We start from the raw sequence: 70,896 nt of genomic DNA on the forward strand, positions 1-70,896 counted from the left end.
TTTAGTGGAGACACCATTCCATTAGAATCACCAAGGACAAATTCTCCAACTTCTCCACCTATCCGCCAATTCGACATGGCCCAACCGAATAAAACTTTGAGAGAGTTTGGTGTCCCTCCACCATACCAAGAAGCGAGTGGGATTGTTACTCCCACCACCGAAGCAAACAATTTTGAGATAAGGCCTGCCCTTATCACCTTGATCGAGGGCTATCAATTTTCCGGGGCCAAGCATGAGGATCCCATTGCACATCTTAAGCAATTTACGCGGTATTGCAGCACCGTGAAGGCTAATGGGGTAACTCCGGAGTACATCCTTCTAAGTATGTTTAAATTTTCTCTCACGGGGAGTGCAAGTGATTGGCTTGATGGGTTGACTCCGAACTCATTGACAACTTGGAATGAGGTAACTTCGGCATTTCTTGGGAGGTTCATACCTCTTGGAAGAACGGCGGAGTTGAGATCCAAAATATCAAATTTCCAACAAGAACCCGATGAGTCTCTTTATGATGCTTGGGAGAGATACAAGAGCTACCAAAAACAATGCCCACATCATGGCATGGAAGATTGGCTCTTATTACATGGGTTCTATAGGGGTCTCTTGAGGGCGGATCACATACTATTGGATGGAGCATCGGGTGGTCCTCTCATGAACAAGCCACCATTGGAAGCACTCAAAATCATCGAAGAGGTGGTGCAAAATTACATCGATTGGAGTCATGATGAAAGGAACTCCACAAAAAAAGGAGGAAGGTATGAGGTTAGTGCTATTAATATGCTTAGCTCAAAATTAGATGCCTTGTCCTCTAAATTTGATCAAAAGCAATCTTCTCCCCCTCCCATTTCCCCTCTCCAAAACTCACATGCATCTAACTCTTCAAATGATAATGTGTCTATGCAATTGGTGTCTTGTGAAGTATGTGGTGGTGAAGACCATATGTCTTCGGAGTGTCCCTTGTTGAATGAGCAATGTTCCCCTTCTATGGAACAAGTTAATAATGTGAATGCTAATCCTAGGTTTGACCCCTACTCCAATACCTATAATGAGGGATGGAAAAATCACCCCAATTTTGGTTGGAGAAGTGGCCAAACCCAAGGGCAAGCTAGAGGTCAAGGTCAAGCTAGTAGTGGTGGTAACTATGTGTCTAATAATCAACGGAATTATAGAAATGACAATAGGTACCAACAAAAAGGTCAATACTCTTCCACTCACAACCCACCCGGTTTCAATGGAGGTGTAAGACCAAATCTAGCTCCTATTCCTAAACCACCACTACAAATTCAAGCTCCCCCTCCTCCTAAGTCTAATCTAGAAAGCATGTTGGAGCAATTCATGAACTCCCAAACTAAAAAGACAAATGACTTAGAGGAAAGCTTAAAGAAAATGCAAACCCACAATAAAATGTTGGAAAATCAAATGGCCCAAATAGCTAGTGCCCTTAAAGGCAAGTCTAGTACCTCATCGCCTAGCCAAGGTCTAGATCCTAGAGAGCAAGCCAATGCCATTGTAACTAGAAGTGGAAAAAGCTTGGGGGAAGTTCAAGGGAAGGGAATGCAACATGACTTAGAAGGTGAGAAGTCAAAAGAAAGAGTGATTGAAATGAGTGATTCCCATGGAGAGTTGAGAGTAGAAGAAGAAGAAGAAGAGAAAACCAAAAAGAAAGAAGTTGAAAAAGAGAAAAAAGAGAGTGAAATCCCACTACATGTGGCAAAGATTCCTTTTCCGGGAAGATTTGCCGGGTCTAGACTTGATGAACAATTTGCTAAGTTTTTGGAGGTCTTGAGGAAGCTTTATGTTAACATTCCATTCACCGATGCTATTAAACAAATGCCAACTTATGCTAAATTTCTTAAAGACATTTTGAGTAATAAAAGAGAAGTTGACTTTGTGGAAACGATTAATATGCCGGAAAATTGTAGTGCAATTATTCAAAATAAGTTGCCCACTAAGCTTAAAGATCCCTGTAGTTTTTCTATTCCATGTGCTATTGGTGAAATGGTATTTGATCGTGCTTTATGTGATCTTGGTGCTAGCATAAGCTTGATGCCCCTTTCTATGTGCAAAAGACTTGGCCTAGGAGAGTTAAAGCCCACCAACATTTCCCTTCAATTAGTCGATCGTTCGGTTAAGATGCCTTTGGGAAAATTAGAGGATGTCCCCCTTAGGGTGGGCAAACTTTACATTCCGGTGGATTTTATTGTGCTTGATATGGATGAGGACTTGAATGTCCCCATAATTCTAGGTAGGCCTTTCTTAGCCACGGTGGGGGCTATTATTGATGTGAAACATGGTAAATTGTCTTTGCTTGTTGGAAAAGAGAAAGTGGAATTCAAATTGAACCAAGTTATGAAATGTCCTTCCAACATGGATGATTGTATGAGTATTGATATTGTTGAGAATGTTATTAATGAATCCATACAATTGCATTTGCATAACACTAATGATTCTCTTGAGTATGAACATGAAAGTAAAGATAGGTCTTGCAATGAAGGCATGGAGATGGAGCCAATTGAGGAGATTCTTGACTCCACCCCCATGGACAAGGAAGAAGCAAACCTAGTAATTGGAAAAGAAGAAGTGAAGAGACAACTCATGAACGACAATGGTAAGGAATGCCCAAGTGTAGAGCTAAAACCTCTACCATCCAACTTGAGGTATGAGTTTCTTGGTCCATCTTCTACTTTTCCGGTTATTTTTAATGCTTCATTGGATGAGGTTCAAACCTCGAAATTATTGAATGTATTAAGGATGCATCGCAAAGCTTTGGGATATAAAATGGATGATTTGAAAGGTATAAGCCCAACGCTTTGCATGCATCGAATTTCATTGGAGGATGATGCTAAACCATCAATTGAAAGACAAAGAAAGCTTAATCCTCCAATGCTTGAAGTGGTCAAGAAGGAAGTTCTTAAACTACTTGCCGCCGGTATCATTTATCCTATTTCTAATAGTAGGTGGGTGGCACCGGTGCAAGTAGTCCCTAAAAAGGGGGGGATGACGGTTATTAAAAATGAAAAAAGTGAACTCATCCCCACTAGAACTATTACCGGTTGGAGGATGTGTATAGACTATCGTAGGCTAAACACATCCACTAAGAAAGACCACTTCCCATTGCCTTTTATTGATCAAATGTTGGAAAGGTTAGCGGCTCACAAGTATTTTTGTTATCTTGATGGTTATTCCGGGTTCTTTCAAATCCCAATTCACCCGGATGACCAAGAGAAAACAACATTCACTTGTCCATATGGCACCTATGCTTACCGTAGGATGCCATTTGGCTTATGCAATGCCCCCGCTACCTTCCAAAGATGTATGATGGCAATTTTTGCGGATATGATTGAGAAAGAAAAGGAAGTTTTTATGGATGACTTCTCGGTTGGGGGAAGTTCTTTTGATGATTGTTTAATTAATCTCAAGCGATGTTTGAAAAAGTGTGAAGAGGTCAACCTTGTCCTCAATTGGAAGAAATGTCATTTTATGGTTCAAGAAGGCATTGTTCTTGGCCATAAGATCTCTCATGAGGGGATTGAGGTTGATAGGGCTAAGGTGGATGTAATAGAGAAGCTCCCACCCCCTACTAATGTGAAAGGGGTGAGATCTTTCTTGGGACATGCCGGTTTCTATCGGCGTTTCATCAAGGACTTCTCTAAAATACCCAAACCTCTTACTACACTTCTTCAAAAGGAGTGTGATTTTGTATTTGATGATGCTTGTCTAGATGCATTTTGTAGGTTGAAGAATGCATTGATCTCGGCACCAATAGTGCAAGCTCCGGATTGAAGCCTCCCCTTTGAATTAATGTGTGATGCAAGTGACACGGCGGTTGGTGCCGTGTTGGGGCAAAGGAAAGAAAAGAGGGTGCACGTGATCCACTATGCAAGAAAAACATTGAATAATGCACAAAAGAACTACACCACGACCGAAAAGGAGCTTCTTGCGGTAATCTATGCTTTTCACAAGTTCCGTTCTTACCTTTTGGGTTTAAAGACCATTGTCTACACCGACCATTCGGCAATCAAATATCTCATGTCCAAGAAGCATTCAAAGCCTAGGTTGATGAGATGGGTGCTTGCTTTGCAAGATTTTGATATAGAAGTGAAAGACAAAAAGGGGACGGAAAATTCGGTAGCGGACCATTTGTCAAGGTTGGAAATCCGAGATGAAGATGTTGATCAACTTCCAATCAATGATGAGCTCAAAGATGATGTTTTGTATGCTATCCAAGCAAAGTCATTGCCTTGGTATGCCGATTTAGTGAGCTACTTGTCTTGTGAGGCGATTCCACCGGAGTTCACCCCTCAACAAAGAAGAAAGTTGAAGCATGAGTCGAAAAGGTACATATGGGATGATCCTATTTTGTACAAGATAGGGGTGGATGATCTTTTGAGAAGATGTGTTCCCGACGATGAAATTCAAAGTGTGCTTCATATGTGCCACTCATCACAATGTGGTGGTCATATGGGAGCAAACAAAACGGCGGCAAAAGTGTTGCAATGTTTGTTATTTTGGCCTACTCTCTTCAAGGATGCATGGGTCTTTGTGAAGACTTGTGACAAATGCCAAAGAACTGGGAACATATCAAAAAGAAATGAGATGCCTCAAAATCCGATCTTGGAATTGGAGGTGTTTGATGTTTGGGGGATCGACTTCATGGGTCCCTTTCCTTCATCTTACGGTAATCTCTACATTCTAGTAGCGGTGGACTATGTGTCCAAATGGGTGGAAGCTCTTGCATCACCAAAGAATGACTCCAAGGTGGTGATGAAGATGTTTAAAAAGATCATATTCCCAAGATTTGGCGTTCCACGGGCTGTGATAAGTGATGGAGGGTCTCATTTTGCTCATCGAACATTCAAGGCTTTATTGGCTAAGTACGGAGTTCACCATAAGGTGGGTTTGTCCTATCATCCTCAGACAAGCGGCCAAACGGAGGTTTCAAATAGAGAAATCAAGCTCATTCTTGAGAAGACCGTGGCTAGAAGTAAGAAGGATTGGGCGGCAAAGCTTGATGATGCCTTATGGGCATACCGTACGGCTTTTAAGAATCCCATAAGGACCACTCTTTATAAGTTGGTCTATGGGAAGTCTTGCCATTTGCCCGTAGAATTGGAGCACAAGGCTCAATGGGCAATCAAAGCCTTGAATTTTGACCTCAAAAGTGCCGGAGAGAAAAGAATGCTAGACTTGCATGAACTAGAGGAATTGAGAATGAATGCATACGATAATGCAAGCTCTTACAAGGCAAAGTCTAAGGAGTTTCATGACAAATACATCATCAAGAAGGACTTTAAGGAAGGTGATAAGGTTCTTCTCTACAACTCAAGGTTAAAGCTTTTTCCCGGAAAGCTTAAATCAAGGTAGAGTGGCCCTTTTAAATTGGTAAAGGTATTTCCCTATGGCTCAATTGAAGTTTGGAGTGAGAGCACCGGAGCATTCAAAGTGAATGGTCAACGCCTCAAGATTTATTATGAGGGTGACAAGAAAGGTGTGGTTCACTCCATCAAGGTGAAAGAATTCAATGTCTCCGGTTAATGTGATTGGAAGGTCGTCAAGCTAGTGACGTTAAAGAAGCGCTTCCGGGAGGCAACCCGAGTTCCTCACCCTCTCCCTTTAAACTATTACTTTATTCCTACTATTTTTATTTTTACTAACTTTTCTATCTTAATATCTTTTTTAGGTATTTGATGAAAGGAGAAGTAAGAAAAGAAATTTTGGTTGAAGTAATCATACAAAAAAAAAAAAGAAGAAGAAGATAGCAGCAGCAGCAAGGGAGCGGCCTCTCCAGTACTGAGGAGAGGCCTCTCCAGAGTCTTCACCAACATACTGCCAAGGAGGCAGATTTGAAATTTTTAGTGAGGAGCGGCCTCTCCAGAAGCAAGTTGCGGCCGCGCCTCAGGAGCGGCCTCTCCTGCTCTTCCTCCAACAAACTGATATTTTTGGCAGATTCAAAAAAAAAAAGTGGAGCGGCCGCTCCACAGGAATGCCGCGGCCACGCCGTAGGAGCGGCCTCTCCAATGATGAGGAGAGGCCTCTCCAGCCTCAACAAAAGCAATCTGCCATTTAGGCAGTTTAAAAAAAATCAGAAGGAGCGGCCTCTCCCCTTTCAAGCCGCGGCCGCGCCAGGTCGTCGCGGCCTCTCCTACTTCTGACGCGACCACGCCTCACCGCCTGGGCGTCACTGCTTTTAATTTATTGACAAACAAAAAAAAATCGATCAGTAAAAACCGAAACCCCCCCCCCCCCTCCCTTCTTCTTTCACCTTTTCACTCCACCACTCATACTCACTCAAACTCTCCTTTCTCTCTCTAAAAAACACCTCAAACACTCACCATCTCTCATCAAATCCTCACCTTTCTACTCAAATTTTCTCACCAAAATTCACAAATCCTCAATCCTCACCACATTTGCAACACATAGAACCCAAGTTTACACATTCTCAAGCAAGAACAAGGAAACCCCCAAATTCACATTCATTTGAAGAACAAGAAGTGGGTCAACGAATTTGAAGCAAGGAGGTACAAAATTGAGCAAGGATAAGCAAATTTAGAGTATTTCCATACTCTAAGGGGTATAATTTCTCTCCTTCCTTCACTTTCCCTCTTGAACCCTAGAGTTCTTCTTGTTTATTTCTTAAATTTGGTAAATTTGAGTGAATTTTTGTCATCCTTGTGTGTGAAATTGTGTAGTACATTGTTGATATTGTGAGAAAAATTGCTATAATGAGTGTTATAATGTGAGATTTGTGATTTGTGAATTTGACATATTGTGGAGTCCTTTGTTAAAATCATTGTTCATGTTGGTTGATTGAATTTTGTTGATTGTTGGTAATTGTTGTTGTGAGTGGCTTGTTGGTATTGGGTTGAAATTTTTGTTGGTAAAATTGGTTGTTTTTGAAAAGAGAAACCATGGTATTTGGGAAGAGAAAGTCTAAATCCGCTACTCCATCTTCCTCTACCACAAATGTACCCGAAGAAAACCAACCTCCAATAATTAAGATCCTACCCGCCTACAAATCCGCTTACAACGATCTCAAAAAAAGAAAAATACTACCAACAAAATTTTATGACCAAGAAGCTTGTCAAACCCTTGGGGTAGATGTGGGAGTAAGAAGGGTGGCCGAAAATTTTGGGTGGCTAGATTTTCTAAACAAAAGAGAGCAAACTTATGCCGACCTCACCCTTGAATTCCTTTCCTCCGTCAAAGCCACAAAAATCTCCCAAGAAGGGGAATTTCCCGAGTTCAAAATCACATTTAGGATGTTTAATGCCGAAAAGACTTTAACCCTCACGAGATTAAATGAGATTTTTGGATGGAATCCCTTGAACCATGTCTTGGATCCTTTAAATGAAAATGTGAGAGGCTATGATGAGCCGAATTGGTGGAATGATGTAGCAAATACCCCTTCTTTCAAAACCAAGTCAAGCCTAGCTAGCCATATGTATAGCCCGGTTCTTCGCACCTTCCATAGATTAATAGGGTATGCATGCTACTCAAAAAAGGACCTAGGCAAGCTCACAAGAGAGGAAATCAAAGTCCTTTACATGGCTTCTAGGTTAGAGAGAGATTTTGATGGACAAGTCAACATGGGGATTAGATTCATCACTAGATGCATTGATTTGAGGGAAAAAGAAGAGATGAACGGAGATATACAATGTGGGGGTATGATAACTATCATAGCTAAAGCTCTTAAGTTTGAATACCATCTTAGCTTGATGACTCCGGTGGGTGGCTCTAATGCTTTAGATATAGAAGCAATGATTAACCGTTCCTTCATTAAGGCTTCTAACCGTCCCGGCATCTATAGTTGGAGAGTGAAGGGTAGACACCATTGCTACCTTCCCTCTCCTCGCTTGACCCAAACTGTGGGTGCGGCTACTACTTGGGCGGTTCCCTTTCAACCCTTGCTTCCGAGAGACAACATTCCCGAAGTAGAGCCACCACCACCCCAACCTAGGGGAGAGCCTAGGAGGGCTAGCACTTCCACCGTACCCGACTACTTGGTAGGTTCCTCTTCCTCCTCCTCTTTTGATCTTGAGTCTGCATTTAGGAACATGAACCTCATGCATTCACAACATTTAGAATATCAAAGCTATGTTGCACAACAATCATATCAACACCAAGTTGAGAGGGGTGACTTTCTCCCCTACCTCAACTACCCTAACCGACCTATTCAAGAGGGTCCCGTGGCGGGTTGGAACAACAACCAACCCACATACCCATTTTGGCAAGGACCACGTAGCTCCTTGACCGAGACTCGCACCTACCCACCCTATGACTACACCCAACCCGGGGGTAGTGACTATAGAGGCGACCCTAGCTACTACTACATCCCCGACCCTCCCATTGAGTCTAGTTCTTCTTCCTCCGCTTTCCTTTACCCGGAGACCCATGACCATTTGTATAGGGGGCATTATGGTTTTCCACCCGGCTATGAGGGTGGATGGGGCACTAGTGGAGTGCCGGATTACGGTCATTATCGTAGTCAACCAAACTACGATTTTCCCCCCTACACCGATGCCCCTTCTCCGACTTCCCTAGGCGACATTGACCCTAACTATAACTTTGTTTACTCGCTCGGGAGAGCCCGTCTTAGAGAGGATGAGGACGAAGGAGACGATATGGATGAGGAGTAGGCACCTCTTTTACCATCCCCTACCCCTCTTTTCTTGTATAGGAACACCGAGGACGGTGTCAAAGACTAGCTTGGGGGGGTGCTTTTGCATTGTTTTTACTTATTTGGGGATGGTAAGTGCCTAGCTTGGGGGTGTGGTTTGTGTGTGAGCTCTTAAGGTTGGTTGTCGATGTTGATTTTGTTATGCTTCTTGATTGTGCTTGCTTGGTTACTCTTTTAGACATATTTGCATGTTGTATGAGTTTTGAGAGGTTGAAGGTGGTATGTCAGATGTTTTGGTATTGACTTAGAATACTTGCATTTTGATGTGGTTTCCCTCTTTGTTCTCATATGCATGTGTCTTTAGAGTACTTATCCTAGCCATAACTTTGATTTTTCGCTCTCTCTTGGCATGTCTTGTTTGATGATGATGATGATTATTTCATGATATTGATTGTTGTGTTGGTGGATTGATTTGATGAGATTTTTGGTGATTCTTGCTCCCTTTTTAATCCAAAGCCCTAAGATCCAAACTTGCTTCCTTAAAATCCAAATTTCTTATCATGTGAATTTTAGTTTCCACTTTTCTAGTTAATATTGTAATTATCCTCTAAAAAAAAAAAATTTGCCCAAGGATGAGACTCAAATGACGATTCTTATGTGATTCCTTTGTTTGACTCTAGAGTGATGAGTAGTTGTAAAAAAAAAATATAAAAAAAAAAATTGTGTATATTAGAGTTGGGGTCATTTAGAAATTTATTAACCTTGATTGCACAAGTGTATATGAAATAAAAGCCGATGAATGCTCAATTGCACGTCTAGTCTAGGACATTGCTTAATTTGCTCGAAGTAGGATATGTTTGAGTTAATTTGTGGTCCCGTGTGCCCTTGATGCGTTTCCCACTCTCCCCAAAGCAAAGCTTTACTAGAGACTTAGTTATTTGTGTAATGTATGAAATAAGTGGCATAATAAGCCACAAGTTATCAATAAAAGAAAAAGCCGCTCACAGTTAAAAGATGTGAGGGCATTGAATGAAATGAAAAAAAAAGGAGTAGAAAAATGAAATGAAAAGAAGAAAAAAAATAGGGACTCCAAAAATTCCCGATAATTTCTTTCTTTAGAGGTCAATTTGTGGTTGCCTCCCACACTTCTTTTTTTTTTATGAAATGTAAAAGTCTCAAAATAGAGTGTAGTTAGGGGGTGTCTACGCGCATCTTGGGAGGTGGACTAGTATTTTGCAATTTTATAACCGAAAGAGAGCTTGTTAAAACCTTGAAATAGCTTGATGTGCTTTAATGAACTAGTAAGAAGCTTAAATAAGTGTCCTAGTGCAATCTTGTTTAATTTCTTTCTCTACCTCTAACTCTTGTGTACATTGGTTAGTTTTTCGTGAATGAAAGTTGCTCTTTAGCTTTACTTGTGTTTCACATCACGATGAGTTGACTTGGGCAAATAACTAAAATAAAAAATAAAAAATAAAAAATAAAAAAAATATTTGAGGATATTTGTAGTTTGGTAGTTTTGTTGTGGTTTGTGTGAGTTGTGGGTTAAGCTCAAGGGAAACCCTCACGAGATAAAAACTCGTCCTCCATGGCGACTTAGGGGTTTAAATTGCTTTTCACTTGTGCTAAAAGTGATTATGGTTGTTACCATGCGGATTTGTATTCATGTGCTTCCTCCTTGTTGCTTTCCCCTTGATACGTTGTAGCAAGTTGTTGTCCTTCTTTGGTTTGACATGTTTGTTTTGCTCGAGGACGAGCAAAGGCTTAGCTTGGGGGGATTTGATAACTTGTATTTTGGTATGGTTTTAGGGTGTCTTTGAACCTTGTTTACTTGATAAAATCAGTGTTTTGGTTCACTTTTGCTCTATTACTATGCAATTTTTGTGTACCCTATGCTTCACGGGTTGTTGGTGTTTTTGTTGAGTTGCTAGGCCTAAAGATGACCAAGTGAAGCCTATGGATGATGAATCAAGTTGGAAAGCAAGAAGATGATGAAAAGAAGCCAAAGCAAAGTAGCCAAGTGAAGAAGAAGAAGAAACTGCAGTGGAGCGGCCTCTCCAAATAGTGGCGCAACCTCTCCTTAGGCGCGGCCTCTCCACCTCGTTGCCAAACTTCCTGCCTCACTTGGCAGTTTTGAAAGAAGAAGTGAGGAGAGGCCTCTCCAACATTATGCCGCGGCCTCTCCACCTGGAGCGGCCTCTCCACCTTTCTGGAGAGCCCTCTCCGCCTTGCTACGAAGCTTTTTGCCATTTTGTCTCCAGCATGGAGCGGCCTCTCTAGGCCTTGGAGAGGCCGCGCCGACGGGTTCCGCAAACTTTCTATTGCGGAGTTTACTATGAAATTGGGGGTTATAAATAGCTTTAAGGGGCTCATTCGTGGGGATCTTCGGCTCTCTGAACTCCAGTAGACTTATTATCTTAATTATTTCATAGTTTTCCTCTCCCTTAGTTTAGTTTCTCAAAAACTCAATCATTTGTAAGAATTATTGGAAGTTTGTTCCATCAATTTCAACAATTTTCCCAACTTTGAAGTTTATTAATAATCACTTTCCTCTATCTCTTGCTCTTAATTTTCAATTTTAATTGTTTTGAATTGATAATTTCTCCCTTAATCTTGTTTATAAACTCTTGCATGTGTAATCCATCTTTGTTTCATCTCTTTCCTAGCTTATTTGAATTCATTAAAACCCTAGATTTAATTGTTAGAGTAATTTCCACCATGTTTAGTGAGTAGTCTCTTAGTTAGGGGTTGGGTGAAGACCCAACCAAGCTATGGCTAATTGACTTGGAATTATTCATGTGCTACCTTGGATTGATAGTTGTTTGTGCTTGAATTGATAATTGCATGTGTATTTTGTTGGCCACAATATGCCCATGTGTTCATCCCTCTTCTCACAATGAAAGATGGGGTTTTGGAGTGAGTCTTTTCTTGTGTAATTAGATTATGCTACTTTCATGATTTTGGATGTTTGGTTTCATTGACTAGGTTGCTTTAGTATGGTAATTAGGTGAGAAATCCCAATTATTTGAGCTTCATGCTAGTTCAGAGCGATCGAGAGACAAACTCGAGCTAGAAAACCACTTCCTATCCTTGAGATTAGACTTAATCCTTATCGTGTTAATGCTTAATCTAGGGAGTACTTATGTTGTGACCTTGAAAGAAGGCAATGTTAAGTTCCTTTTCTATCTTCTATGTGTGCTCATGATTTATCCTTGTTATTGATTCCTTGGCTTTGGTTGGTGTTGAATCCCGTTTCCCCTAGCGTTCTTTTATATAGTAGCTAACCATTCAAAACCCAATTTGTGACCGAATTAGCTTACAACCGTTTCATACTCTCGGTGTACTTACCCATTACCTGTGGATACGATCCTCTACTTACCCTAGACTTGTCTTAGGTTGGTTTAGGTAGAAATATTGTTTGGTTTTAGGGTAATTGTCCAACGACCGATATATCCTCTACCAGTGCACCATGCGCATGGTGCACCCGGGTGCACCAACCAATAAAATTATGTGTTATGATGATTTGAAATAAACTTTTGCGAATTTTGGCAAATATTGGGGTTTTGAGTTTTTTCGCAGCAGGAATGTAAGGGTTTTCCTAAAATTTGTCAATTTGATGCTAATTTTAGTTCATAGTGGTGTTTTAAGAATGGATTTAGTTATTTAAAAGATTATTTTCATGTTGTAAACCATTGAGATTTTAATTTCAGAAACTAGTTTATTTAAAAAAAATAAAAATAAATAAACAAATAAATAAAAAGTAGTGAATGTCAGGGTAAATTGAATTAGGAGTATCAATGGTATCATATATTGATCTTATTCGGACATGGGTATACACCAATTTTGTGAATATATACCATGGCTCGTTTGGCCCAAAATGAAGATCTGACACTTGTACTTGATTTAAAATGGAGAGTACGTATATTTTTATTGACTCCGTACGACTCTTACGAGTAGTATTTATTTGTGGTCCAAAATAAGCAACAAGGTACAAATTACAAATGACAGGGGGTTCAACCTTTGATCTATTATACACAAACCCATAATCTTTGCCATGGCAAAGATCTCACTGTTTTATATACACCTTGTATGAATGTGTGGGTAGAGGTATATCAGCATGAGAATGAATTGCTTTAGTAATGTAGCTGTATTAGTTAATCATAATACTACTTGTTAAAGTACTCCCTCCGTCCCTTAATCCCTAAATTACATTCCTCTTTCTCTCTATTATGTGAGGAATAAATGCTAGAAAGAGGAATGTAATTTAGCGACAGAGGGAGTAGCTTTTTTTGGGATAATTGTTGGTGAAGACAGGGGATCTGTTGTTGGGACTGACTGACCACTTACAAAATACATTTTTTTCACAGTTGAAACAAGGAAAGCTCTTAATGTCCCATGGTAACCGGTCATAAATAGGGCTGGCAAAAGCTGACCCGACCCGACAACCCGACCCGAACCCAACCCTAAATAAATGGGTTTTGAAAGAGATTTTCAACCTGTTTATGTAATTAGGTCAACCCGAACCCGACCTGAAGTTAAATGGGTCGGGTACAGGTTGGAAATCCCAACCCGAAACCAGCCCGCCTAAACCCATTTAATTAATTGGGTTGGTTTCAGGTCGGGTCAACCCGAACCTAACCCACCTAAACCTGTTAACCAGCCCTAATTTTAGTTATTTACACCCTAACTTTTAAATATGGGCTAAGCCCAAATATCTAACCACAAAAATGAAAAACCCTAAGCTTTGTTCTTTATTCACGCCACTTCCCCAATTCCCCTCTTTTTACTCATTCTCTCTCCTCTCTCTCTCTCTCTCTTTCATCTCTCTTCTCTCTTGTTTCCATATTTTTTTCCATGAAAATTGTTTATTAAAGCTTGTGAATCTTCATCTCAACATTGTCAAAGGTAATTTGCTTGCTAATTAATTCTCTTTACTTAATTGTTCTGTTTTTTATGCATTTTAGTTCTTCAATTTCATCTCAACATTAGTTTGTTTTTATGTGTTTACTTGTTTGCGATTTAATTTCTTCGATTTACTTTTTTAATTTGATTTAAGCTCGTTTGTTATGAGTGCGTTTTGTGCAAGCGGTTTTTTTCACCATTATGAGTGAGATTACTTGTTTTTACAACTGTTTTTTATGAGTTTATGAGTGAGATTAAGTGATTTTGTTTGATCTTTTCATCTGATTATATGATTCTAAGTCTGCACGCATTTGGCATTTAGTATTTTGATAAAGTTAGCCTAATTATTTATCTAATTAACTAATTTATTCTTAATTAACAGATGGTTGATACTTGATTGTCCTCTTCCTCCATAACCCGTTGAACTTGCTGATTATGAAGAATCAGATGATGAAGTTACTAATTGGCAAATATTGAATTTCTGTTATATATATTTTGGAACTCTTGGAACTTTTTAGTGTTGTATAATTGTACTATAAACTATGCAGCAAGTGGCTTTGAATTTGCATTTTACATTTTTTATGTTGTTCAATATTTCAGGTTAATTTTTGAAAAAGAATTATATTTTTATTTTTAAAAATTACAAGATTAGTTAAAAAGATTACAGGTTAAAAAAAATAACAAGGTTAATCAATTTTTTTTTTAAATAAAAAAACAGGTTAAGACGGGTCGGGTTCAGGTCAACCCGCTTAAAATCAGGTCGGGTTCGGGTTGAATTTTTTCAACCTGTTTAAGTAAACAGGTCGGGTTCAGGTTGGGGGGTCCTGACCTGTTTATGTAAACAGGTCGACCTGAACCCGACCCGACCTGTTTGCCAGCCCTAGTCATAAATTCTAAGGGAAGTAATAAATATGTATGTAGTTTTATACTCCGTATTAAAAACCATTTTCCATTACAAAGTAAATGAATGTCCTTCCCAATCGTGTGTATTCAATAACTTTCCATACACAATTTGAATAAATAGAAAGATATTGTTTCCTTCTCATTAATCACCTTGGGAAATATATAGCAAATACAAGTCCTAGTCCTAGTATCACAAGATAACTTAGGATCTTCGGAAATTAACTAAAATAGAATATGGAAATATTATCATATCAAACTAAATATTCTATCATATCTCAATACCCCCCTCAAGTTGGAGCGCTCGGATCATAAGTGCCCAACTTGGAAAGAAGATAATCAAACTGTGCCTTCCCAAGAGCTTTTGTAAAAATATCCGCAAGCTGTGAAGATGTCGGAACATGAGATGTAGAAATCCACCCCTCTGTAATTGCATCACGAACAAAGTGACAATCAATCTCGATGTGCTTTGTCCGTTCATGAAAAACTGGATTCTTTGCAATGTGCAGAGCTGCTTCATTATCACAAAATAACTTAATCGCCTTCGGATGCTGTACTCCAAGACTCAACAACAAAGCTTTCACCCATTTTAGCTCTTTAGAGCACGAAGACATGGACCTATATTCGGCCTCCGAAGAAGAGAAAGAAGCAGTAGGTTGTTTCTTAGTTTTCCATGAAATTGGAGATTTTCCAAGGAAAACAAGCCAACCAGATAAAGAACGACGAGTCAAAGGGCAAGCAGCCCAATCTGAATCACACCAACCCTGCAGATTTAAATCACAATCAGAGCTCAATAAAATACCTTGTCCGGGAGACCCTTTCAAGTATCGAACCACCCTCATTGCAGCATCCCAATGTTCAATACGAGGTTGCTGCATAAACTGAGACAGAATATGAACCGAATATGCCAAATCAGGGCGTGTGACAGTAAGATAGATCAGACGACCCACAAGCCGTCTATAAGACTCTGGATCAGAGAGAAAATCGCACGTTGCCAGACCCAGTTTGTGATTTTGCTCCATGGGAAAACCACTAGGCTTCGCACCTAATAAACCTGTCTCAGAAATAATATCCAGAGTATATTTTCTCTGACATAAGAATAAACCTGCAGAGCTACGAGCCACTTCAATCCCCAAAAAATATTTTAAAGGACCTAGATCCTTCATCTTAAAACAGTCACACAAATAGGCCTTAAAAACAGTCAATGCAGCGGAATCATTCCCAGAAATAATCAAATCATCAACATACACTAAAACTGTAATCTGAGTATGACGAGTAGTATGAGTGAATAGAGAATAATCAGAGTAAGATTGTTTGAAACCATACTGTTTCAAGGCCACGGTAAATTTAGCAAACCAACATCGAGGTGCTTGCTTCAAACCATATAGTGACTTCCTCAATCTGCAAACCAATGCAGGATCCGAGCTCTGAAAACCGGGTGGTAATCTCATGTATACCTCCTCATCCAAGTCATCATGAAGAAATGCATTGTGGACGTCCATTTGGTGAATTTCCCAATTTTTGGCGGCCGCAATAGCAAGAACGGTACGAACCGTTGTCATCTTAACAACCGGAGCAAATGTCTCATCATAATCTACACCTTCTTTCTGATGATTCCCGTATACCACCAAACGAGATTTGAGGCGCTCAACTTCACCATTAGAAAGAAACTTGGTCTTATAGACCCATTGACACCCTAGAGCCTTTTTACCAGGGGGAAGAGGCTCCAAAGTCCAAGTACCATTGCTCTCTAAAGCTCGAATTTCTTCATTCATGGACTTACGCCATCCTTCAAATTGCATAGCATCTTTGAAAGTTGTCGGATCCTTAGTCTGAACAACAGCTGAAATAAACTTCCGATAATTCACAGAAAAAATTGTCATAATGTATATAATGTGCTAAAGGATAAGGAGTACCTGGAGACTAATTGGAAGACGGGGATGGACTATTAGCAAAAACCGAATGAGTGACATAGTCACGAAGCAAGACCGAACGATATTTCTCCCTGAACCCACGACCCATATCAGACTGCTGGTCCGTGGCATTTGTGGGTGGCTGCTGCCCCACAGTGTGCTGGTGCGGGGTGTTGGGGCTGACAGCGTGCTGTGTGGCACGGCTGCTGCTGTCCTGCAGTGCCGAGGCAGCGTCCGCAGCATTTCCAGCAGGTTGGGCAGAGCTGGAATGCTGGGGGCTGCTCGGTGTACCTGCGGCAGCTGGCTGGGTGCCCCCTCTACCGTAGACTCATCCCCAAAAGGCTCAAAAACTGCCCCACTTTCAACATCCTCATAAAACCCCGCAAAATCAATATGCACATCTTCCGACATAATATGCATCCCCACATCAATATTACTGTCCTACGGACACCCAAACGGAAAAATATCTTCCACAAATTTCACATCATGAGAAACAAAAAATTCTTTACTCTCAAGATCATATAATCTCCACCCCTTCTTCCCAAAAGGATACCCCAAAAATACACATTTTCGACTCCGACTAGCAAACTTATCCCCCTTAGTTTTTTTGTTATGAGCAAAACATAAACATCCAAATGTACGAATAGCATCGAACGAAGGAGGTTTATTGAATAGGAGTTCAAAAGGAGTTTTGTTTTGTAAGAGAGGTGTCGGGGTACGGTTAATTAAATGAGCGGCGGCCAAAACACATTCACCCCAAAAATATATAGGTAATTTGGCTTGAAATCTCAAGGCTCTCCCAACATTAAGAATATGTTTATTTTTTCGTTCTACTCTCCCATTTTGTTGAGGGGTTCCGACACAAGAGGTTTGAAAAATAATACCAGTAGCAACAAAAAAATCAATCAAGCAATTAAATTCGGTTTCATTATCACTTTGAACAATTTTAATTGTTTGATTAAATTGTCTTTCAACCATAGCAACAAAGGCCATAAACATTTGAAACACCTCAGTTTTATCAATTAACAAGTAAATCCAACACAACTCTTGAATAATCATCAACAATAGTAAAAAAATAACGAGCTCCACACGACGAAACATGTCTATATGGACCCCATAAATCACAATGTATTTTCTCAAAAATTCTAGAAGATTTATTGTCACTCAAAGGAAATTTGTCTCTAGGATGCTTAGCACGAAAACATACTTCACAATTTTTATTTAAACTACTCTTATTATTGCTAATATGCGGAAGCAACTTAACTACTTTTTCCGACGGATGCCCCAGTCTTCTATGCCAAAGCTCCAATTCTGACGACGCTTCAACCACATACACACCTTGCACCACATCCGGTTTGCTAAAGAAATAATATAGTCCATCTCGCCTAAGACCCGTTCCAATCAGCTCCTTCAGTCGGTCCTGTATAGCACACATATATGAGTTAAATAGGACAACAACATATAATTGATCACTGAGTTGCGTAACAGAAATTAAATTGCAATTGAGATTAGGCACAAAAAGAACTCCAGTGATAGTAATTTTATCGGACAATCGGACCGAGCCTTCCAAAGTGGTGAGCACACTTTCACCATTGGGCAAACCAACAGGACACTCAATGTTACGAGTGTCAAATAACCAAGATGAGTTACCGGTAACGTGATGAGTTGCTCCGGTATCAATGATCCAACAAGAGGCATCAAACTTACCATTTAGACGGTTGTCAGGAATATTAGTATTACCCAAAAATCCCGAAAGCACCTTCCATTGTTCGACAGTAAAAGCTTGAGTGGAGGAGGATTGTGCGGCAGGATTAGAAGTGTTATGGGAGTCCCCTGCAGCCGTAGCATGAGCACGTGCCCCCCTACTGTGCTGCCCTGCGGAAGAAGCTTTCTGGCCTGCATTCCAGCCCGCAGGATAGCCCACAATTTCGAAGCAATTATTGGGGTCGTGCCCCTTCCTCTTGCAGTGAGGGCATGGAGCACGAAACCAACAATTAGAGACCTCATGCCCTTGTTTCTTACAATGAGAGAAAACAGAGCCCCGCCCATTGTTAGCACGAACAGCAAAACCGAGAGCATCAGGTGGTTTGGCTTCGGTGTCCTGCCTAGCGTTGCGAACGCGCTCTTCTTGAACCGCCAATTGATATGCCCTATCCAGACTTGGTAAGGGATCTTGTGACAGAATGTTCGAGCGAAGAGAAGAATAGAAATCCGAGTACAATCCCATCAAGAAATCATGTAAACGAGACTGATCACGCCTTTGTTCATGGAGTCGACCCGCCGTACACGAGGAACAACAAGTACACAAAATAAGGGGTTCGTGATGATCCAATTCATGCCACAAAGCATGTAATTTCCCATAGTATACAGAGACAGCCATGTTTTAGTTTGTTCACACCTTGCAAGAGAAGAACGGAGTTGCTGAATTCGAGGCCCATTAGTCTGAGCGAAGCATTTGCGGAGGTGATCCCAAAACGGTTTGACTTCTCTGAATTTCGAAAGGGAAGATTTAATTTCAGGATCAATTGTATTTGAAAGCCAAGAAATCAACATTGCATTTTGGAAGTCCAATCGGACTTGGTACAGGGAGACTCCGGCACTGTAATCGTACCGTCAAGAGACACAAATTTGCGTCGGGCTTCTAAGGCAGTCTGAATATCGGCTGCCCATTCATCATAGTTGTCCCCTTTGAGACGAGTCGGAGTAATATAATCGCCAGGCCTATCTTGAGGTCCTAGAAAATATGGTGAATTGGGTTCTATTTTGGTTGGTGGTGGTGGCGGTGGTGGTACATCGTCACCAGGCATGGTGGTTTAGAAAAAAAATCAAAGGAAAATCCTTGCTCTTGATACCATGAAGAAATAGAAAGATATTGCTTCCTTCTCATTAATCACCTTGGGAAATATATAGCAAATACAAGTCCTAGCTAGTCCTAGTATCGCAAGATAACTTAGGATCTTCGGAAATTAACTAAAATAGAATATGGAAATATTATCATATCAAATTAAATATTCTATCATATCTCAATACAATTCGAAAGTGGGTGTGAAGGTTATGAAAATTTATGATGACGAGGTATTTGGGGATGGAATATTGTGACAATGGATCTAGAAGGAGAGTTACTAATTATTACCACCTTTCAAACACACTTTAAATTACTCATCTTGAACTTTGATAGTGGGCTTGTTTGGTTTTGGCTTTTGGCTTTTGGCTTTTGGCTTTTTGGTTTGGTACAACCAATTTATGTGTTTGGTAAATTAATTTTTTGTTTTGCTAAAAAGCCAGCTTTTCTGCCAAAAGCCAAAAATTAGTAAGATTAGCTTTTTGGAATCTGCTTTTGGTTTTTCATCATTAAAATTACTTCTATGTCCTTAATTTTCACTAATAATTAATAATGGGTTGTGAAATGTAAATATCAAATATAGATTGGGAGGGGATCCAACATTGTCAGAGAAAGTGTCAAATAAATGTGGTGGGAAACCTTGAACTGTGTTCTTGTTTCATCAAGTCAAGAAACTATTATGAATTTTTTGGGAAGGAAAAACAGAAATGGCGGTGAAAGAAATAGAAAATGCTGTGGACTAGGTAGTCAAATAAAGGAAAGTACAGAAATGTGCTAATCACAGCTAATGTCTGTATGAGAAGTCCTTTGGGTTGTTTTTCTTTTCAATTTCAGACAAAAATTAGTTAAATCTGAAAGAGTCTAAGATTGATCATGTTAGAAATTTACAAAAAGGAGCACTGGAAAGGAAAATTAAAAATAGAAGAATTATCAGCCTTTCTTAAGAGTAATATCTATAGTCCTTTGGGTTGTTTGACTAATATCTATTTAATGTAAGAGTCAAGGGGCTAGAGGCCTACATTATTACTTCATTGAATGTGATCCTTACTCTTGAATTGCATTTATAAAACATTGAATGAAAGCTACCTCTTTTATTCTATAGATCCCACTTCCGATTTTTATTTACTTAGTTTCCTATACTTGTCTATGTCTTAGATTCAACAACAACATGTTGGCAGTTGGGTTTGCTAGAAAATGCATCAAAACTACTACGGATAGAATCAGCAACTTGCCTCCAAATTTGACAAAACAGATCCTAGAATGCTTACCTCTGCAAGAGGCAGCAAGAATGAGCATCCTATCGAGCCATTGGAGGCAAAAATGGGCCTTGATTTCACAACTTATATTCGATGAGGGATTTTTTTCTAACATTCTGAAGCATAGAACAGAAACAGCCGACATTTCATTGGCTTACTCAAAAGCTGTCAATGATATTCTTTTTAGTCATGTTGGCCCAATATCTAAGCTTGTTCTTTACCTTCCTTCTTGGTTTCCGAAAGAAATAGACTTATGTCAATGGATAAGGTATGTTCGAGCTAATGGTGTTCACAATTTCACTCTTGTGTATGATCGAGATCCAGAAAAGAACTTGCCTGCTAGTTTTTTCTCTTGTGTGGGCTTGACACATTTGACACTTAAAGGGATGCAAACTCATCTCCCTTCCTCCAAATTTTAGGGGTTTTCCGTGCCTTGTTAGTCTAAACACTAGTATAGCAACCTGTGTGCATTCTCCTAGCACTAGTATAGATGCTAATGTGTTGGAAACTCTTATTTCCAAATGTCCACAACTTCAAAGCCTCTATCTGCTTATCATTGGTCCACAAGTTAATTTGTCTATTCGTGCTCCAAATTTGGAGGACCTGTATGTGGAAGGCCTGCTTTCTGAATTGTGTCTGAAAGGAGACACAGTGATAACCAAACTAACCCTGGATGTTGACTTTGATAAACCGTCGCTACAGAACAGACACATGAGTGAGATCTTCACTTGCTTGACTAATGTTGAAAAGCTTGTTCTAAGGGAGCGCTTTTGGTGGGTGGGTAAAGTGACCTTTAAAAGTTGAATGTCGTAACTAATCATTTACTTTTTTTTGTTAAAAGTTTCTTTAGTAGCTGCTCAATAATGTTATGTTTAATTTGCAGAGAATTAGAAGCTATGATTCGCCCAAAAAATTTCCAAGCAAATTGGAACAGCTACGAACTCTGAAACTAGAAGGGATGACACTTCATCGTCAGTGGACCATCTCTGTTGCTCTTTCCTTGTTTGTAAGCTGCCCTCATTTAGAGCAGCTATACATCAAAGTAAGTTTTCACTGTTTTTCTGTTTTCTTGTTTATGAGCTCCCCTGTTAAATTTAAGTAACCACAACATATGCATCAAGTTTCGCACATCTTTGTTAACATCTATAATTTTATCTTTATGAATTTAGGCTTCAAAACTGTATGCAGTCTCAGATCAGCCGCCTTCAGATAAGATCGAAGGTTCTTGCATCCTTCCTTGCCTCAAAAATGTGCAACTCTTTGGTATTTCTGGGCTGACTGGTGAGTTACAGCTTATAAAGTTTCTACTAGCATACTCTCCTTTGCTGGAGGAAATAGCAATTGAACTCAGTACGACAATTGGAGGAGCTGCAGAAAAGTTCGATTTTGCCAAGGAGACTGTGCGATATCATAGAGCCTCAACTAATGTAATAACGTATTAAAAACTCCGTTTTCATTCACCTACAATCAGTTTTCATTCGCAATCATTAATTCTCTAATTCTCTCTTAATCATTCACCAATCCTCATCAAGTTTTCTTGATTATTTCATCTCTCTCTCTTTCTTTTCTAAACTTTGTTTTCTCATACAAAATTCCGCATTCATTAGATCTAGAAACACCTAGCCATATTCGAAGCTGCCTTCGCCCTAGACGTGAAAGGTTTAATTTCTGAGGGTTTGGTCCCAAATCTCTCTTTCAATTATTTAATTTAATTGTTTGTTTATTATTTTCCTTGAAGTTACTAACGTGTGTATTTTGTTATTAGATTGAGGTACGAAGCATCAAAGTAAGTGCTTTAATTGATTTATTGATATTATGATGTAGAAATCATGTTTATATTGTTATTATGATATTCCTAGTATCATGTCTAGGTTAATTTTAATATTAAATATGATGCCTTTTATTCTCTTCCTAATATTTATGATTGTTAGTATCATGTTAGGGTTAAAGATTTGATTTTTATTGCTTAGTGACATGCTAGGGTTTGTTATTAATCTTGTTAGTATCATGCCTAGGATCTTGCTATTTTTATTATGCTTTAATATTAACATGAACATGATTATGATTATAGTTGTTATAATTTATGATGATTGTGAATATTATTGTTATCATTATTTTGATGATGATTATTTTATTTTTATGTTGCTTAATTATTTATTTTTTATTGCTTGATCACACTTTTCATGCATGTTTAAAGGGAATTGGTACTTGTAATCACGCTTAATAAGATAATTAATAATCTTGTTTAGGGTTAATATGATTATAATTCAAGTGATCACCAATAATAGTTTGTTTGTGCATTAATATTCAACCAACATAGATTAAACAGGTTTAGGGTTAATCTATAGATTGTATGTTAGTCAGAAAGCGCTCATGAATACGATCAGAATAAAGTAGAGGCATATTATTAGGGCATGTTCAATCTCTTTTAGGTTGGATTTGTACCTTCATCCCCGAACCCTTATTTAGTTCTAGACCTTATGGAGTTGACGATCTCTTGGATCGTTAAGGGGTGTAACCTTCATCCTATGAACGGTTTACAAGTTCCTTATAAACTTGTTGGCGACTCTTTTGCTCTATCTTTTTCCCTTTTGGACGCCACCGTACTTTAGTGTATGACCACAGTGGGATTCAAGCTAGTGGGATTTTAAAGGCTTGAAATTATTCCCTACAACTGCCCGAAACCGACCGACCCAAATGAGAACCGAACCTATTAAAAACCGATTTTTTTGAAACCGAAAACCGACCCGAACCGTATTTTAGTAAACCCGAAACCGAATCGACCCGAATAATGTTAAACCGTATAAGAACCGAACCCGTTAACAAACCGAACCGAATATAAACCGAACTGAAAGAAAACCGAACCGAAAAAGAACCGAACCGTATCTAACCCGAAACCGGTTCCAATGCAACCCGAATCCGTTTAAACTGGCAAAAAAACCGCTTACACCGAACCGTTAGTAAACTGCTACCCATTTGCACCGAACCATTTAAAAACCGAACTGATTGTAAACCGAACTGGTTATAAACCGAATCGTTTATGAACCAAACCGCTTCTAAATCGAACCGTTTACAAACTTTTTTTATATAATTAAATGGTTTTTTTTTTTACGGGGATATAATTAAATGGATTAAATATTAGAAATCTTAGAATATTTTTGTAAAAATAGCAAGGTAAATCATTCATTAAGGTCTTAAGGATAATCAGTGTTCACAAACAAGAGCAAAACAAGCAGGCTCAGGCCCTGCCTCAAACTATTAGCAACACTACTGCCTCTAGTCATGTATACATTTGAGGTGATGAAACCAAATGAACAAAAAGCTTGTAATATTAAGTACCAAGGCTTGGCTGAAGGCGTAATAAATAAAATTAATTCACATAGACTATTAAGCATATGATTACATTGATTATGTGAGTAATAATGAAATAAAGATGGGAGTGTGCTAGTGACATGAATATACTATTAGGCTATGTTTTAATTCAGATTCAACTATAATTTAGTAAACTTGAAATGAAACCGATATGAATAACGTTAAAGTGGTTAAACAATCGAAGAACCGAACCAGTTATAAACTGAACCGAAAAAGAACCGAACCAGTTAAAACTGAACCGAAAAAGAACCGAACCAGTTATAAATTGAACCAAAAAAGAACCGAACTGTTTCTAACCCGAAACCGTTTCCAACCCGAAACTGTTTGAACCGGGATAAAAACCGTTTACACCGCACCGTTAACAAACCGCAACCCATCTGTACCGAACCGTTTACTACCCGGACTGTTTACAACCCGAACCGAATTAAAACCGCTTAAATATAAACCGAAACCGAATCGAACCGATAACTATTTAAACCAAACCAAAACCGACCCGTGAGACGATTAAACCGATTCCAAATCGACCCGATTAAATACCGAACCGGTTTCAAACCGAACCGAAACCGAACTGTCAAACCGTTTTGACAGTGCTAGATATAGGCGATAATGGCTTTCATGAACTTTCTTTCACCATTAGGCATAACCGCATAATACGTTAGCGGAATTATAAAGGCTTAGGATTATAAAGTAGAATGTACCGTTATCCACTGTGGGAATACTAGCAATCATAAAGTGGAAATATGCCAATCATATTGATCTACTTATGGAGATTGTGTATGCGATTGTTGGCCAGAAATCATCATCTTAGTAGAATTAATTTGAGAGGATGGTTAAGGGGAAGGGGAAAGAAGAAAGGGTTTTTTTTTTTGAAGAAGAAGTTTAGTTTAGTCAATGGAATTGATGGTGTAGATATAACACTTAAAAATTAATGGTCATGATAAAATGATTATGATGGCTACATAATTAGTGTAGCCACTGCAAAATTGTCGGAAGGGCTAAGAATCCAAATATATAGATATAACAATTCGACACATTCTCGAATCGTTGTCTCATACAATTTTTTGAGTGGATCCGTCGTCGCTTCGCAATTTTGTAAGAATGTAAATTCTTGTGTTGATTCCGTAACCCGAATCCGAACCATAATCAATCGTAGCCCCGCACAATCGGAGACCAAATTAAACATAAATAAAACCTTGTCTTTTGAAGGAATCCGAAAAACCTTGTCTTTCAAAGGAGATCGAAAAAACTTTGTCTTTCGAAGGAGATAAACCCCTTCTTTTGAGAGAAACATTATTGTAACCTAAGAAACAAAAACTTAAAAGAAAATAAAGGTTGAGGCTTTCCACCGGTGAAATCCAATGGAATTCCCTTCAAAATTGACAAAAGATGCTAGAGTTTAGGAGAGAGAAGAGAGAGAGGAGGCTATGTTTTTTTTTTTTCCTTGCATAAACCAAGTAGTATCTATCTAATAATACAACATTTGTAATATCAATTACATTCAAAAGCACAAAATCACTCAATTTTAATTACGAAGTATTTTTTTATTTTCTAGTTTTTGTATCAAAAGTTTTAGCCTTTCATTTTCAAGCCATGTATCAAAAGAATCAAATTAAATTGAGTGGATTATGTTAAAGACGATGATTAGCAGTGTCCATTTACGGAGTAACATACGTACATTAATGTAGACCCTTCAACTTCACAAAAAAATTAGCCAAATCTACTGCTAGCCATTTAATACGGAGTACTATACATTTCATACATATGAAATGAAATATTAAACGTTGCAAAATATTCCTCCGTAGTAATTTTCGACTGATGCAAGTATGAGTCAGACTTACTCTGTACTATGTAACCAACCAAACGTTCATCCTCTAATTTAATACGTAGTTCTCCATTAATTGATCACACATTTTCAAGGCTAGTACATGAATCAAGACAAACTAACGTTGTGACAATTAATCTAGTGAAAATATCATTAACACAATTTTTTTGAAAATATCATCAAACCTTTCACCTTCAAAAGTACAATACCGGTAATATCGCACAAGTCACTACCTCTCTTAATTTATATAGTCTATAAAATATTTTTACATCTCACAACCTCCTTTATTATTGAGCTTTCTTTGCTTTCTTTCATTCTTGCTTCCATAAATCAATTGATAGTATGTCTGCCGTTGCAGCTTCTATAAACAAGCGAAGCTGTGGAATGGATGCTGATCGAATCAGCAACTTGCCACCTAATTTAACACATAAAATCCTAGAACGTTTACCATTAAAAGAAGCCACGAAGACAAGCGTGTTGTCGCAACATTGGAGGTTTCAATGGGCTACCATTCCACAGATTACACTTGATGAGTCATTCTGTGAGAGCATCCAAGCGGGAAAAAGTGAATCTGCGCATGTCTCATTGATTTACTCAAATGCTGTCAACAATATACTTCTTAGTCGTGCTAGACCGATATCTAAGTTTGTGCTTTATGTACCCTCTTGGTTCCCGGGAGAAACATACATGTGGATGCGATCTGTTTGTACCAATGATGTAAAGGAGTTCACTCTGATGTTTGCTCCTGGTCTGCAAAAGAATTTGCCATCATGTTTGTTCAGTTGTTCGGGCTTGACACATTTGACCCTCATTCGATTCAAATCCCTCTCTCTTCCTCCAACTTTTACGGGATTTCCCTGTCTAACCTATCTTGAATTGGAAACGATAGACAAATATATAGACAGCACAATAAAAATGTTGGAATCTCTAATTTCAAAATGCCCACAGCTAGAGAGCCTCAATCTAACAATTTTTGCGGCGGATAATTTGACAATTCGTACTCCAAAACTTAAGAATTTGCTTTTGGCAGGCATCCTTGATAGTTTTTGCGTAAAAGGAGCTATGCCTTCTATCAAATCACTAGTCTTGGATATTCTTTTGTATCTTCCCGACAGGAACAATATCGACTTGGCAAATGTTGAGATGCTCGTTCTAGGAAGCTTTTTTTGGCGGGTAAGTGATGAATTGAATTTGTTTTGCAACGTAGTATATAACAGTTAAAACTTTTCTTCACTAATCACTTTTTAAGTTTTTGGATTTGCTGCAGTCCTTCCATCATTATAAATCACCAAGAAATTTTACGAAATATTTTGGACAATTGCGAACATTGGATATTGTAGATATACGTCTACGTACTAAAACCCAAATTTCTTTTCTTCTTTACTTGTTGGTGAGCTCCCCAAAGTTAGAGGGCCTATCCATTCAAGTAAGTTTTCCTACTTTTCTAGTGATTCACTCTATTTCAACTCTTCCAAGTTCATTGCCAAGTCCGATTACTTAGTTTTTCGATAACATATTGGATTCGCGTCTGCATTATTATATACAGGTTAATGAAACTAGATATGACAACGATATTCAGTTCCAACACTCTTTCAAATTTCAAAGCCTTAGAAAAGTGAAACTCAGTCGTATATCAGGTTGGTGCAATGAGCTACACCTATTGGAATATATTCTAGCCCATTCTCCAGTCCTTGAAGAAATGACTATTGAGCTCAGTACGAATCTACTAGGCGCTCAAGAAAAGTTTAATTTCGCAATGGAGGCAATGCGATATCGTCGATCCTCACCAAAAGCTGAGATAAAAATCATGACTATGTAAGGTCTTTAATAGATATTGGTGTTTGAATTGTTTGAAATTTTTTATTGCCGAGTTTTGTATTTAATTAAGCACTTAAACAAGGCTTACAACAACATTTTGATTTTGCAAATGCTAAGATCCAATGTACATCTATGATATTGTATACAGAGCAGTAGAAATTATGTGTTAAACTCATTTAGACTCTTAACAATGGCTTTGTTTTTGTTTGTAATCTCAGATGAGTTTCCCAAAATAGAAATTATTACTCCGTATTATTTTATTTTTCGTGCTACATATTATGTTTTACCATATTTTATAAAGTTTTTCAACAATTTAAGAATTTATTCAAATGATTACTCCTCTGCCCTTTATTTTTGCCCTATTGCTATTTTTAAGGTCAACTTTAGAAAATTTAGACCATACATTGTCGTTAATTTATAGGAGATTTTACAAACAAGATTAGCCCCGAGTCTCGGGATGACATCATCATTTTTAAAGTTTTAAGTCTTAAGACATGACTTTGTTTTTTTAATGCATTTAAGAAGCTGAGTCTAAACAAAATCTGAGTTGGAGTCTTGAAAATTCAAAACTCAACTTAAGACTCGATTCTACACACTTTACACCGTGTTTTCCCTATATATACATCAAAAAACAGTGTTTTAATAATAAAAAATTAAAAAAAAACTTTATTTCTCAAATACATTAAAATCTATGTACACTAGATGAAGCCCGTGCGATGCACGGTTTGTTTGAATTTTTTTAAATAATTTTTTTATATATATATTTATGTGCTAAAATTTGTTATATATTTAGATAAAATTCCTAATATCAAAAGATAATATTTTATATTTAATTAATTTAAATTGGAAAATCTTATTCGCCAATTTTGCTTACGTGGCATTTGAATTATTTAATTATAAAAGAGTTTAATAATCTCCTATTTAATTGGTTACCCCTAAAATTTATAATCCTACATGGCACACTGAGAAAATTAGATCCTATGTGGCTCTCTAAAAACTCGGGAAAAAAACTCCCCTTTATATATATATTAGATTTCTTCCAAAAAAAAATGTACGTTGTTTTTAATTTTTTATATACAAAAATCATATTGTTTGTTTTATTTTATCTTTTTTGAAAGAAGTCCTAAAGGACATTAAATTTCATTAATAATAGCCTACGACATCTACAATTGACAATTAACGATAATGAAAACAAATTTAGCAAAATCAAACAAGAATTAATCGGGGAAGGGCTAAGAATCCAAATACATAAATATAACAATTCAGCACATTCTCGGTTCGTTGTCTCATACAACTTTTTGAGTGGATCCGTCGCCGCTTCACAATTTTGTGAGAAAGAAAATTCTTGTGTTGATTCCGTAACTCAAATCCGAGCCATAATCAATAGTAGCCCCGCACAACCAGAGACCAAATTAAACACAAATAAAACCTTGTCTTTCGAAGGAGCCCGAAAAACCTTGTCTTTCGAAGGAGATCGAAAAAACCTTGTCTTTCGAAGGAGATAAACCCTTTCTTTCGAGGGAGACATTATTGTAACCTAGAACAAATTAAAAAACTTGAAAGGAAATAAAATTTGGGGCTTTCCACCTACTAGTAGAAAAAGGCTCATTTGCGTCGCCATATTTGCGTCACTCATTCTAAAGAACGAAGCAAATGTGTTTTTACCATCCTTTAAAGTTATTTGCGTCGCTTGTTATTAAAGAAGCGACGCAAAAAACAAGTGTATGTTAGCTTTCTATCATTTGCGTCGCTCTTATTTATTGAAGCGACGCAAATAATAAACTTATTTGCGTCACTCATTTACTGACAAGCGACGCAAATAAGGCAGTGAATAAATTGCGTCACTCTTTTAATAAATGAGCGACGCAAATAACAAATTTTCAGCATTTCAGATTTTGTTATTTGCGTCGCATTTTTATTATAAAGTGACGCAAATAACTCTGTTGCACTTTAGGTTATTCATTCTGCGCTTTTTTGACCTTAGCTTTTCACGTCTACCTTTCACTAATTCACTAAACATAAAGAAAAAAACAGAGTTGCTTCTACAGAAAACAGCAATTCGACCCTTCAATCCAACAAATTCGCCCAAAAAACACCCACAAATTCGCCCAAAAAACTGCAATTCCCCAGCAAATTCAACATCTAAAATCGCAATCAAGTTCAACACCCATAATCGGCAGCAAATCCGAGCAATTTCGAGCAAAAATTTAGACCAAAAACCCTAATTAATTCGAACCCTTAAACCCCAGAAAAATTGATTATTTTCGACCAAAAATCCCCCATTTCGAGCAAAAAATGTACTCAATTCCATACGAATTCGAACCCTAGAAACCCCAAAAAATTCAATTAAAAATCCTGCTGAAAAAATTCGAGCAATAACTGAAATTTTCGAGTGGAAAAATCGCTTAATTTCGCCCCCAAAAACCCGAAGAAGTTCAAGCAAATTACAGCAATGTTGAATTTTTGAATTTTCGAGTGGAAAAATCGCTTAATTTCGCCCCCAAAAATCGATTTCGGCTTGACATTGTTGAATTTTTGAAATCAATTTCACCTATGGTAAGATTACTTCTATTTATGTTCAATCTTTTCATGGTAGATAGAATGTAGCATTTAACTTGAACAATGACTTAGTTTAATTTCAGGTTTAGTGTTAGTTCACTAATTAGAATTTATATGGCAGATTTAATTGAATTTTTATAATTTTCAGTCATTGAATTTTCGTTTGAGCATATTGCATACTTGTGAATTTCAGTCATTGAATTTTTTAAGTCAATTTTCATCTGAGCATATTGCATAGTCATTGAATTTATATGGCTGTTTTGCAATATACTACTGGTTGCTTGTTTGCATCTTTGAACAGTCTGTAGAATAGCATAGTCATTTGAGCATATTGCATAGTCCCTGAAAACGGATATGTACCATACCGGCATACCCAAGCCTAAATAGCATAGTCAATAACGCATGAATAAATTGTTAACTTTGCAATTTAAGCCAATAGTAACTTTTAAAAACTAAAAAACCGAGAAGGCGTTGCATGATAAGCCAGGCCTCTAGCTTATGTCCTAATAGAGAAGTGATATTGTAATTGGAATGCTAGGCTTAATCATCTGGGATCTTTTCAACATTATGTACGGTATAATTATGGAGCAAATATTGAACTTGTTCTCTTTGGGTCTTTGACCTTTAGAAGTAGGCGGATACTTGTGAAGGTATCACAGCCTCACAGGTTATGTACTCAGCCTTAGTTTTTCTCTGGCGTGTAGGAAATTGTCTTTTACTTTCTCTATGTAGTTTAGTTAAGTAAGGAGCTTATTATTACTTCATGTTATTGGCGTAGGAGTGCAGTCAACTTGACATAGTTGTTAACCTGCAAAGCCTGCTTTTATGCGATCTGTTCTTCCACCTAGTGAAATACTATTGCACTGTTCAAAGCCTGGATACAATTTGCGGTAAAAGTTTTTTGGGGCTTTTTTTTTTTTAAATACCATGGTTTCTTTGAAGTTTCAAACTTCAAACTAAAGTAATTTAATAGATTGTGTTCTTTTACTATGCATAATTGTTAGTGCTCCATTTGTTCTGCAAATTTGTTTGCATTTAGTCTGTAGATTTTTACAGTTGCTGTTTTGCAATATACTACTGGTTGACATCTATGATTCTTTGAATGTCTTATTAAAATTATTTTTTATCATTTAATTTTTTTGTAGGCATCATCATAATGGGCGATGGGAAGCACGAATTGGGCGCGTTTATGAGAACAAGTACCTCTACTTAGGCACTTTCAGTAATGTCCTGAACTCTATTTCTCTCGTGCTCGCTCTTGTTCTATGAGATTTAGGATCACGAGCACACACGCAAATACGTGGTCAGACAAAGTGATTATCATAATCACAGGGACAAAGATACTTAATATTTAGACTGACCCTTTTGGTTTGGTCACTTTCTGTGATCATCATATATAGTATATGTTGTATGTATTCCTGTCCCCTATAAACAATAAGATATAAAGGAAAGAGGATTAAAGAATAGAATCAATGCCGAATAACAACTTTTATGTCACATGGAAGATTAAGTTGAATCAACTATGTTGGTTTAATATATGTAATTTTTTATGGCAGATTCTTAATTATGTGGAAGTGAATTCCACAAGTTGCTCGAGGTTCTGGTTGTGGACAAACGATTAAGGCGGTAGTACGCATACAAGATTGTCTTCACTTGTGGTATATATATCTGAACCATTCTTTGCAATATTAAATTATTTGTTCTGGTTGGTATAATGATTGTGAATTGTATGAGATTTTTAATTGTGATATAATTGATTGGAATTGCAATAATACTTGCATCATTGGCTTAGATACCCGTTCAGGGCTTACTCATTAGGAGTAAGTCTTGAATAGTCCCCGGTTTGGGACTGTTCTTGAATGTTCTATCTCATTTAGGTGATAACTACTTGAATTGTTTTGGGTCTAAGAAGATCATGGCTCACTATTTCCCGATTGTTCTCTGGGTACATATGTTGATAGCCGATTATCTACATTGTGTGCTTGGAGAACTATAGGGAAATGCTGCCGGATTTTCTTTAGAACCAAACTTTACAAGTAGTTATTAGTGAGATAGGACATTCAAGAATGGGTTAGGTTGGAGTGATAAGGACCTTATTGGATCATCCGGAGTTACATTTACATGATATAAACTTTGAATGAAAATGGTTGATGCCTTATATTCTTGTTTATAGTTAAGGAGCTATATATGTTACAAAATATACACATTATCTTAAAATTAATTTTGTTATTCAGTGGTTGAAAATGGATCGAAGTTGGATGTATGGTAAACGAAATTGTACAAGTTTTTTACGAGGAATTGAAGAGTTTAGCACTGTTGCCTTAAAACACCAAACAGAGAATGAATCAAAGATTATTCTTTGTCCTTGTTGTGACTGTAATAATTCGAGGGGATATCGTGATATAGTTGATATTAAAGATCATCTAATTCGTTGTGGGTTTAAAGAAAACTACACGAGGTGGACATGGCATGGTGAGAGCATATATATTGAGGCAAGTTCTAGTTATTGTCCAAGGGAAGATGAGAATCATTGTGATGATGATAATGAACACCAAGGTGAGGATATCGATACAGCTGATGATATTGGTGTTGAAAGTGAGAGTGAAGTGGAGAAGGACAGGATAGATGAAATGATGCATGATGTTGAAGACCATTTCACAGAGTGTCCCCAGACATATGATAGTATTTTGAGAGCTGCTGAAACCCCGTTATATCCTGGTTGTACAAAGTTCACTAAACTTGGTGCTATTATGAAGTTATTCAACTTAAAGGCGAGCAATTGTTGGACCGACAAGGGTTTTACGCAGTTGTTAGAAGCCTTAGTAGAAATGTTTCCCGACGGGAATGAACTTCCAAACTCCACCTATGAGGCCAAGAAACTTATGTGCCCCTTGGGTATGGAGTATGAGAAGATACATGCTTGTCCCAATGACTGTGTGTTGTATCGAAATGAGTATGCTGATTTGCATGAGTGTCCAAGGTGTGGAGTTTCTCGTTACAAGATGAATGATACTGGTGAGATGTGTAAGAAAGGGTCTCCGGCTAAGGTATTATGGTATCTTCCAATTATACCGAGATTTAGGAGACTCTTCTCGGATGAAAAAACTGCAAAATTATTGAGGTGGCATGCTGATGGGAGGAAGAAAGATGGGTTAATGAGGCATCCTGCTGATTCCCCGCAATGGAGGAACATTGATCGAAAGTTAAAGGACTTTGGTGAAGAAGATCGAAATCTTAGGCTTGGTCTTAGTACAGATGGAATGAACCCATTTGGGACACTAAGTACCCAATATAGCACCTGGCCGGTTCTTCTAACTATCTACAATTTGCCTCCTTGGTTATGCATGAAGTCTAGATACATTATGTTGTCCCTTCTAATATCTGGGCCTAAACAACCTGGAAATGACATTGATGTGTATCTAGCGCCTCTCATTGAAGATTTGAAATTGTTGTGGAATGAAGGTGTCCAAATGTTTGATGCATATAGTAAAACCAATTTCACTTTACGTGCCATGATTTTTTGTACGATAAATGCATAAATTGCTTATTATTGTATAAATTGCTTATTATTGTTATGTGTTCAAGTTTATAATTTAAAAATGATATAAATCGATGTCTTAATTTATTTATGTCTTTTTTTTTCAGGTAAGTAATAATGGAGGATGAGGATTTGCATAATCGTTCCATGTCTTTGCAAAGTGAGGAAGATGAGCCACACAATCAATCACAATCAGAGCAACAAACAACCGACTCTCAGAAGAAGAAAAAGAAGCCAAGAGGTCCTTCAAAGGGCCTAAAATCCATGCCTGGGGTTCCTAGAGTGCTTGAATGGGATGAATTGTGTCGACCCATTGGAAAGTGGGCAAAAGCATACAAAATTCATGTTGGTGAAATAAGTCGTGCAAAGGTGTCTATATTGTATAAAGATTGGAATCAAGTTCCACAAGGAATAAAAGACACTTTGTGGGAAGATGTTAAGGTAATATTCACTATTATATGTTAAATGTTATACTATTATATTATCATTTTGACATTATTTGAATATGATGAAATTATTTACTAACTTTTTTTATTTTTTTAATTTTTTGCGTAGAGAGAGTTTCAAATCGAAGAAGATGAAGACAAGAAAAAAAAGGTCCTATGCACTTGTGATAAAACTTGGAGAGATTTCAAAACAAAATTGGTCAGTGGTTGGATCACATGTACCAGGAATATGCCGAAGGAGAAAAGAATGCCGTATGTACTCTATGATTTCATATCTGAGGATATGTGGAAAACATTTGTGAAGGAGCATACTACAGATGATTTTAAGGTTTGTGTGTATTAATATCAATGGTCATGCGGGTTATTAATACTTTGTTAACGGATTCTTATGTACTAATCTTCATTTATGCTCGTGAAAATAGGAAATCAGTGAGAAGGCAAGACAAAGCCAGTCTTTCAACGAATACCCTCACCATTTAGGAGCCAAATCATATGGTGAAATGAATAATGTATGGCGTAGAAAAGGGTATATTCCCATGGCATCTTCAGCATCCAGTACTTCATCTTGTTCTTCGGTTGTGTCTAGTTTGCCGGATAGGACATATGCTTGGCTTCTAGCAAGATCAATAGAAGATGATAAGGGAAATCCTTATTTGCCGGATGAGAAAACAAGAGAGGTGAAAGAATCCATTGTAAGTATATAATAAGTCCGTATTTCAATTTTGAATATATTTTGTTAAGTTTATGTATTGCAACCAAAGTTTTCTAACTTGACGTCATTGTGTAGGATAATTGGAGAAAGCAACAAGCTGAAGGAAACTTTGTTCCTAATAGGCATGATGATATCTTATCTCGTGCCCTTGGGAAAAAAGATCGTAAAGGTCGGGCAATAGCATTTGGCAGTGGAATTGGCATTAAAGCTGTATGGGGATCCAGAGAGAGGCGTAGTGGCCGACGGGGTAGGGAATTCGGAGATGATGAGATGGAAGAATTAGAGGAAAGAGTAGCCCGGAGGGTACGAGAGGAGACTATGCAGGAGATGGATTCTAAAATGGATTCCATGGTTCAAGAGAAGTTTATGTTATTTGCTAAACAGATTGGTATTCAAATTCCAACTGAAATGATAGAAATGAATAACATAGGCCAGACGACTCAACAAAATCCTAGTAGTTGCCAATCAGTGGGTGATGATCCATTTGCAAACATACAGGTATCCAAAACTTTGTTATTTTATATTTTTTATCTTTTTTTTTAATGATTTATGACTGCGACATACTTTTAACTTTGTAACTCAGTTTTCTATATTTTTTAATTATGATTTTTTTCTATCTTTGTAAGGAACCGGTTCCTTGTCGGCTATCATTGTTGAAAAATGACTCTGAGAAAGTCATTGTAGCTGAAGGTACATATCATCCGGAGTTAATCCTTGATCATCATAGTAACCTCCTTCCGGATCACATGAGGGTGAGTGTTGATGATTTTTTTGACGAGTTCAAAGAATTCTTGGTTCCAGTTCCTTCTTCAGTCATCAAGAAACTTAAGCATGCTCATGGTACATTTACCCAATGGCCGAAAGACTTGGTTTCACTCATGCATGACAAGGTAAATTATTTTTGTAACAATTTACATATAGTTTGCCATACAAAATATAGCAAATTGTTGAATAGATTTGCTTTACTATTGATTAGGAATTCATATCAAATAAGAACATTGGTAACAACAAAGTGGCCAAAGAAAACATGCAAGACAAACTGAAAGTAGTTGAAAGTGGTCACGAAACAAAAGAGTCCAACACCAATCCAAAAAAAGTTTTTCTTATGGATTATGCTTTGGAAAACTTGTCTCAGAAGTGTGGGTCTTTGAATAGTTTGTTATCTTCATTACCCGAAGGTGAAACTATTAAGGTTAAGGCTGATGCTTGGACCTTTAGTTATGAAGACAGTAAGTACATCATTATCAAACGTGAAGATGTCAATCAACTTCTCATAGGAGCTTGGCTGAATATTTCAGTTTTGCAAGTTTTTATGATGTAAGATATTCAAATTTCACTCTTCCCATATACTTATTTATTACCATTTATAATGTTATTACATGATATATATGTAGGGCCTTGAGTGACTTACTCGATACGGAGGAAGTGGCTTCCATTGGATTCATGTGTCCGGAAATGATTTCAGAAACCTATTTGCATAGTGATGCTGATCGTATCCTACTATACATGACACATGTGATGGAAAAACAAAAATCTAAGCAGTTCATCTTATGCCCATACCATGAAAAGTATAAACTTTGAACTTGTATTTATTTGAACTTTGCAAATTGTTGATATTATTTTACTCTTTTACAAATGTGTGTCTAATTTATTATGTAGGAATCATTGGTTTCTTTTGGTCTTATGCATGGCTAAGCGTGAAGTCATCATCTTTGATTCTGTGAGGCAGAAGCGAAATTTAGCAATTAAGTTTGCAATGACAAAGTAAGTCTAGTTTGTTATTAATGTCATGATTTTATGTGTGTAAGGGTAATATATATGTTATTTGTTTCAAATGTGTAGTGCTTTTCGAAGATTTAAGGCATTAAGTGGACAATCTAGGGGAAGTAAATTGACATGGCATTTGGGACAGGTTACCTTAATTTCTTACCCTAACTTTTAGTTTCTTAATAATTGAAGTATAGCAATTTAATTCAACTTACAAATATATTACATGTAGTGTCCTCAACAATTGGGTGGACGTGAGTGTGGCTACTACGTCATGCGTTATATGTACGAAATACTTGAACATCACCATAGCCGTGAAGATCTTATTCAGGTATGAGTTGTCAAATATTTCATTTTTGTTTGATAAATACAATTTGATGTTAGCTACAATCTTGAATTAAAACTTTCCTCTTGTATATTTGTCGTGTTGATAGGATTTTTCAAGAACTACACCGTACACCGAGGAGGAGATAAATGAGATCCGAGATATTTGGGCAGAGTATTTTATATGTAATGTTGAACTTTAGATTTACCACTTAGCGCATGTTTGACTCTTGTTTTGGATTATAGGCTTGAAATGAAGTAATTTGGTTAATTGGTGTTGGGATGATGAGTATAATGTCTATGATATTGAGATGTAAATTATTGAACAGGTTGTTAATATAATGCCGTCATTCCCAATTTTATGGGTAGGCCAAATTACAAAGGAGACTCTGCCGAAATTTACATTTGCATTATTCAATAATATTGCATTTTAATTTCAATTATATTAGCGTTAGCATATTACTTTATACCTAGGAAAACAAGTACTACAAACATATACAAGGCAATTATTATATTATAATTAAAAAAAAAAATTCACCTCATTTGCGTCACCCATTAAACAAACAAGTGACGCAAATACAACAGTTTTGTATTGTCTACTCAGTCATTTGTGTCACTCCTATATAAACAAGTGACGCAAATAACAAAAAATAAGTTTATTGGAAGAGTCATTTGCGTCGCTTTTTTATAAAGGAGCGACGCAAATAACAAAAAAAGTTTATCTGAAGAGTTATTTGCGTCGCTTGTTTATAAAGGAGCGACGCAAATGACTAAAAATAAGTTTATCAGAAAAGTCATTTGCGTCGCTCTTTTATAAAGGAGTGACGCAAATGACTAAAAATAAGTTTATCAGAAAAGTTATTTGCGTCGCTCCTTTATAAAGGAGTGACGCAAATAACAAAAAATAAGTTTATCTGAAGAGTTATTTGCATCGCTCCTTTATTAAAGATTGACGCAAATAACAAAAAATAAGTTTATCAGAAGAGTCATTTGCGTCGCTTATTTATAAAGGAGCGACGCAAATAACAAAAAATAAGTTTATCAAAAAAGTCATTTGGGTCGCTCCTTTATAAAGGAGTATAATTCAACAATTTCTTATATACAAATGATTCTCTTACAAAAAGTACGATAAAGGTACATATTATCTAAAAGGTAATTAGATGCAAATTTGTGCTATGTACTATACGGTTTTTAGTTAGTTATTGTGATATTTGAATCACTATGATTTTTTTTTAAAGAAAATGCATTAGCTTTAAAGTTTTTACCTACGAATATCAATATTTGCAAAATATGTTGAATTTTTTTTAAAAAAAATTTATAAATATTATCTCTAATATCAAATAATTTGTTTATATTTTTATTGAAAAAAATAATGATTTTTGTTTAATTAAAAATTGTACTCTCTAAACTTCATTATGAATTCAATTCGTTCATCATATGCATTTTGTAGTACATAATATTCTCTCAAGATATGATGATATCTTGAGATATTCAAGTTAAAATAATCAAACCTTTACAAATCCTATCTTTTAGCAAGCAAACAATCCTTAAATACGATAATCATCAAGTCAATGCAATCGCAACAAGAATAACAAAACCAAACAATAATTTCAACCCCCTAACATAAATATGAAAAACTTAAAATTTAGAGAAAAATAGGAACCAACCAAACGTTTATCCCTCTAATAAATGGAGTTCATTCTTAATTCCTTAAACCACCTTTTAATTAAGCGAATTTGTGGAAAGGAAGTTGATCGAATCAGCAACTTGCCATTAGATTTAACACACAAAATCCTAGAATATCTACCAATACAAGAAGCTGTTAAGACGAGCGTACTGTCGAAACATTGGAGGTTTCAATGGGCTTCCATTCCACAGCTTATACTTGATGAGTCATTCTGTAAAATCGTCCAACGGAGAATACTATACGAATCAGCAGATTTCTCATCGATTTACTCAAATGCGGTCAACAATATAATTCTTAACCATGTTGGTCCGATATCTAAGTTTGTGCTTTATGTTCCCGCTTGGTTCCAGGGAGAAACACACATGTGGATACGGCGTGTTTGTGCCAATGATGTCAAGGAGTTCATGCTCGTGTTTGCTCCCGATCTGCAAAAGAATTTGCCATCATGTTTGTTCAGTTGTTCGGGTTTGACACATTTGACCCTCACTGGATACAAGTTCCTCTATCTTCCTCCAGCTTTTAAGGGCTGGACAGATTTGACCCTTTTTCGATACAAAATCCTCGATCTTCCTTCAACTTTTAAGGACTTTCCTCACCTTATTTATCTGAAATTGTATAGCGGGATGAGGATCGAGGCAAAGGTTTTGGAAACTCTAATTTCATGGTGCCCACAACTCGAGAGCCTTCATCTAATGATTATAAATGAAGGGGCAATTTTGAAAATTCAGTCTCCAAAACTTAAGAATTTGTTCGTGAAAGGCTATATTAATCGATTGCACTTGGAGGAAACTACGACTATAAACACACTAGGTCTGGATGTTAACATTCATTCCGGCCTAATCGAGATTTATAATTGCCTTGCCAACGTTGAGAATCTCGTTTTGAAAAAAGAATTTTGGTGGGTAAGTGAACATTATTTTGAAGTCTTATTTCAGCACACAAGTACTATTCTTTTGTTGATTGTTGAATTTGTAGGCACCTGAGTATTCAAGAACAATATCAGTTAAAATGAGACGATTGCGAACTTTGAAGTTGGCAGAGATACTACTATACCATCAATCCCATATGTTTTTTATTCTAAGTTTGTTTGAGAATTCCCCAAAGTTAGAGCAACTAAACATAGAAGTAAGTTTTTGCAACTTAATTATTTCTACCCTTATCTTAATAGATTACTGTTGTTTGAATTTTATTTTAATGTCTAATTTTCTATAAATTATGATAATATATTGTAAAGGCTAATTTGATTAATCTAATAAATTATAAGTTTTTTTTTTTTGTAAGATACTTACAATACTTTTAAAATACTTAACTCGTTTTATAATAAATTAGCGCGCACACATCTTTTGGAGGATTTGTGTATCTTAATTTTCAAGCTTAATTAGCATAAATAACTCTATCGTGAACAAATCATCATATATATTCTTTGCCTTTTTTATTTTAGGTCTCCAAGGCTGTGATCGATGATCATCACTCAATTCCAATTGAAAGATCTTACAACCTTCGACAACTTAGAAAAGTGCAACTGTGTGGTATATCCGGGCATAGCGTTCATCAACAGCTGTTGCAATATATTGTAGCCCATTCTCCTGTCCTTAAGGAAATGAGTATTGAATTCTCTTCAAAGATGGGTCTGGAAGAAAAAAATAATCTGGCACTGATGGTAATGGGTTATCGTCGAGCCTCTGCGAATGCTGAGATAATAATCAAGACTTGATAACAATCATAACTTCATAAGGTCTATAATCAAGGTCTTACAAAAGGCTTCCAACTGTTTAATATGTAAGAATGTTAGTCCATTAGCGAGGGAACTATTTTACTGTTGCAAAACCTTCTTTTGACTCCCATGAATCAGTCGTGTTAAACTCTAGATCGTTATACATACTTAGGGCCTGTTCTCATACGTTGAAGTTCAGTTCAGCTCAGTTCAGTTCAGTTCATTTTTGTTCCGCTCCTAATTTCCTTCTCTTATAAAATATTCATTTCAGTTCAGCTGAGTTCAGTCAATGAGAACAGGCCCTCATTGGCTGCTATAGTGCTATTCGACACTTAATCAAGTAATTTAACTGCCCTTTCCTACCCAAAAAAAGTATCATAATAATATAGTACAAAGTACTTTTATGGTAAGCTACTCTACTTCTTAGTCCTTTTCTTCATATCATATGAAGTATACGGAGTAGTAATTTTTTTTATTTAAAAAGTGTTGAAAAATATAGTCAAGTGAGATCTTGCTAGATTCGTCACAATGTATATTTTCCAAATATCAACTTTTTATAATTTTTGCTTATCGCTAATTAAAGATATAAATTATTGAAAATGTGTCAACTAAAAATAAACGGAGGAAGTACGTTGTATTAACAATATTAAACATTTAATGATACAAAACTGAACATTTATATTTACAAAAATGAACATTTATATATACCAAATTGAACATTTTATATATGATTCGAAACCGAAAAATTATAAGATGATGCCATTATGATGAAGACACTACTAAAAATTGGCCAAATTGCGACCGGCGCAAACGGTTGCAAAATATAGTGAAAACGGTCGCAAAACATAATTGCGACCGTCAACGGTCGCAACATGACGGTCGTTATTATCTTGGTCGCAAAAAAGAAAATATTACGACCGTTTGACGGTCGCAGATTTTTAACGGCCATTTTACCTATTTTCAACGATCGTTAAAAAACGGTCGCAAATATTGAAAATTGCGACCGCCTTATGAAACGGTCGCAAATATTGAATTTAGCGACTGTCATAAGCCGTCGCTAAAAGTATTTAAAAAAAACAAAAAAAAAAAAGAAAAAGACCCACCCACCCACCCACCCTTAACCCAGATCCCACCCAAACAGCCACCACTGCCCACCCTAAACTACCACTAGCCGCCTCCGCCACCCTCTACCCACCATCACCTTCGCCCACCTTCAACCACCACTACCCACCACCACCCACCCACCTTTAACCCAGAAAAACAGTAAAAAAAAAATCACCTACATAATTTTGAACAAAAAGGAAACAAAAACGAAATAAAACATCATCAAACAATCTGTGAAATTCGAACAAATAAAGAACAAATTCAATCAAATAAAATGCACAAAAATTATATAAAAATTTGAACGAAAATTAAATTAAAAAAATCGCCCAAAAATGCACAAAATTAAACCAAAAAACGAACAAAAAATAAAAAAAAAGTCGCCCAAAAATTCAACCCAATAATTATACCAAAAAAAAAACCCCACAACAATTAAACCCACAATTTGAACAAAACATTCGACAAAAAAATCATACCAAAAATCTATGAAATTCGAACAAATAAAGAAGAAATTCGAACAAAATTAACAAAAACTCGAAATAAAACCAAAATCAAAGGAATTTGAACAAAAACGCAATTAAAAATCGATAACAAAATCAAACAAACATGGAAATTCGAACGGATCGAAAACGAAATTCAACCACAAAATTCGAAAATAAACAAATTTTTCAGAAAAATAAACATACCTTTCATAATATATCTTCCTCTTTAGGTTAATATGGTCAAATTCGACCAAGAAAACTCCAGGTCTGGAATTTTTAAGGTCGAATTTGACCATAAACACCAAACTTCGTGTGTTGCTTTTAACGAGAGGAGATGCTTGTGACGGTGGCTGCTCTATTTCGGGTCGGTGAAGAGAGGAGATGCTAGAGAAAGAGAAAAATATGAGGAGACGAGGATGCGTGAGATGGGTTGTTCACTGGCATGGGAGGTGGAATGAGGAAAGAGAAGAGAGAGAAAGGAGAATGGTGTACGAAAAGAGAGAGGAGAAGAGGATGCGTGAGGAGAGAGAGAGAGGATAAAGGATGGGTGAGGAGAAGAAGACGGATGCTTCTAATACTAGGGTTGGGTGGGGTGATCTCCTTCTATACTCTTTTTTTTTTTATTTAAAAAAGCACTTTTGCGACCGGTATGACGGTCGTAATTTTGCGACCGTTTCTCAAACGGTCGTAATTAACACATTTACGACCGGTATGGCGGTCGTAATTTTGCAACAGTTTTTCAAACGGTCGTAATTAACGCATTTTGCGACCGCTTCTAACGGTCGTAACAGAATTAATATAATTTTGAATAAATTTTCAGATGAGTTATATTTTAAAAATATATTTAAGTACCTTTGCGACCATTTTATAGCCCAAAAACGGTTGCAAATTTGCGACCGCTTTAAAAACGGTCGCAAATATCGGTTTTGCGACCGTTTTCATGACGGTCGTAGAAAAACGGTCGCAATTCAACCGAATTTTAGTAGTGAGAGGGGGTGCAGGCAGTGCTACCTACATAGCTAGAGGTGTAGGGAAAAATTTGTATTGCCCAAACTCGCGTTATTTTCGGACCGGATCGGGTCGGGCATTGAAAATAATTGTCATAAAATTGGTGAATTTCAAATGCATATAATCCACATAGTAGTATTAAAACTACCACCCAAACCAAAGGTGTAAACAAATGCCAATAAAACTTCTCTGCAAGAGCTAGCCCTTTTGCGCGCATCGCGCACGTAGGCCACCCTAATTGTATAAAATATAGAACTCCAAGGGTCCAAGTCTCCTGCCATTAATTAATTAATTGACTAGTTTGTGACCTAATTTTTGCAAATAACCCCGAGATAAGAGCTATACAAATCCTCTACAAATTGTAATTAATTATAGGTAACTTTAACCTGTCTTACAAGTAGTTAATAAAAAATTTGTCTCACCCAATATTGTGTAATCATGTTACCCAGCTAATTGTAATTTGGAGAGAATAACCCAGCCAATTATTGACTACTAATCTGCTATGTGCCACTTAGGGGCTGTTGGCAATCGGTGGTTTGTTGTTGGTAGTTGGCTTGTTTGACTATTAGTTGAAAGTAGTAGGTGTATGGATTATTGGCTTTATGAGTTGGTTTTTTTAGCCAACTTTTTACAAAAGTGTTTTTGGTAAAATTATTTATAGTTAGCTGTTAATTAGTAATAAAGTGATCCAACAAGCCAAAAGCTAATAGAAAAGGCTTCTCCAATTAGCTTTTGACTTTTGGCAAAAAAAAAAACCAGCTTATTAAAAGCCAACAAAAAAAACTATCAAACCCCTTGATCTAATTGAACTACCCTCATGACCTCTCCACCAATAAAAAAAATGTGCTCAGCTCCTTCCGTCCTTATATAAAGTTCTCGTTTGACTTTTCATGGTCACCAAGACGTGTCTATATATCTTTATTTTCATACCGTAAAAATTATAACAATTTGATATTAATATTATACAATCATGAACATATAATCTCTTATATATTAACGGCAATTTATAGTCAAAATTTTCATATTTAAACCCAAATTAGTCAAATAAATATTAAATTTAGGGACGAAGATAGTAGTATATCATAATTTTTTTTTTAAATTTAAAAATATATTATCATAGAGTTTTTTTTTTTTTTTTTTTTTTTGAAACCCATTATCATGACTCATGTGTCCTTCATTGAGAGCTATGTAAAAAATTATTGTGTTTCATCACCAATTGCACTTTGCCCAAAAAAAGAACATACCCCTAAGGATTAAAATAATGTACCACGTACTCTTGTAAAGTTTTGAATGAACGGTATACCCTTGACAAATATTAATTATGTATTAGACACCGTTATTAACACCGTTAATATTCCGTTAGTGTCAAAAGACAATAATGCCCTTAGTATTATAGTTGATGTCATTAAACCAAACACAACACTGATACATACATTTTTTTTATTATTATTATTATTTTTTTTTTTTTTTACGGAACACTGATACATACCTACAATAGAACACTAACGCCTATTTTGAAGAAATTTTCGAATGCAATTCAAATGGAGTTATTGTGCAATCGCTTGATTAAAAGGTTAGTATACTTCAATTTCTTTTGCCTAAAGTGAAATTCGTTGTTGTAAATTATGAAATTTGGGGAATAGGGTCCGTTTGGGGTCTTTGTATATGTTAAAATTCTGGAATTTTAGGCCTTTTATTAATGAAATTGTGCAGTTTTTGGGGTTTAGTGGTCGAAATTTTAAACTAATTTATACTAGCAGTAAAATTATGCATTTTTTTTTTTTGGTTTTTAATGTCGAAATCATGCAGTTTTAGGGGTTTAATACTTTCACGAAATTCTCACGGCGAAACCTCGTGTCGAAATTCAGCGATAATTTATACTTGTTGTTGTATTGAAAATCTGTATTTTTTGGGCTTATGTTGTCGAAATTCTGCAATTTTTTTGGGTATACTTTGCCCAAAAATAAAATATTATTGAGTCCGTTATTGAGACTTTGAGAGCTACTCCACTTGCCCAAATCAATGGCTTCCTGAAATTTGGTACTAATTTCCGCATCCGTACTACGATTCTCACCCAATCTTTTAGTGGATTTCATTAATTGCAACCACGTCTCACGGTATGGTCACCACAATTTACCTTTAAATTGCTTTAATTGTTCTGATGATTTCTATTTCTAGGGTTTCTATTTTGAGTGATTATTTTTTTGGTTTATCTAAACTAATGTAAATGAAATTAGATGAAGGATTTTTTGACATTTGCTACCACCTAAAACGCCTTGCTTCAGATTTGCTACCGTTTTTAAAAAAAAATTTACTTTGCTACCACCTAAATTAGAGTTTGTTAGGAATCACTACCCCATGCCTTATACCGTTACCATTTCCGTTATGAGATCCAACCACCGTCCAACCACCTTCCATCCACCTTCCAACCACCTCACTGCCACCTTCCTATCCCCCATCAATGCTGCCCCTCCCCCCTCTGGCGGCTGACGCCGGCAAACTCTTCGCCTTCCCTTTTCCCCTCCTTCCAGCCACCTTCCCTCGGAACCACCCTCACTTACAACCACCAATTCGCACCTTCACCGCACGCATTTCGTAGAGCTTCAATTCACAAACCCCCTAATTCGCCACCACAACCACCACCGCCACCAATTTCGCAGACCCCTACTTCGCAGCCACCAATTCGCTGAAGCCCGCAACACCACCACAACCCCCAATTTCGCAGAGCTTCAATTCACAAACCCCCAATTCGCAAACCCTAAAAGTCGTTTGGGTGGTTTCGGGCTGGTAGCTAAGGGTTAGGGGTGTCGGTTTTTGGGTGGGGGAAGGGGAGGGGTTCGATTCCGGTGGGGTAACGGGAAGGGGGGCTGATTTCGGTGGGGGTTGGCTTTGTGGGTGGTGGGGCTTCGTGGGTGAGGGATAGGGAGGGGGTTGGCTTCGTGGGTGGTGGGCCTTCGTGGGTGAGGTCGCCGGCGCCGGGCGAATCTTTTGGCAAGAAAGTTAGAAGTAGATTGTTTGTTACTTTGTTGGTTGTTTAAAGGTGGTTCGATGTCAAAAAATTAGTTTAAAGTGAAAATTTACTTAGAGGTAATATTTCACGACATGATACCGTCCGTACTGTGTAGTTTCTTTAAGAGACTAGTCATTGGCTCATTGCATCGAAACCAAAGAGAGGCAATACAGTTAATAGTAGTATTCCAGACCATGAATAAGTTAGAGACTAATCATTGCTAAAGCAGTTTATTTAAAATGGAGTTAGTAATATCAGTTTATGTGACAATGTGTCGTGTGTAAATAAATTAGTCACAGGGTAGATAGAGTTAATGAAAAGGAAAAAGATAAAATTAAAAAGAAAGAATCTTACATATTCCAAATTACCGGCGAAATCGATGGCTTGAGTTTTCATTTGGGACGGAAAAAGTATGGCGTGAATTTACCTAACCCAAACTTTCTCCAATTTGACAATGATTCTACCCAAAGTGACCCTAATCCGAGAAGACATTATCAAAACCAACCCAACTAAAAGTTTACTCACATATGAAATATCCTGCTACAAACCTGTATCAAATCTAGACTAATTAAGCTGGCCCAATTGATTTGAACTTATCATGACTTGAACTCGAATTGAACCCAATTGGATGCATGATTGAGATTTAGGATCACGAGCACACACGCAAATACCTCTACTTAGGCACTTTCAGTAATGTCCTGAACTCTATTTCTCTCGTGCTCGCTCTTGTTCTATGAGATTTAGGATCACGAGCACACACGCAAATACGTGGTCAGACAAAGTGATTATCATAATCACAGGGACAAAGATACTTAATATTTAGACTGACCCTTTTGGTTTGGTCACTTTCTGTGATCATCATATATAGTATATGTTGTATGTATTCCTGTCCCCTATAAACAATAAGATATAAAGGAAAGAGGATTAAAGAATAGAATCAATGCCGAATAACAACTTTTATGTCACATGGAAGATTAAGTTGAATCAACTATGTTGGTTTAATATATGTAATTTTTTATGGCAGATTCTTAATTATGTGGAAGTGAATTCCACAAGTTGCTCGAGGTTCTGGTTGTGGACAAACGATTAAGGCGGTAGTACGCATACAAGATTGTCTTCACTTGTGGTATATATATCTGAACCATTCTTTGCAATATTAAATTATTTGTTCTGGTTGGTATAATGATTGTGAATTGTATGAGATTTTTAATTGTGATATAATTGATTGGAATTGCAATAATACTTGCATCATTGGCTTAGATACCCGTTCAGGGCTTACTCATTAGGAGTAAGTCTTGAATAGTCCCCGGTTTGGGACTGTTCTTGAATGTTCTATCTCATTTAGGTGATAACTACTTGAATTGTTTTGGGTCTAAGAAGATCATGGCTCACTATTTCCCGATTGTTCTCTGGGTACATATGTTGATAGCCGATTATCTACATTGTGTGCTTGGAGAACTATAGGGAAATGCTGCCGGATTTTCTTTAGAACCAAACTTTACAAGTAGTTATTAGTGAGATAGGACATTCAAGAATGGGTTAGGTTGGAGTGATAAGGACCTTATTGGATCATCCGGAGTTACATTTACATGATATAAACTTTGAATGAAAATGGTTGATGCCTTATATTCTTGTTTATAGTTAAGGAGCTATATATGTTACAAAATATACACATTATCTTAAAATTAATTTTGTTATTCAGTGGTTGAAAATGGATCGAAGTTGGATGTATGGTAAACGAAATTGTACAAGTTTTTTACGAGGAATTGAAGAGTTTAGCACTGTTGCCTTAAAACACCAAACAGAGAATGAATCAAAGATTATTCTTTGTCCTTGTTGTGACTGTAATAATTCGAGGGGATATCGTGATATAGTTGATATTAAAGATCATCTAATTCGTTGTGGGTTTAAAGAAAACTACACGAGGTGGACATGGCATGGTGAGAGCATATATATTGAGGCAAGTTCTAGTTATTGTCCAAGGGAAGATGAGAATCATTGTGATGATGATAATGAACACCAAGGTGAGGATATCGATACAGCTGATGATATTGGTGTTGAAAGTGAGAGTGAAGTGGAGAAGGACAGGATAGATGAAATGATGCATGATGTTGAAGACCATTTCACAGAGTGTCCCCAGACATATGATAGTATTTTGAGAGCTGCTGAAACCCCGTTATATCCTGGTTGTACAAAGTTCACTAAACTTGGTGCTATTATGAAGTTATTCAACTTAAAGGCGAGCAATTGTTGGACCGACAAGGGTTTTACGCAGTTGTTAGAAGCCTTAGTAGAAATGTTTCCCGACGGGAATGAACTTCCAAACTCCACCTATGAGGCCAAGAAACTTATGTGCCCCTTGGGTATGGAGTATGAGAAGATACATGCTTGTCCCAATGACTGTGTGTTGTATCGAAATGAGTATGCTGATTTGCATGAGTGTCCAAGGTGTGGAGTTTCTCGTTACAAGATGAATGATACTGGTGAGATGTGTAAGAAAGGGTCTCCGGCTAAGGTATTATGGTATCTTCCAATTATACCGAGATTTAGGAGACTCTTCTCGGATGAAAAAACTGCAAAATTATTGAGGTGGCATGCTGATGGGAGGAAGAAAGATGGGTTAATGAGGCATCCTGCTGATTCCCCGCAATGGAGGAACATTGATCGAAAGTTAAAGGACTTTGGTGAAGAAGATCGAAATCTTAGGCTTGGTCTTAGTACAGATGGAATGAACCCATTTGGGATACTAAGTACCCAATATAGCACCTGGCCGGTTCTTCTAACTATCTACAATTTGCCTCCTTGGTTATGCATGAAGTCTAGATACATTATGTTGTCCCTTCTAATATCTGGGCCTAAACAACCTGGAAATGACATTGATGTGTATCTAGCGCCTCTCATTGAAGATTTGAAATTGTTGTGGAATGAAGGTGTCCAAATGTTTGATGCATATAGTAAAACCAATTTCACTTTACGTGCCATGATTTTTTGTACGATAAATGCATAAATTGCTTATTATTGTATAAATTGCTTATTATTGTTATGTGTTCAAGTTTATAATTTAAAAATGATATAAATCGATGTCTTAATTTATTTATGTCTTTTTTTTCAGGTAAGTAATAATGGAGGATGAGGATTTGCATAATCGTTCCATGTCTTTGCAAAGTGAGGAAGATGAGCCACACAATCAATCACAATCAGAGCAACAAACAACCGACTCTCAGAAGAAGAAAAAGAAGCCAAGAGGTCCTTCAAAGGGCCTAAAATCCATGCCTGGGGTTCCTAGAGTGCTTGAATGGGATGAATTGTGTCGACCCATTGGAAAGTGGGCAAAAGCATACAAAATTCATGTTGGTGAAATAAGTCGTGCAAAGGTGTCTATATTGTATAAAGATTGGAATCAAGTTCCACAAGGAATAAAAGACACTTTGTGGGAAGATGTTAAGGTAATATTCACTATTATATGTTAAATGTTATACTATTATATTATCATTTTGACATTATTTGAATATGATGAAATTATTTACTAACTTTTTTTATTTTTTTAATTTTTTGCGTAGAGAGAGTTTCAAATCGAAGAAGATGAAGACAAGAAAAAAAAGGTCCTATGCACTTGTGATAAAACTTGGAGAGATTTCAAAACAAAATTGGTCAGTGGTTGGATCACATGTACCAGGAATATGCCGAAGGAGAAAAGAATGCCGTATGTACTCTATGATTTCATATCTGAGGATATGTGGAAAACATTTGTGAAGGAGCATACTACAGATGATTTTAAGGTTTGTGTGTATTAATATCAATGGTCATGCGGGTTTATAATACTTTGTTAACGGATTCTTATGTACTAATCTTCATTTATGCTCGTGAAAATAGGAAATCAGTGAGAAGGCAAGACAAAGCCAGTCTTTCAACGAATACCCTCACCATTTAGGAGCCAAATCATATGGTGAAATGAATATTGTATGGCGTAGAAAAGGGTATATTCCCATGGCATCTTCAGCATCCAGTACTTCATCTTGTTCTTCGGTTGTGTCTAGTTTGCCGGGTAGGACATATGCTTGGCTTCTAGCAAGATCAATAGAAGATGATAAGGGAAATCCTTATTTGCCGGATGAGAAAACAAGAGAGGTGAAAGAATCCATTGTAAGTATATAATAAGTCCGTATTTCAATTTTGAATATATTTTGTTAAGTTTATGTATTGCAACCAAAGTTTTCTAACTTGACGTCATTGTGTAGGATAATTGGAGAAAGCAACAAGCTGAAGGAAACTTTGTTCCTAATAGGCATGATGATATCTTATCTCGTGCCCTTGGGAAAAAAGATCGTAAAGGTCGGGCAATAGCATTTGGCAGTGGAATTGGCATTAAAGCTGTATGGGGATCCAGAGAGAGGCGTAGTGGCCGACGGGGTAGGGAATTCGGAGATGATGAGATGGAAGAATTAGAGGAAAGAGTAGCCCGGAGGGTACGAGAGGAGACTATGCAGGAGATGGATTCTAAAATGGATTCCATGGTTCAAGAGAAGTTTATGTTATTTGCTAAACAGATTGGTATTCAAATTCCAACTGAAATGATAGAAATGAATAACATAGGCCGGACGACTCAACAAAATCCTAGTAGTTGCCAATCAGTGGGTGATGATCCATTTGCAAACATACAGGTATCCAAAACTTTGTTATTTTATATTTTTTATCTTTTTTTTTAATGATTTATGACTGCGACATACTTTTAACTTTGTAACTCAGTTTTCTATATTTTTTAATTATGATTTTTTTCTATCTTTGTAAGGAACCGGTTCCTTGTCGGCTATCATTGTTGAAAAATGACTCTGAGAAAGTCATTGTAGCTGAAGGTACATATCATCCGGAGTTAATCCTTGATCATCATAGTAACCTCCTTCCGGATCACATGAGGGTGAGTGTTGATGATTTTTTTGACGAGTTCAAAGAATTCTCGGTTCCAGTTCCTTCTTCAGTCATCAAGAAACTTAAGCATGCTCATGGTACATTTACCCAATGGCCGAAAGACTTGGTTTCACTCATGCATGACAAGGTAAATTATTTTTGTAACAATTTACATATAGTTTTCCATACAAAATATAGCAAATTGTTGAATAGATTTGCTTTACTATTGATTAGGAATTCATATCAAATAAGAACATTGGTAACAACAAAGTGGCCAAAGAAAACATGCAAGACAAACTGAAAGTAGTTGAAAGTGGTCACGAAACAAAAGAGTCCAACACCAATCCAAAAAAAGTTTTTCTTATGGATTATGCTTTGGAAAACTTGTCTCAGAAGTGTGGGTCTTTGAATAGTTTGTTATCTTCATTACCCGAAGGTGAAACTATTAAGGTTAAGGCTGATGCTTGGACCTTTAGTTATGAAGACAGTAAGTACATCATTATCAAACGTGAAGATGTCAATCAACTTCTCATAGGAGCTTGGCTGAATATTTCAGTTTTGCAAGTTTTTATGATGTAAGATATTCAAATTTCACTCTTCCCATATACTTATTTATTACCATTTATAATGTTATTACATGATATATATGTAGGGCCTTGAGTGACTTACTCGATACGGAGGAAGTGGCTTCCATTGGATTCATGTGTCCGGAAATGATTTCAGAAACCTATTTGCATAGTGATGCTGATCGTATCCTACTATACATGACACATGTGATGGAAAAACAAAAATCTAAGCAGTTCATCTTATGCCCATACCATGAAAAGTATAAACTTTGAACTTGTATTTATTTGAACTTTGCAAATTGTTGATATTATTTTACTCTTTTACAAATGTGTGTCTAATTTATTATGTAGGAATCATTGGTTTCTTTTGGTCTTATGCATGGCTAAGCGTGAAGTCATCATCTTTGATTCTGTGAGGCAGAAGCGAAATTTAGCAATTAAGTTTGCAATGACAAAGTAAGTCTAGTTTGTTATTAATGTCATGATTTTATGTGTGTAAGGGTAATATATATGTTATTTGTTTCAAATGTGTAGTGCTTTTCGAAGATTTAAGGCATTAAGTGGACAATCTAGGGGAAGTAAATTGACATGGCATTTGGGACAGGTTACCTTAATTTCTTACCCTAACTTTTAGTTTCTTAATAATTGAAGTATAGCAATTTAATTCAACTTACAAATATATTACATGTAGTGTCCTCAACAATTGGGTGGACGTGAGTGTGGCTACTACGTCATGCGTTATATGTACGAAATACTTGAACATCACCATAGCCGTGAAGATCTTATTCAGGTATGAGTTGTCAAATATTTCATTTTTGTTTGATAAATACAATTTGATGTTAGCTACAATCTTGAATTAAAACTTTCCTCTTGTATATTTGTCGTGTTGATAGGATTTTTCAAGAACTACACCGTACACCGAGGAGGAGATAAATGAGATCCGAGATATTTGGGCAGAGTATTTTATATGTAATGTTGAACTTTAGATTTACCACTTAGCGCATGTTTGACTCTTGTTTTGGATTATAGGCTTGAAATGAAGTAATTTGGTTAATTGGTGTTGGGATGATGAGTATAATGTCTATGATATTGAGATGTAAATTATTGAACAGGTTGTTAATATAATGCCGTCATTCCCAATTTTATGGGTAGGCCAAATTACAAAGGAGACTCTGCCGAAATTTACATTTGCATTATTCAATAATATTGCATTTTAATTTCAATTATATTAGCGTTAGCATATTACTTTATACCTAGGAAAACAAGTACTACAAACATATACAAGGCAATTATTATATTATAATTAAAAAAAAAAATTCACCTCATTTGCGTCACCCATTAAACAAACAAGTGACGCAAATACAACAGTTTTGTATTGTCTACTCAGTCATTTGTGTCACTCCTATATAAACAAGTGACGCAAATAACAAAAAATAAGTTTATTGGAAGAGTCATTTGCGTCGCTTTTTTATAAAGGAGCGACGCAAATAACAAAAAAAGTTTATCTGAAGAGTTATTTGCGTCGCTTGTTTATAAAGGAGCGACGCAAATGACTAAAAATAAGTTTATCAGAAAAGTCATTTGCGTCGCTCTTTTATAAAGGAGTGACGCAAATGACTAAAAATAAGTTTATCAGAAAAGTTATTTGCGTCGCTCCTTTATAAAGGAGTGACGCAAATAACAAAAAATAAGTTTATCTGAAGAGTTATTTGCATCGCTCCTTTATTAAAGATTGACGCAAATAACAAAAAATAAGTTTATCAGAAGAGTCATTTGCGTCGCTTATTTATAAAGGAGCGACGCAAATAACAAAAAATAAGTTTATCAAAAAAGTCATTTGCGTCGCTCCTTTATAAAGGAGTATAATTCAACAATTTCTTATATACAAATGATTCTCTTACAAAAAGTACGATAAAGGTACATATTATCTAAAAGGTAATTAGATGCAAATTTGTGCTATGTACTATACGGTTTTTAGTTAGTTATTGTGATATTTGAATCACTATGATTTTTTTTTAAAGAAAATGCATTAGCTTTAAAGTTTTTACCTACGAATATCAATATTTGCAAAATATGTTGAATTTTTTTTTAAAAAAATTTATAAATATTATCTCTAATATCAAATAATTTGTTTATATTTTTATTGAAAAAAATAATGATTTTTGTTTAATTAAAAATTGTACTCTCTAAACTTCATTATGAATTCAATTCGTTCATCATATGCATTTTGTAGTACATAATATTCTCTCAAGATATGATGATATCTTGAGATATTCAAGTTAAAATAATCAAACCTTTACAAATCCTATCTTTTAGCAAGCAAACAATCCTTAAATACGATAATCATCAAGTCAATGCAATCGCAACAAGAATAACAAAACCAAACAATAATTTCAACCCCCTAACATAAATATGAAAAACTTAAAATTTAGAGAAAAATAGGAACCAACCAAACGTTTATCCCTCTAATAAATGGAGTTCATTCTTAATTCCTTAAACCACCTTTTAATTAAGCGAATTTGTGGAAAGGAAGTTGATCGAATCAGCAACTTGCCATTAGATTTAACACACAAAATCCTAGAATATCTACCAATACAAGAAGCTGTTAAGACGAGCGTACTGTCGAAACATTGGAGGTTTCAATGGGCTTCCATTCCACAGCTTATACTTGATGAGTCATTCTGTAAAATCGTCCAACGGAGAATACTATACGAATCAGCAGATTTCTCATCGATTTACTCAAATGCGGTCAACAATATAATTCTTAACCATGTTGGTCCGATATCTAAGTTTGTGCTTTATGTTCCCGCTTGGTTCCAGGGAGAAACACACATGTGGATACGGCGTGTTTGTGCCAATGATGTCAAGGAGTTCATGCTCGTGTTTGCTCCCGATCTGCAAAAGAATTTGCCATCATGTTTGTTCAGTTGTTCGGGTTTGACACATTTGACCCTCACTGGATACAAGTTCCTCTATCTTCCTCCAGCTTTTAAGGGCTGGACAGATTTGACCCTTTTTCGATACAAAATCCTCGATCTTCCTTCAACTTTTAAGGACTTTCCTCACCTTATTTATCTGAAATTGTATAGCGGGATGAGGATCGAGGCAAAGGTTTTGGAAACTCTAATTTCATGGTGCCCACAACTCGAGAGCCTTCATCTAATGATTATAAATGAAGGGGCAATTTTGAAAATTCAGTCTCCAAAACTTAAGAATTTGTTCGTGAAAGGCTATATTAATCGATTGCACTTGGAGGAAACTACGACTATAAACACACTAGGTCTGGATGTTAACATTCATTCCGGCCTAATCGAGATTTATAATTGCCTTGCCAACGTTGAGAATCTCGTTTTGAAAAAAGAATTTTGGTGGGTAAGTGAACATTATTTTGAAGTCTTATTTCAGCACACAAGTACTATTCTTTTGTTGATTGTTGAATTTGTAGGCACCTGAGTATTCAAGAACAATATCAGTTAAAATGAGACGATTGCGAACTTTGAAGTTGGCAGAGATACTACTATACCATCAATCCCATATGTTTTTTATTCTAAGTTTGTTTGAGAATTCCCCAAAGTTAGAGCAACTAAACATAGAAGTAAGTTTTTGCAACTTAATTATTTCTACCCTTATCTTAATAGATTACTGTTGTTTGAATTTTATTTTAATGTCTAATTTTCTATAAATTATGATAATATATTGTAAAGGCTAATTTGATTAATCTAATAAATTATAAGTTTTTTTTTTTTTGTAAGATACTTACAATACTTTTAAAATACTTAACTCGTTTTATAATAAATTAGCGCGCACACATCTTTTGGAGGATTTGTGTATCTTAATTTTCAAGCTTAATTAGCATAAATAACTCTATCGTGAACAAATCATCATATATATTCTTTGCCTTTTTTATTTTAGGTCTCCAAGGCTGTGATCGATGATCATCACTCAATTCCAATTGAAAGATCTTACAACCTTCGACAACTTAGAAAAGTGCAACTGTGTGGTATATCCGGGCATAGCGTTCATCAACAGCTGTTGCAATATATTGTAGCCCATTCTCCTGTCCTTAAGGAAATGAGTATTGAATTCTCTTCAAAGATGGGTCTGGAAGAAAAAAATAATCTGGCACTGATGGTAATGGGTTATCGTCGAGCCTCTGCGAATGCTGAGATAATAATCAAGACTTGATAACAATCATAACTTCATAAGGTCTATAATCAAGGTCTTACAAAAGGCTTCCAACTGTTTAATATGTAAGAATGTTAGTCCATTAGCGAGGGAACTATTTTACTGTTGCAAAACCTTCTTTTGACTCCCATGAATCAGTCGTGTTAAACTCTAGATCGTTATACATACTTAGGGCCTGTTCTCATACGTTGAAGTTCAGTTCAGCTCAGTTCAGTTCAGTTCATTTTTGTTCCGCTCCTAATTTCCTTCTCTTATAAAATATTCATTTCAGTTCAGCTGAGTTCAGTCAATGAGAACAGGCCCTCATTGGCTGCTATAGTGCTATTCGACACTTAATCAAGTAATTTAACTGCCCTTTCCTACCCAAAAAAAGTATCATAATAATATAGTACAAAGTACTTTTATGGTAAGCTACTCTACTTCTTAGTCCTTTTCTTCATATCATATGAAGTATACGGAGTAGTAATTTTTTTTATTTAAAAAGTGTTGAAAAATATAGTCAAGTGAGATCTTGCTAGATTCGTCACAATGTATATTTTCCAAATATCAACTTTTTATAATTTTTGCTTATCGCTAATTAAAGATATAAATTATTGAAAATGTGTCAACTAAAAATAAACGGAGGAAGTACGTTGTATTAACAATATTAAACATTTAATGATACAAAACTGAACATTTATATTTACAAAAATGAACATTTATATATACCAAATTGAACATTTTATATATGATTCGAAACCGAAAAATTATAAGATGATGCCATTATGATGAAGACACTACTAAAAATTGGCCAAATTGCGACCGGCGCAAACGGTTGCAAAATATAGTGAAAACGGTCGCAAAACATAATTGCGACCGTCAACGGTCGCAACATGACGGTCGTTATTATCTTGGTCGCAAAAAAGAAAATATTACGACCGTTTGACGGTCGCAGATTTTTAACGGCCATTTTACCTATTTTCAACGATCGTTAAAAAACGGTCGCAAATATTGAAAATTGCGACCGCCTTATGAAACGGTCGCAAATATTGAATTTAGCGACTGTCATAAGCCGTCGCTAAAAGTATTTAAAAAAAACAAAAAAAAAAAAGAAAAAGACCCACCCACCCACCCACCCTTAACCCAGATCCCACCCAAACAGCCACCACTGCCCACCCTAAACTACCACTAGCCGCCTCCGCCACCCTCTACCCACCATCACCTTCGCCCACCTTCAACCACCACTACCCACCACCACCCACCCACCTTTAACCCAGAAAAACAGTAAAAAAAAAATCACCTACATAATTTTGAACAAAAAGGAAACAAAAACGAAATAAAACATCATCAAACAATCTGTGAAATTCGAACAAATAAAGAACAAATTCAATCAAATAAAATGCACAAAAATTATATAAAAATTTGAACGAAAATTAAATTAAAAAAATCGCCCAAAAATGCACAAAATTAAACCAAAAAACGAACAAAAAATAAAAAAAAAGTCGCCCAAAAATTCAACCCAATAATTATACCAAAAAAAAAACCCCACAACAATTAAACCCACAATTTGAACAAAACATTCGACAAAAAAATCATACCAAAAATCTATGAAATTCGAACAAATAAAGAAGAAATTCGAACAAAATTAACAAAAACTCGAAATAAAACCAAAATCAAAGGAATTTGAACAAAAACGCAATTAAAAATCGATAACAAAATCAAACAAACATGGAAATTCGAACGGATCGAAAACGAAATTCAACCACAAAATTCGAAAATAAACAAATTTTTCAGAAAAATAAACATACCTTTCATAATATATCTTCCTCTTTAGGTTAATATGGTCAAATTCGACCAAGAAAACTCCAGGTCTGGAATTTTTAAGGTCGAATTTGACCATAAACACCAAACTTCGTGTGTTGCTTTTAACGAGAGGAGATGCTTGTGACGGTGGCTGCTCTATTTCGGGTCGGTGAAGAGAGGAGATGCTAGAGAAAGAGAAAAATATGAGGAGACGAGGATGCGTGAGATGGGTTGTTCACTGGCATGGGAGGTGGAATGAGGAAAGAGAAGAGAGAGAAAGGAGAATGGTGTACGAAAAGAGAGAGGAGAAGAGGATGCGTGAGGAGAGAGAGAGAGGATAAAGGATGGGTGAGGAGAAGAAGACGGATGCTTCTAATACTAGGGTTGGGTGGGGTGATCTCCTTCTATACTCTTTTTTTTTTATTTAAAAAAGCACTTTTGCGACCGGTATGACGGTCGTAATTTTGCGACCGTTTCTCAAACGGTCGTAATTAACACATTTACGACCGGTATGGCGGTCGTAATTTTGCAACAGTTTTTCAAACGGTCGTAATTAACGCATTTTGCGACCGCTTCTAACGGTCGTAACAGAATTAATATAATTTTGAATAAATTTTCAGATGAGTTATATTTTAAAAATATATTTAAGTACCTTTGCGACCATTTTATAGCCCAAAAACGGTTGCAAATTTGCGACCGCTTTAAAAACGGTCGCAAATATCGGTTTTGCGACCGTTTTCATGACGGTCGTAGAAAAACGGTCGCAATTCAACCGAATTTTAGTAGTGAGAGGGGGTGCAGGCAGTGCTACCTACATAGCTAGAGGTGTAGGGAAAAATTTGTATTGCCCAAACTCGCGTTATTTTCGGACCGGATCGGGTCGGGCATTGAAAATAATTGTCATAAAATTGGTGAATTTCAAATGCATATAATCCACATAGTAGTATTAAAACTACCACCCAAACCAAAGGTGTAAACAAATGCCAATAAAACTTCTCTGCAAGAGCTAGCCCTTTTGCGCGCATCGCGCACGTAGGCCACCCTAATTGTATAAAATATAGAACTCCAAGGGTCCAAGTCTCCTGCCATTAATTAATTAATTGACTAGTTTGTGACCTAATTTTTGCAAATAACCCCGAGATAAGAGCTATACAAATCCTCTACAAATTGTAATTAATTATAGGTAACTTTAACCTGTCTTACAAGTAGTTAATAAAAAATTTGTCTCACCCAATATTGTGTAATCATGTTACCCAGCTAATTGTAATTTGGAGAGAATAACCCAGCCAATTATTGACTACTAATCTGCTATGTGCCACTTAGGGGCTGTTGGCAATCGGTGGTTTGTTGTTGGTAGTTGGCTTGTTTGACTATTAGTTGAAAGTAGTAGGTGTATGGATTATTGGCTTTATGAGTTGGTTTTTTTAGCCAACTTTTTACAAAAGTGTTTTTGGTAAAATTATTTATAGTTAGCTGTTAATTAGTAATAAAGTGATCCAACAAGCCAAAAGCTAATAGAAAAGGCTTCTCCAATTAGCTTTTGACTTTTGGCAAAAAAAAAAACCAGCTTATTAAAAGCCAACAAAAAAAACTATCAAACCCCTTGATCTAATTGAACTACCCTCATGACCTCTCCACCAATAAAAAAAATGTGCTCAGCTCCTTCCGTCCTTATATAAAGTTCTCGTTTGACTTTTCATGGTCACCAAGACGTGTCTATATATCTTTATTTTCATACCGTAAAAATTATAACAATTTGATATTAATATTATACAATCATGAACATATAATCTCTTATATATTAACGGCAATTTATAGTCAAAATTTTCATATTTAAACCCAAATTAGTCAAATAAATATTAAATTTAGGGACGAAGATAGTAGTATATCATAATTTTTTTTTTAAATTTAAAAATATATTATCATAGAGTTTTTTTTTTTTTTTTTTTTTTTGAAACCCATTATCATGACTCATGTGTCCTTCATTGAGAGCTATGTAAAAAATTATTGTGTTTCATCACCAATTGCACTTTGCCCAAAAAAAGAACATACCCCTAAGGATTAAAATAATGTACCACGTACTCTTGTAAAGTTTTGAATGAACGGTATACCCTTGACAAATATTAATTATGTATTAGACACCGTTATTAACACCGTTAATATTCCGTTAGTGTCAAAAGACAATAATGCCCTTAGTATTATAGTTGATGTCATTAAACCAAACACAACACTGATACATACATTTTTTTTATTATTATTATTATTTTTTTTTTTTTTTACGGAACACTGATACATACCTACAATAGAACACTAACGCCTATTTTGAAGAAATTTTCGAATGCAATTCAAATGGAGTTATTGTGCAATCGCTTGATTAAAAGGTTAGTATACTTCAATTTCTTTTGCCTAAAGTGAAATTCGTTGTTGTAAATTATGAAATTTGGGGAATAGGGTCCGTTTGGGGTCTTTGTATATGTTAAAATTCTGGAATTTTAGGCCTTTTATTAATGAAATTGTGCAGTTTTTGGGGTTTAGTGGTCGAAATTTTAAACTAATTTATACTAGCAGTAAAATTATGCATTTTTTTTTTTTGGTTTTTAATGTCGAAATCATGCAGTTTTAGGGGTTTAATACTTTCACGAAATTCTCACGGCGAAACCTCGTGTCGAAATTCAGCGATAATTTATACTTGTTGTTGTATTGAAAATCTGTATTTTTTGGGCTTATGTTGTCGAAATTCTGCAATTTTTTTGGGTATACTTTGCCCAAAAATAAAATATTATTGAGTCCGTTATTGAGACTTTGAGAGCTACTCCACTTGCCCAAATCAATGGCTTCCTGAAATTTGGTACTAATTTCCGCATCCGTACTACGATTCTCACCCAATCTTTTAGTGGATTTCATTAATTGCAACCACGTCTCACGGTATGGTCACCACAATTTACCTTTAAATTGCTTTAATTGTTCTGATGATTTCTATTTCTAGGGTTTCTATTTTGAGTGATTATTTTTTTGGTTTATCTAAACTAATGTAAATGAAATTAGATGAAGGATTTTTTGACATTTGCTACCACCTAAAACGCCTTGCTTCAGATTTGCTACCGTTTTTAAAAAAAAATTTACTTTGCTACCACCTAAATTAGAGTTTGTTAGGAATCACTACCCCATGCCTTATACCGTTACCATTTCCGTTATGAGATCCAACCACCGTCCAACCACCTTCCATCCACCTTCCAACCACCTCACTGCCACCTTCCTATCCCCCATCAATGCTGCCCCTCCCCCCTCTGGCGGCTGACGCCGGCAAACTCTTCGCCTTCCCTTTTCCCCTCCTTCCAGCCACCTTCCCTCGGAACCACCCTCACTTACAACCACCAATTCGCACCTTCACCGCACGCATTTCGTAGAGCTTCAATTCACAAACCCCCTAATTCGCCACCACAACCACCACCGCCACCAATTTCGCAGACCCCTACTTCGCAGCCACCAATTCGCTGAAGCCCGCAACACCACCACAACCCCCAATTTCGCAGAGCTTCAATTCACAAACCCCCAATTCGCAAACCCTAAAAGTCGTTTGGGTGGTTTCGGGCTGGTAGCTAAGGGTTAGGGGTGTCGGTTTTTGGGTGGGGGAAGGGGAGGGGTTCGATTCCGGTGGGGTAACGGGAAGGGGGGCTGATTTCGGTGGGGGTTGGCTTTGTGGGTGGTGGGGCTTCGTGGGTGAGGGATAGGGAGGGGGTTGGCTTCGTGGGTGGTGGGCCTTCGTGGGTGAGGTCGCCGGCGCCGGGCGAATCTTTTGGCAAGAAAGTTAGAAGTAGATTGTTTGTTACTTTGTTGGTTGTTTAAAGGTGGTTCGATGTCAAAAAATTAGTTTAAAGTGAAAATTTACTTAGAGGTAATATTTCACGACATGATACCGTCCGTACTGTGTAGTTTCTTTAAGAGACTAGTCATTGGCTCATTGCATCGAAACCAAAGAGAGGCAATACAGTTAATAGTAGTATTCCAGACCATGAATAAGTTAGAGACTAATCATTGCTAAAGCAGTTTATTTAAAATGGAGTTAGTAATATCAGTTTATGTGACAATGTGTCGTGTGTAAATAAATTAGTCACAGGGTAGATAGAGTTAATGAAAAGGAAAAAGATAAAATTAAAAAGAAAGAATCTTACATATTCCAAATTACCGGCGAAATCGATGGCTTGAGTTTTCATTTGGGACGGAAAAAGTATGGCGTGAATTTACCTAACCCAAACTTTCTCCAATTTGACAATGATTCTACCCAAAGTGACCCTAATCCGAGAAGACATTATCAAAACCAACCCAACTAAAAGTTTACTCACATATGAAATATCCTGCTACAAACCTGTATCAAATCTAGACTAATTAAGCTGGCCCAATTGATTTGAACTTATCATGACTTGAACTCGAATTGAACCCAATTGGATGCATGATTGAGATTTAGGATCACGAGCACACACGCAAATACCTCTACTTAGGCACTTTCAGTAATGTCCTGAACTCTATTTCTCTCGTGCTCGCTCTTGTTCTATGAGATTTAGGATCACGAGCACACACGCAAATACGTGGTCAGACAAAGTGATTATCATAATCACAGGGACAAAGATACTTAATATTTAGACTGACCCTTTTGGTTTGGTCACTTTCTGTGATCATCATATATAGTATATGTTGTATGTATTCCTGTCCCCTATAAACAATAAGATATAAAGGAAAGAGGATTAAAGAATAGAATCAATGCCGAATAACAACTTTTATGTCACATGGAAGATTAAGTTGAATCAACTATGTTGGTTTAATATATGTAATTTTTTATGGCAGATTCTTAATTATGTGGAAGTGAATTCCACAAGTTGCTCGAGGTTCTGGTTGTGGACAAACGATTAAGGCGGTAGTACGCATACAAGATTGTCTTCACTTGTGGTATATATATCTGAACCATTCTTTGCAATATTAAATTATTTGTTCTGGTTGGTATAATGATTGTGAATTGTATGAGATTTTTAATTGTGATATAATTGATTGGAATTGCAATAATACTTGCATCATTGGCTTAGATACCCGTTCAGGGCTTACTCATTAGGAGTAAGTCTTGAATAGTCCCCGGTTTGGGACTGTTCTTGAATGTTCTATCTCATTTAGGTGATAACTACTTGAATTGTTTTGGGTCTAAGAAGATCATGGCTCACTATTTCCCGATTGTTCTCTGGGTACATATGTTGATAGCCGATTATCTACATTGTGTGCTTGGAGAACTATAGGGAAATGCTGCCGGATTTTCTTTAGAACCAAACTTTACAAGTAGTTATTAGTGAGATAGGACATTCAAGAATGGGTTAGGTTGGAGTGATAAGGACCTTATTGGATCATCCGGAGTTACATTTACATGATATAAACTTTGAATGAAAATGGTTGATGCCTTATATTCTTGTTTATAGTTAAGGAGCTATATATGTTACAAAATATACACATTATCTTAAAATTAATTTTGTTATTCAGTGGTTGAAAATGGATCGAAGTTGGATGTATGGTAAACGAAATTGTACAAGTTTTTTACGAGGAATTGAAGAGTTTAGCACTGTTGCCTTAAAACACCAAACAGAGAATGAATCAAAGATTATTCTTTGTCCTTGTTGTGACTGTAATAATTCGAGGGGATATCGTGATATAGTTGATATTAAAGATCATCTAATTCGTTGTGGGTTTAAAGAAAACTACACGAGGTGGACATGGCATGGTGAGAGCATATATATTGAGGCAAGTTCTAGTTATTGTCCAAGGGAAGATGAGAATCATTGTGATGATGATAATGAACACCAAGGTGAGGATATCGATACAGCTGATGATATTGGTGTTGAAAGTGAGAGTGAAGTGGAGAAGGACAGGATAGATGAAATGATGCATGATGTTGAAGACCATTTCACAGAGTGTCCCCAGACATATGATAGTATTTTGAGAGCTGCTGAAACCCCGTTATATCCTGGTTGTACAAAGTTCACTAAACTTGGTGCTATTATGAAGTTATTCAACTTAAAGGCGAGCAATTGTTGGACCGACAAGGGTTTTACGCAGTTGTTAGAAGCCTTAGTAGAAATGTTTCCCGACGGGAATGAACTTCCAAACTCCACCTATGAGGCCAAGAAACTTATGTGCCCCTTGGGTATGGAGTATGAGAAGATACATGCTTGTCCCAATGACTGTGTGTTGTATCGAAATGAGTATGCTGATTTGCATGAGTGTCCAAGGTGTGGAGTTTCTCGTTACAAGATGAATGATACTGGTGAGATGTGTAAGAAAGGGTCTCCGGCTAAGGTATTATGGTATCTTCCAATTATACCGAGATTTAGGAGACTCTTCTCGGATGAAAAAACTGCAAAATTATTGAGGTGGCATGCTGATGGGAGGAAGAAAGATGGGTTAATGAGGCATCCTGCTGATTCCCCGCAATGGAGGAACATTGATCGAAAGTTAAAGGACTTTGGTGAAGAAGATCGAAATCTTAGGCTTGGTCTTAGTACAGATGGAATGAACCCATTTGGGACACTAAGTACCCAATATAGCACCTGGCCGGTTCTTCTAACTATCTACAATTTGCCTCCTTGGTTATGCATGAAGTCTAGATACATTATGTTGTCCCTTCTAATATCTGGGCCTAAACAACCTGGAAATGACATTGATGTGTATCTAGCGCCTCTCATTCAAGATTTGAAATTGTTGTGGAATGAAGGTGTCCAAATGTTTGATGCATATAGTAAAACCAATTTCACTTTACGTGCCATGATTTTTTGTACGATAAATGCATAAATTGCTTATTATTGTATAAATTGCTTATTATTGTTATGTGTTCAAGTTTATAATTTAAAAATGATATAAATCGATGTCTTAATTTATTTATGTCTTTTTTTTCAGGTAAGTAATAATGGAGGATGAGGATTTGCATAATCGTTCCATGTCTTTGCAAAGTGAGGAAGATGAGCCACACAATCAATCACAATCAGAGCAACAAACAACCGACTCTCAGAAGAAGAAAAAGAAGCCAAGAGGTCCTTCAAAGGGCCTAAAATCCATGCCTGGGGTTCCTAGAGTGCTTGAATGGGATGAATTGTGTCGACCCATTGGAAAGTGGGCAAAAGCATACAAAATTCATGTTGGTGAAATAAGTCGTGCAAAGGTGTCTATATTGTATAAAGATTGGAATCAAGTTCCACAAGGAATAAAAGACACTTTGTGGGAAGATGTTAAGGTAATATTCACTATTATATGTTAAATGTTATACTATTATATTATCATTTTGACATTATTTGAATATGATGAAATTATTTACTAACTTTTTTTATTTTTTTAATTTTTTGCGTAGAGAGAGTTTCAAATCGAAGAAGATGAAGACAAGAAAAAAAAGGTCCTATGCACTTGTGATAAAACTTGGAGAGATTTCAAAACAAAATTGGTCAGTGGTTGGATCACATGTACCAGGAATATGCCGAAGGAGAAAAGAATGCCGTATGTACTCTATGATTTCATATCTGAGGATATGTGGAAAACATTTGTGAAGGAGCATACTACAGATGATTTTAAGGTTTGTGTGTATTAATATCAATGGTCATGCGGGTTTATAATACTTTGTTAACGGATTCTTATGTACTAATCTTCATTTATGCTCGTGAAAATAGGAAATCAGTGAGAAGGCAAGACAAAGCCAGTCTTTCAACGAATACCCTCACCATTTAGGAGCCAAATCATATGGTGAAATGAATATTGTATGGCGTAGAAAAGGGTATATTCCCATGGCATCTTCAGCATCCAGTACTTCATCTTGTTCTTCGGTTGTGTCTAGTTTGCCGGATAGGACATATGCTTGGCTTCTAGCAAGATCAATAGAAGATGATAAGGGAAATCCTTATTTGCCGGATGAGAAAACAAGAGAGGTGAAAGAATCCATTGTAAGTATATAATAAGTCCGTATTTCAATTTTGAATATATTTTGTTAAGTTTATGTATTGCAACCAAAGTTTTCTAACTTGACGTCATTGTGTAGGATAATTGGAGAAAGCAACAAGCTGAAGGAAACTTTGTTCCTAATAGGCATGATGATATCTTATCTCGTGCCCTTGGGAAAAAAGATCGTAAAGGTCGGGCAATAGCATTTGGCAGTGGAATTGGCATTAAAGCTGTATGGGGATCCAGAGAGAGGCGTAGTGGCCGACGGGGTAGGGAATTCGGAGATGATGAGATGGAAGAATTAGAGGAAAGAGTAGCCCGGAGGGTACGAGAGGAGACTATGCAGGAGATGGATTCTAAAATGGATTCCATGGTTCAAGAGAAGTTTATGTTATTTGCTAAACAGATTGGTATTCAAATTCCAACTGAAATGATAGAAATGAATAACATAGGCCGGACGACTCAACAAAATCCTAGTAGTTGCCAATCAGTGGGTGATGATCCATTTGCAAACATACAGGTATCCAAAACTTTGTTATTTTATATTTTTTATCTTTTTTTTTAATGATTTATGACTGCGACATACTTTTAACTTTGTAACTCAGTTTTCTATATTTTTTAATTATGATTTTTTTCTATCTTTGTAAGGAACCGGTTCCTTGTCGGCTATCATTGTTGAAAAATGACTCTGAGAAAGTCATTGTAGCTGAAGGTACATATCATCCGGAGTTAATCCTTGATCATCATAGTAACCTCCTTCCGGATCACATGAGGGTGAGTGTTGATGATTTTTTTGACGAGTTCAAAGAATTCTCGGTTCCAGTTCCTTCTTCAGTCATCAAGAAACTTAAGCATGCTCATGGTACATTTACCCAATGGCCGAAAGACTTGGTTTCACTCATGCATGACAAGGTAAATTATTTTTGTAACAATTTACATATAGTTTTCCATACAAAATATAGCAAATTGTTGAATAGATTTGCTTTACTATTGATTAGGAATTCATATCAAATAAGAACATTGGTAACAACAAAGTGGCCAAAGAAAACATGCAAGACAAACTGAAAGTAGTTGAAAGTGGTCACGAAACAAAAGAGTCCAACACCAATCCAAAAAAAGTTTTTCTTATGGATTATGCTTTGGAAAACTTGTCTCAGAAGTGTGGGTCTTTGAATAGTTTGTTATCTTCATTACCCGAAGGTGAAACTATTAAGGTTAAGGCTGATGCTTGGACCTTTAGTTATGAAGACAGTAAGTACATCATTATCAAACGTGAAGATGTCAATCAACTTCTCATAGGAGCTTGGCTGAATATTTCAGTTTTGCAAGTTTTTATGATGTAAGATATTCAAATTTCACTCTTCCCATATACTTATTTATTACCATTTATAATGTTATTACATGATATATATGTAGGGCCTTGAGTGACTTACTCGATACGGAGGAAGTGGCTTCCATTGGATTCATGTGTCCGGAAATGATTTCAGAAACCTATTTGCATAGTGATGCTGATCGTATCCTACTATACATGACACATGTGATGGAAAAACAAAAATCTAAGCAGTTCATCTTATGCCCATACCATGAAAAGTATAAACTTTGAACTTGTATTTATTTGAACTTTGCAAATTGTTGATATTATTTTACTCTTTTACAAATGTGTGTCTAATTTATTATGTAGGAATCATTGGTTTCTTTTGGTCTTATGCATGGCTAAGCGTGAAGTCATCATCTTTGATTCTGTGAGGCAGAAGCGAAATTTAGCAATTAAGTTTGCAATGACAAAGTAAGTCTAGTTTGTTATTAATGTCATGATTTTATGTGTGTAAGGGTAATATATATGTTATTTGTTTCAAATGTGTAGTGCTTTTCGAAGATTTAAGGCATTAAGTGGACAATCTAGGGGAAGTAAATTGACATGGCATTTGGGACAGGTTACCTTAATTTCTTACCCTAACTTTTAGTTTCTTAATAATTGAAGTATAGCAATTTAATTCAACTTACAAATATATTACATGTAGTGTCCTCAACAATTGGGTGGACGTGAGTGTGGCTACTACGTCATGCGTTATATGTACGAAATACTTGAACATCACCATAGCCGTGAAGATCTTATTCAGGTATGAGTTGTCAAATATTTCATTTTTGTTTGATAAATACAATTTGATGTTAGCTACAATCTTGAATTAAAACTTTCCTCTTGTATATTTGTCGTGTTGATAGGATTTTTCAAGAACTACACCGTACACCGAGGAGGAGATAAATGAGATCCGAGATATTTGGGCAGAGTATTTTATATGTAATGTTGAACTTTAGATTTACCACTTAGCGCATGTTTGACTCTTGTTTTGGATTATAGGCTTGAAATGAAGTAATTTGGTTAATTGGTGTTGGGATGATGAGTATAATGTCTATGATATTGAGATGTAAATTATTGAACAGGTTGTTAATATAATGCCGTCATTCCCAATTTTATGGGTAGGCCAAATTACAAAGGAGACTCTGCCGAAATTTACATTTGCATTATTCAATAATATTGCATTTTAATTTCAATTATATTAGCGTTAGCATATTACTTTATACCTAGGAAAACAAGTACTACAAACATATACAAGGCAATTATTATATTATAATTAAAAAAAAAAATTCACCTCATTTGCGTCACCCATTAAACAAACAAGTGACGCAAATACAACAGTTTTGTATTGTCTACTCAGTCATTTGTGTCACTCCTATATAAACAAGTGACGCAAATAACAAAAAATAAGTTTATTGGAAGAGTCATTTGCGTCGCTTTTTTATAAAGGAGCGACGCAAATAACAAAAAAAGTTTATCTGAAGAGTTATTTGCGTCGCTTGTTTATAAAGGAGCGACGCAAATGACTAAAAATAAGTTTATCAGAAAAGTCATTTGCGTCGCTCTTTTATAAAGGAGTGACGCAAATGACTAAAAATAAGTTTATCAGAAAAGTTATTTGCGTCGCTCCTTTATAAAGGAGTGACGCAAATAACAAAAAATAAGTTTATCTGAAGAGTTATTTGCATCGCTCCTTTATTAAAGATTGACGCAAATAACAAAAAATAAGTTTATCAGAAGAGTCATTTGCGTCGCTTATTTATAAAGGAGCGACGCAAATAACAAAAAATAAGTTTATCAAAAAAGTCATTTGCGTCGCTCCTTTATAAAGGAGTATAATTCAACAATTTCTTATATACAAATGATTCTCTTACAAAAAGTACGATAAAGGTACATATTATCTAAAAGGTAATTAGATGCAAATTTGTGCTATGTACTATACGGTTTTTAGTTAGTTATTGTGATATTTGAATCACTATGATTTTTTTTTAAAGAAAATGCATTAGCTTTAAAGTTTTTACCTACGAATATCAATATTTGCAAAATATGTTGAATTTTTTTTTAAAAAAATTTATAAATATTATCTCTAATATCAAATAATTTGTTTATATTTTTATTGAAAAAAATAATGATTTTTGTTTAATTAAAAATTGTACTCTCTAAACTTCATTATGAATTCAATTCGTTCATCATATGCATTTTGTAGTACATAATATTCTCTCAAGATATGATGATATCTTGAGATATTCAAGTTAAAATAATCAAACCTTTACAAATCCTATCTTTTAGCAAGCAAACAATCCTTAAATACGATAATCATCAAGTCAATGCAATCGCAACAAGAATAACAAAACCAAACAATAATTTCAACCCCCTAACATAAATATGAAAAACTTAAAATTTAGAGAAAAATAGGAACCAACCAAACGTTTATCCCTCTAATAAATGGAGTTCATTCTTAATTCCTTAAACCACCTTTTAATTAAGCGAATTTGTGGAAAGGAAGTTGATCGAATCAGCAACTTGCCATTAGATTTAACACACAAAATCCTAGAATATCTACCAATACAAGAAGCTGTTAAGACGAGCGTACTGTCGAAACATTGGAGGTTTCAATGGGCTTCCATTCCACAGCTTATACTTGATGAGTCATTCTGTAAAATCGTCCAACGGAGAATACTATACGAATCAGCAGATTTCTCATCGATTTACTCAAATGCGGTCAACAATATAATTCTTAACCATGTTGGTCCGATATCTAAGTTTGTGCTTTATGTTCCCGCTTGGTTCCAGGGAGAAACACACATGTGGATACGGCGTGTTTGTGCCAATGATGTCAAGGAGTTCATGCTCGTGTTTGCTCCCGATCTGCAAAAGAATTTGCCATCATGTTTGTTCAGTTGTTCGGGTTTGACACATTTGACCCTCACTGGATACAAGTTCCTCTATCTTCCTCCAGCTTTTAAGGGCTGGACAGATTTGACCCTTTTTCGATACAAAATCCTCGATCTTCCTTCAACTTTTAAGGACTTTCCTCACCTTATTTATCTGAAATTGTATAGCGGGATGAGGATCGAGGCAAAGGTTTTGGAAACTCTAATTTCATGGTGCCCACAACTCGAGAGCCTTCATCTAATGATTATAAATGAAGGGGCAATTTTGAAAATTCAGTCTCCAAAACTTAAGAATTTGTTCGTGAAAGGCTATATTAATCGATTGCACTTGGAGGAAACTACGACTATAAACACACTAGGTCTGGATGTTAACATTCATTCCGGCCTAATCGAGATTTATAATTGCCTTGCCAACGTTGAGAATCTCGTTTTGAAAAAAGAATTTTGGTGGGTAAGTGAACATTATTTTGAAGTCTTATTTCAGCACACAAGTACTATTCTTTTGTTGATTGTTGAATTTGTAGGCACCTGAGTATTCAAGAACAATATCAGTTAAAATGAGACGATTGCGAACTTTGAAGTTGGCAGAGATACTACTATACCATCAATCCCATATGTTTTTTATTCTAAGTTTGTTTGAGAATTCCCCAAAGTTAGAGCAACTAAACATAGAAGTAAGTTTTTGCAACTTAATTATTTCTACCCTTATCTTAATAGATTACTGTTGTTTGAATTTTATTTTAATGTCTAATTTTCTATAAATTATGATAATATATTGTAAAGGCTAATTTGATTAATCTAATAAATTATAAGTTTTTTTTTTTTGTAAGATACTTACAATACTTTTAAAATACTTAACTCGTTTTATAATAAATTAGCGCGCACACATCTTTTGGAGGATTTGTGTATCTTAATTTTCAAGCTTAATTAGCATAAATAACTCTATCGTGAACAAATCATCATATATATTCTTTGCCTTTTTTATTTTAGGTCTCCAAGGCTGTGATCGATGATCATCACTCAATTCCAATTGAAAGATCTTACAACCTTCGACAACTTAGAAAAGTGCAACTGTGTGGTATATCCGGGCATAGCGTTCATCAACAGCTGTTGCAATATATTGTAGCCCATTCTCCTGTCCTTAAGGAAATGAGTATTGAATTCTCTTCAAAGATGGGTCTGGAAGAAAAAAATAATCTGGCACTGATGGTAATGGGTTATCGTCGAGCCTCTGCGAATGCTGAGATAATAATCAAGACTTGATAACAATCATAACTTCATAAGGTCTATAATCAAGGTCTTACAAAAGGCTTCCAACTGTTTAATATGTAAGAATGTTAGTCCATTAGCGAGGGAACTATTTTACTGTTGCAAAACCTTCTTTTGACTCCCATGAATCAGTCGTGTTAAACTCTAGATCGTTATACATACTTAGGGCATGTTCTCATACGTTGAAGTTCA

The 70,896-nt window shown here is 36.2% G+C and overlaps 8 protein-coding genes, 1 long non-coding RNA gene and 1 other non-coding gene across 10 annotated transcripts; 9 read left to right on the top strand and 1 right to left on the bottom strand.

The window, feature by feature from the left end:
• Positions 1-453: 453 nt before the first annotated feature.
• LOC145565715 (small nucleolar RNA R71) lies at positions 454-560 on the bottom strand. The gene has a single exon (XR_014095095.1). It is a non-coding gene; the product is annotated as a small nucleolar RNA R71 (small nucleolar RNA).
• Positions 561-13,042: 12,482 nt separating this feature from the next.
• LOC145563609 (uncharacterized) lies at positions 13,043-14,098 on the top strand. Its single transcript, XR_014094565.1, has 2 exons — positions 13,043-13,519; positions 13,899-14,098. It is a non-coding gene; the product is annotated as an uncharacterized LOC145563609 (long non-coding RNA).
• Positions 14,099-20,339: 6,241 nt separating this feature from the next.
• Positions 20,340-21,869, top strand: LOC145564858 (F-box/FBD/LRR-repeat protein At1g13570-like). The gene is made up of 4 exons (XM_081625028.1): positions 20,340-20,695; positions 20,907-21,204; positions 21,311-21,469; positions 21,597-21,869. Exons 1-4 carry the CDS (start codon positions 20,340-20,342, stop codon positions 21,867-21,869), a joined length of 1,086 nt encoding a protein of 361 aa, XP_081481154.1.
• A 4,094-nt stretch (positions 21,870-25,963) lies between these two features.
• LOC145564859 (F-box/FBD/LRR-repeat protein At1g13570-like) lies at positions 25,964-27,440 on the top strand. The gene is made up of 4 exons (XM_081625029.1): positions 25,964-26,393; positions 26,652-26,794; positions 26,889-27,047; positions 27,168-27,440. The coding sequence occupies exons 1-4, from the start codon at positions 25,964-25,966 to the stop codon at positions 27,438-27,440; spliced, it is 1,005 nt and encodes a 334-aa protein (XP_081481155.1).
• A 4,816-nt stretch (positions 27,441-32,256) lies between these two features.
• Positions 32,257-33,647, top strand: LOC145564860 (uncharacterized). Its single transcript, XM_081625030.1, has 2 exons — positions 32,257-33,413; positions 33,644-33,647. The coding sequence occupies exons 1-2, from the start codon at positions 32,257-32,259 to the stop codon at positions 33,645-33,647; spliced, it is 1,161 nt and encodes a 386-aa protein (XP_081481156.1).
• A 4,827-nt stretch (positions 33,648-38,474) lies between these two features.
• Positions 38,475-40,186, top strand: LOC145564861 (F-box/FBD/LRR-repeat protein At1g13570-like). The gene is made up of 3 exons (XM_081625031.1): positions 38,475-39,374; positions 39,448-39,597; positions 39,914-40,186. The coding sequence occupies exons 1-3, from the start codon at positions 38,475-38,477 to the stop codon at positions 40,184-40,186; spliced, it is 1,323 nt and encodes a 440-aa protein (XP_081481157.1).
• Positions 40,187-47,513: 7,327 nt separating this feature from the next.
• LOC145564862 (uncharacterized) lies at positions 47,514-48,903 on the top strand. The gene is made up of 2 exons (XM_081625032.1): positions 47,514-48,670; positions 48,900-48,903. The coding sequence occupies exons 1-2, from the start codon at positions 47,514-47,516 to the stop codon at positions 48,901-48,903; spliced, it is 1,161 nt and encodes a 386-aa protein (XP_081481158.1).
• A 4,827-nt stretch (positions 48,904-53,730) lies between these two features.
• LOC145564864 (F-box/FBD/LRR-repeat protein At1g13570-like) lies at positions 53,731-55,443 on the top strand. The gene is made up of 3 exons (XM_081625033.1): positions 53,731-54,630; positions 54,704-54,853; positions 55,171-55,443. The coding sequence occupies exons 1-3, from the start codon at positions 53,731-53,733 to the stop codon at positions 55,441-55,443; spliced, it is 1,323 nt and encodes a 440-aa protein (XP_081481159.1).
• Positions 55,444-62,769: 7,326 nt separating this feature from the next.
• LOC145564865 (uncharacterized) lies at positions 62,770-64,050 on the top strand. Its single transcript, XM_081625034.1, has one exon. It carries the CDS (start codon positions 62,770-62,772, stop codon positions 64,048-64,050), a length of 1,281 nt encoding a protein of 426 aa, XP_081481160.1.
• A 4,936-nt stretch (positions 64,051-68,986) lies between these two features.
• Positions 68,987-70,698, top strand: LOC145564866 (F-box/FBD/LRR-repeat protein At1g13570-like). The gene is made up of 3 exons (XM_081625035.1): positions 68,987-69,886; positions 69,960-70,109; positions 70,426-70,698. The coding sequence occupies exons 1-3, from the start codon at positions 68,987-68,989 to the stop codon at positions 70,696-70,698; spliced, it is 1,323 nt and encodes a 440-aa protein (XP_081481161.1).
• Positions 70,699-70,896: the final 198 nt, after the last annotated feature.

This window comes from Chenopodium album, chromosome 10, assembly GCF_948465745.1.
Source record: "Chenopodium album chromosome 10, dcCheAlbu1.1, whole genome shotgun sequence".
In the NCBI taxonomy this organism is placed as follows: Eukaryota; Viridiplantae; Streptophyta; class Magnoliopsida; order Caryophyllales; family Amaranthaceae; genus Chenopodium; species Chenopodium album.

What these genes read in the sequence shown, in the direction of transcription:
- LOC145564858 (XM_081625028.1), top strand. Translation starts at nt 20,340, where the DNA reads ATGTTGGCAGTTGGGTTTGCTAGAAAATGCATCAAAACTACTACGGAT. An exon ending in GACTTATGTCAATGGATAAG is followed by an intron (nt 20,696 to 20,906) that starts GTATGTTCGAGC and finishes GCATTCTCCTAG; the next exon opens with CACTAGTATAGATGCTAATG. An exon ending in TAAGGGAGCGCTTTTGGTGG is followed by an intron (nt 21,205 to 21,310) that starts GTGGGTAAAGTG and finishes TTTAATTTGCAG; the next exon opens with AGAATTAGAAGCTATGATTC.
- LOC145564859 (XM_081625029.1), top strand. Translation starts at nt 25,964, where the DNA reads ATGTCTGCCGTTGCAGCTTCTATAAACAAGCGAAGCTGTGGAATGGAT. An exon ending in TAGGAAGCTTTTTTTGGCGG is followed by an intron (nt 26,795 to 26,888) that starts GTAAGTGATGAA and finishes GATTTGCTGCAG; the next exon opens with TCCTTCCATCATTATAAATC. An exon ending in TAGAGGGCCTATCCATTCAA is followed by an intron (nt 27,048 to 27,167) that starts GTAAGTTTTCCT and finishes TATTATATACAG; the next exon opens with GTTAATGAAACTAGATATGA.
- LOC145564860 (XM_081625030.1), top strand. Translation starts at nt 32,257, where the DNA reads ATGTATGGTAAACGAAATTGTACAAGTTTTTTACGAGGAATTGAAGAG.
- LOC145564861 (XM_081625031.1), top strand. Translation starts at nt 38,475, where the DNA reads ATGGAGTTCATTCTTAATTCCTTAAACCACCTTTTAATTAAGCGAATT. An exon ending in TGAAAAAAGAATTTTGGTGG is followed by an intron (nt 39,375 to 39,447) that starts GTAAGTGAACAT and finishes TTGAATTTGTAG; the next exon opens with GCACCTGAGTATTCAAGAAC. An exon ending in TAGAGCAACTAAACATAGAA is followed by an intron (nt 39,598 to 39,913) that starts GTAAGTTTTTGC and finishes TTTTTATTTTAG; the next exon opens with GTCTCCAAGGCTGTGATCGA.
- LOC145564862 (XM_081625032.1), top strand. Translation starts at nt 47,514, where the DNA reads ATGTATGGTAAACGAAATTGTACAAGTTTTTTACGAGGAATTGAAGAG.
- LOC145564864 (XM_081625033.1), top strand. Translation starts at nt 53,731, where the DNA reads ATGGAGTTCATTCTTAATTCCTTAAACCACCTTTTAATTAAGCGAATT. An exon ending in TGAAAAAAGAATTTTGGTGG is followed by an intron (nt 54,631 to 54,703) that starts GTAAGTGAACAT and finishes TTGAATTTGTAG; the next exon opens with GCACCTGAGTATTCAAGAAC. An exon ending in TAGAGCAACTAAACATAGAA is followed by an intron (nt 54,854 to 55,170) that starts GTAAGTTTTTGC and finishes TTTTTATTTTAG; the next exon opens with GTCTCCAAGGCTGTGATCGA.
- LOC145564865 (XM_081625034.1), top strand. Translation starts at nt 62,770, where the DNA reads ATGTATGGTAAACGAAATTGTACAAGTTTTTTACGAGGAATTGAAGAG.
- LOC145564866 (XM_081625035.1), top strand. Translation starts at nt 68,987, where the DNA reads ATGGAGTTCATTCTTAATTCCTTAAACCACCTTTTAATTAAGCGAATT. An exon ending in TGAAAAAAGAATTTTGGTGG is followed by an intron (nt 69,887 to 69,959) that starts GTAAGTGAACAT and finishes TTGAATTTGTAG; the next exon opens with GCACCTGAGTATTCAAGAAC. An exon ending in TAGAGCAACTAAACATAGAA is followed by an intron (nt 70,110 to 70,425) that starts GTAAGTTTTTGC and finishes TTTTTATTTTAG; the next exon opens with GTCTCCAAGGCTGTGATCGA.